The sequence below is a fragment of the Mesoplodon mirus genome (genome assembly GCF_964341445.2).
Source record: "Mesoplodon mirus genome assembly, chromosome: 11".
NCBI lineage: Eukaryota > Metazoa > Chordata > Mammalia > Artiodactyla > Ziphiidae > Mesoplodon > Mesoplodon mirus.
Window position 1 is genome coordinate 39,262,870 of NC_138987.1, and position 70,385 is coordinate 39,333,254.

The 70,385-nt window shown below is 53.2% G+C and overlaps 1 protein-coding gene across 2 annotated transcripts; it reads right to left on the minus strand.

The window, feature by feature from the left end:
- Positions 1-7,904: 7,904 nt before the first annotated feature.
- Positions 7,905-41,953, minus strand: NFAM1 (NFAT activating protein with ITAM motif 1). 2 transcript variants are annotated; one of them, XM_082635994.1, is made up of 6 exons: positions 41,829-41,953; positions 25,138-25,467; positions 23,854-23,966; positions 18,867-18,965; positions 10,073-10,159; positions 7,905-8,396 (listed from the first exon to the last, which is right to left on the minus strand). In XM_082635994.1, exons 1-6 carry the CDS (start codon positions 41,932-41,934, stop codon positions 8,337-8,339), a joined length of 795 nt encoding a protein of 264 aa, XP_082492120.1. In that variant the 5' UTR covers positions 41,935-41,953; the 3' UTR covers positions 7,905-8,336. The 2 variants fall into 2 exon arrangements, with proteins under 2 accessions (XP_082492120.1, XP_082492121.1); XM_082635995.1 differs by lacking the exons at positions 7,905-8,396; positions 10,073-10,159; positions 18,867-18,965 and adding an exon at positions 23,218-23,525.
- Positions 41,954-70,385: the final 28,432 nt, after the last annotated feature.

Consider the following 70,385-nt stretch of genomic DNA (forward strand, 5'->3'; position numbering starts at 1 on the left):
ACCGGGGTGGGGGTGGGGGGCTAGGAGGCTGAATCGGCTCTTCCAGGAGGAAAAGTATATCCGACTCCTAGATTGCTATAACCAATTGCCACAAGCTTGGTGGCTCAAAACAGTATACAGTTTTCCTCTTACAGTTCTGGAGGCCAGAAATCCAAAATCAGTTTCAGTGGGCTGAAACCAAGGTGTCTGCAGGGCCATGCCACTTCAGAGGCTTTGAGGAGAACCTGTTTTTTTGCCCTTTCCAGCTTCTAGAGCTACATTCCTTGGCTCATGGCCCCTACGTCCAGCTTCAAAGCCTGCAAGGTAGCATCTTCAAATCTCTTTCTCTCCTTCCATCATCACATTGCCTTCCGCCTTCTGTCTGTAATCTCCCTCTGCATCCCTCTTATAAAGACACTTGTGATTGTAATAATCCAGGATAATCTCCCCATTTTAAAATCCTTAATCACAAGTACAAAGTCTTTGCCATATAAGGAAATATTCATAGTTTCCAGGAATTAGGAGGTGGACATCTTGTGAGGGGGTGGGGGGCATTATTCAGCCTATCACAGAAGGCAACCAAGCGAAGCGGTTCAGATCACTGACTGAAGCCATTTCTGGGGGCTTGAACTCAGCGGCACCATTAGCCAGCTGCCTGGCTTTGGGCAAGTTGCTACATCTCTGATACTGTTTCCTCGTCTATAAAATGGGAATAGTGCCTAGCTCCAGACAAGAATTCAGTAGGCATTTAAGTATCTGTTGGGCTGAGGGAGCTGCATGTGCCGGGGCCTGGAGGTTAAGAGAGATCCCAGAAGGGCCCTTCTGTAGAAAGAAGGGATGAAGGGCAGGAAAGGGAACAAGGCAGGGCAAGCTGGGGTGGAGGAATGAGGGTGGAGCCGGGCCATGTCCCAGGGAGGAGTGTGTGTGTGTGTGTGTGTGTGTGTGTGTGCGCGCATAGGGCAGTTTTAGGATGGAGCATCGTAAGGTTCTCTTTAGTCTCCAGCTCTGGGCTTGAACTCAGAAAGAAGACAACAGCGTCCTGAAACACTGAGATGTGGAGTAGGAGTGCAGGCCAAGGGGCCAGACTAACCTGGGGTCAGCTCCCTCCTCGGCCCCTCCCAGCTTCCTGCCCTTATCCAGGGAAGTTGGGCTCACCCACGGGCACAGGCTGAGGGAGGCTGAGGCATGGGAGCTCAGGGCTTGCTTTGTATCGCTATAGTTACCATTTTTCTTTCTGGACCTGGACACTTGGCTCCAGAATCTCCCTCCCCTGGGGACTCATCACACAGACTTGTTCTAACAGATCCGAGGGGGCCACCAACAATCTTGGCCCTGCCCGCGCCAAAAGGCACCCCTCCCCATAGGAAGCAGTAGGCTGTGGGGCTGCAGGAGGAAGGTGGGGGGCATTTGAAGCTGGGTCTTGACTGGTTCCCAGGAAGCCAGAGTAGGGGACCTTCTAAAGGCCTGAGCACCCTGAGCCTTCTTTACCAAGCCAGCCACTCTCAGGGTGGTTGTGACCTAGCCTGGACACTAGGGACCCACAGGGCTTCGTCAGTGTTCCCACCCCGCACTCCCCACTGGGCTCAGTCCTGCTGGCTGCTTGGAAGGTCCCAGGCCCCACAGGGTCAGGGCTGTCTGGCCTGGCCTACAAGCCCCTGAGGCAGGACATTGCTGAGTCGGCTGAGACATCCCCCTGGCAGTGACAGAGGCTTCTGGGATCAATTAGCAGGACCACCCTAATAGGGCTCACGGCCCCTGATGTGCGCTCCACAGGCATGCATCAGCATCATCGACTGATCGGAGCCCCTGACAGCCTCCACGGCCCGGAGGTGAAGCGAGGGGCTGCCGCTGGCCTGTCTGATGTGCCTGGGCTTGGCCTCCAACAGTCTAGCACAGAGCTTGCCCCTTCCCATCAGGCGATAGGGGGCTGCCTTTTCACCACCTGCACTTTCATGGCCTTGCCTATCCTGGTGGTGCGGGTGCAGCTACATGTCTTTCTCAATTTTCACGTACGTAAAATGGGTCACCTACTAATTAGAGATCGCTTCCTGGAAATCTGGGGAAAAAATCATTCTCCCTTTTTCAGCAAGAACCAGCACTAAATCACCAGCAAAGGAATAGTTGAATTTATTCTTTAAACAAATGGCTCTTGGGTCCCTGCTATGAGTCAGGCAGAAAGAGAGACGAGTAAGGTATTTGCCATGCTCAGGGAGCTCAGACCCTCCTGGGGATGTGTGCGAACCGATTCAATGCAAGGAGGTCAGAGCAGTCAGAGAGATGAAGAAACTGCTTTGTGGGGGGAGGGAGTTTTAGGGAAGGCTTCGTGGAGGGAGTGGCATTTGAGCAGGAATTCCTGCTCAGGTTCAGAGGTGGGGAGTTTGGCACCAGGGGGAGATGCAGCCATGATTGGAGCATGGACAGGACTTGGGGTGACTTTGGGCCAGTGGGAGCTGGTCAGAAAGGAGGCTGATGGACTCCATGAGGACAGAACTGTCTGTCTCTTATCCCAGCCCCAGCACAGGGCCTGGCACATAGTTGGAGCTGAACAAATGTTGAAAGACTGAAGGGATTGTAAGAGCCCTGTATACAGGGCTGAGGGGTCAAGCCTCCAACCTGTGGACAGTGGAAGCCACTATGAGGTTTTGTACAGGTTGTAAGGTAGGGGTCCTGCTTCATCCTTTCACATGTGGATGTCCATTTCTACCAGCGCTATTAGTTGAAAAGACTGTTTTTCCCCATTGAATTATCTTGGCCTGTTTATTGAAACGAATTGACCATAAATGTAAAACTACTGCAGGGTTTTGAGAGGGGAGTAACATGGTCAGATCTGTGCTATAGGAAGATCAATTTGGTGGCAGAAACTGGGAAGGGCTGGAAAGAGGAGGGGTTGGAGACTAGATGGGTGGGCTCGAGGGAGGAAGGAAGGGGGAACTAGGGAGAAAAGCAGTCCCCAGATCAGCCGGGGCGCATGGTGGCGAGCCAGGTACAGGGCTGTGCCGGCGGGGGCCTGTGGCACTCACTGGGATGGGGCGGGTAAGGGGGTGGCAGAGAAAAAGCCTGTGCTCCTCAGCCCCTCAGCATCCCCAGAGTGGTGAAATTAAACCCTCTCTAGATATGCCAATGTGAGTAGGTTTTCAGGTAACGAGAGGATTGTAAATGCAAAACAATGCCAATTACAGCAGCATTACCCCAGATTATAAAGCTTCCAAGAAGCAGCTCACACCTCCAGGCATGCTGTGCCTGGAAATTTCCAGGGGAGGCTTGGGATCCAAACATCCAGGCTGCCTAAGGCCAGGCCCCACAGTGGGTGTGGGCAGCTGGGCAGGCCTGGCCCCGTCACTCCTACTGACCTACCTTCATTTCCCCAAGGAAATAGACCATTGAGGGGCAGGAGGACACCCCCCAGGTCCCCACAATTCTGAGCAATATTCTTAAGGAAATTTGTCCCTTCATGGGTCCCCCGGCCTCGGGGGGCACAGAGTCCCTCCATGGCTCTTTCTGCCTCTCCCCCGCTGCCCTTTGCCTGCACACAGTTGGAACCAGCCCAGCACTGCCTCTTCTGTACTACATGACCTTTAGCCAGTCAGCTTTCCTGAATCGCAGTCTCTGCTTTGGTAAAATGCGGAGACAAGCCCCCCCCACTTCGCAGTGTGTTTTCAGGATTAAATGAGATCTTGTAGATAAAGAGTCTGAACAACAGAAACCAGTACAACCTCCATGCACCACGATTTGGCAGTGTCTGTTAAAATAGTAAACGTCCACGCCCTGGGCCCCAGCGATTTCTTCTCGCCATTTCCTGCAGAGAAAGTTTTGCAGACACGTCCAAGGGTGTTCCCTGCAGCACCTTCTGTGAGGTTAGAAAATCATAAACAACTGAAAGGGGCATTAATAGGGGCCTGATTAAATTAGGATCCACCACTCCTGTGGAAGCCTTTTCTGTAATTAAAGTCTGGCAGCTCCTGTGAGCTGTCACCGGCAGATCCCCACCACGTGGGACTGCATGAACAAAGCAAGAACACCTACAGATGATTCCATTTAAGCTTTTCAGGACCCCACACAAACACTATATATTTTATGTTTGTCTATGTGCATATATGTATGTAGATGCAATAAGAACAGCCCGGAAGAAAATATGCCCGAATGACCCAGGGTTGCCTCTGGTGGGGGGGATTGGGATGGAGGCGGGGAGGTGGCAGGAGCATCAAAGAGAATTTCGCTTTGCTGTAGTGTCTACGTGTTTTACTGCAGTACATGCCTGTGTCCCCTGCGGAGATACACCCGTACAAAACACACGCCAATACCAAGTGCAGAGACTAGTAACGGTTAGCCTGACCCACGCGCCATCAAGGCTCAGAGGCCACAATTCTGACTGCGGGTCAAGGAAGGCACCTAGGAAGGAAGGTGTCTCAGTGCCTCCTGCCACTGTCCGCAGCTCTTAGAGTCTGGATTCAGGTCTGGGGAAGCCCCTCAGGTGGGCCAATGACATCCCCTGGCGTGCGGGAAGGATGCACTCTGTTAGCCTGGCTGGGCCGAGGCCACAGTCCGCCTCTCCTGGCTGAGCGTTCTGCCAAGAAAACTCTTGAACTACATAAAAATGCATCCTGGAAATCTGAGAGGCATCCTTAGAACGGAGTGTAGCCTTTCAATTAGAATGGGGAAAAAAAGGCAGATTTGCCTGTAACTTGATTTCAGGTGAGTGAGGCCCAGTGGCCAAAATGCAACGGCTGTGCCTGGCCGTGGCCCCCACACCAAGGTCCTGCCATGTGCTGTGAAGGGGACCCCAGCCCCACGGAGGTTTCCAGTGTAACCAGCACGTGTTCCCATGGAAACTCTGCTTTGCAGAATCCTTTGGAAATTGTTTCCGAGGAGGGGGAACCGCTTCCCACACCCACTTTGCATTCCTGGGTTTGGTTTCCAGGGATGATTTTCTCCAAGTGCTGAGAGGGGCAGGAGCAGAAGGGAGGGCTGGAGGCTGAAACCTGCCCGAAGGGGCAGAATGGCCATTTCTAAGCTGCTACCCTGGAGAGGCCAGTGGAGGCTGAGGGTGTCAGCAGTGGATGAGATGTTTCAGATGCCCAGAGGCCTTGAAGAGGGTGGCAGGGGTGTGACCTAGAGATGGTAGGAAATCCCAGGTCAGAGCTAGAGCGGGTCAGGCAGAAAGAAGCATCGGCTGAGACCGTGACATACATGTCCGCCCCCCTGTGGTGAGGCTGGGGCGGGGGGGGTCTGGACAGGAGAAAGCAGTGCCCGAGGCCTGGCCGTCAGGGGCTGCCAAGGGCTTCTGCTACAAGCTCCAGGCCCAGGGGTCCACCCTCAGGATGGCTGCCATCCACCCTGCTGGTCTAAGGCTCCCCTTCATCTGGGTCTCACCTGTTGCTCCTCAGCCCCTCCCCTCCCTTCCCTGCTGGCTAAGCCCCTCTCCCCCTCCGGCCCTCTCAAGGCCCCTCCTGGGCCCAGACCACCACACACACACACACACACACCACACACACACACACACACACACACACACCTCTCTACTTGCCTCGCCCCCACCCCCAGGTGCTCCCTGCAGGGGGCCAAAGAGAGGGGTCCCCACCTCCAGGAAGGCCTGCCCCTCATTTAGCAGATTCCCTCTGCACCGCCCAGTGGCAGCCTGTTTTTCCTGAAGGATGAGTGGAGAAGGAAACACGCACCCGCTGAGCCTCTGCAGAGCAGGGAGTTCCCCATCTGTCCCCTCTGAGCAACACTCAGTGTCTTGATTGTCACTGAAGCCAATGCTCAGGTGGACATGGCTTCTGGGAGGTGGAGCTGGGATTCGAGAGAGGCCAGCAGCCACCCAGCCCCAGATGACCCCCAAGGGGGTTCCTCTCTCTTCTCTCCTCTGCCCACTCAGAGTCCACGCAAACCTGCCCTCCAGGAGCTCAGTTCGAGGCCCCCTCTGACCCCTCCTCCTCCCTCATGGCCGCCTGCACCCCCTGCAGTCATCGGCCACCCCTCACCCCTGCACCAGCCCATCTCTGCAGGCTCCCAGTCCCGGGGGCTGGGGAAGGAGGGGTGCTTAGTCTTCTTGGCTCCATGCTGGGTGTCCCAAAACATTCTCCTCTGAGGGTCCCCCCTTCCACCTTGCCCCTCCTCCCTGCTTGTCTCCTTGCTCACTGAAGACCTCAGCGCCTGCCCAGTCTCGCCCTGAACTGAGTTTGGTCACCACACTTGACAACATCTGTGTCCACAAGAGGGGTGATGCGTCGGTCCCTGAGGGCCTCACAGGCCGCAGGGAAGAGTTGGGATTTTGTTCCAAGTGAGGTGGGAACGGTGGGGGGTTTTGCATACGGGGAGGACCATGGTCCTGTGTAGGTCTCATCAGGATCCTTTGGCGGCTTCGTGGAGAGGGGACTGCAGGGGGCTGGGCCAGGGCGGGGGGGCGCAGTCTCTCCAGGCTCCCCGCACTACCCCAGGGGCCGACTGGAAAAGGCTGATTCCCAGCCTGAGGATCTGGGGCCAGGGGCTGAGGACGCTCCGGGGCCCAGCGAGGCGGCCTCCTCCTGTCTTGCTGTCTTTGACCTTCCCTGGAGAGGCTCCGCTGCATGCTGAGTGGCCTGCCTCCCTCACCCGGACCCCAGCCCTGGCCTCTGCCTCAGGCTGACGGAGTCAGGGGCCCGGAAGACAGCTCTGCTGCAGGCAGCTTCGCCTCCCTAAACAGGCTAGGAGTTCGTTAAACTGCCTTCTGGCGAGCGGGGACCTCTCCCCGCAGCCCCGTGATCCTGCTCAGAGCCCTCCTCGCTGTGTGCTCCAAGGCCAGGCTCAGAACCAAGCTGAGAGGCTGTGAACCGTCGCGGGGGCCCGAGGGGGCCCCACACAGCCCTAGCGGAGGGGCTGGGGCTTCTTTCTGACGTCAGCCCAGGCCCACCCTGCCTGCCCCAGCCCTTACCCTGAGGGGGCCCGACCTGCGGGGCTGAAGGTGCCACCCACAAACCAGCCGGGGGTCTGGCCGGGGCCTGCGCCTCGGGCCAACACCGTCCCGGGCACATTGGGGTTTGTGTGTGAGGGCACGTGAGGGACCTCTGGGGGCAGCATTGGGTGTGTGGAAGGAGGACTGGCCTGCCCATTGCACGAATGACCAAAGAATGGAAAGCAGGGGAGGGGTGGGGAGAGCAGGGGAGGGAGGGCTCAGGGCCTGACAGCCTGGGTGAGCCCACCCTTAGCCCCGGTCTGCCTGTGAGGTAGGTTACAGTGCAGGTCTGCCGAGAGGTGAAATGAGGGGTAACGTGAACATTCGAGCAGCAGAAATGGCTCAGGGTCAGACACTGAGGGGCTGTGGGGCCTGAGCTTCTGCAGCACAAAGGGACCCCTCCGCCCACCCCAGGGGAAGGCCCAAGAACAGAGCCATGCAGCCGGACCACGACGGAGAGGGCTGGCCTCCAGGCAGCTGGGACCGGCCCAGGGCAAGGAGGGAAGGGGCTGAGCTGGCCTCGATCCCCATGGGCCAGGGCTGGGACATAAGGCAGACAAAGACAGAGGAGGTGGGAGGGGTCAAGATAGGCCAGGTGGAGGCGCTCTGGGGAACTGGGCTGTAGAGTAGACAAGGGGCAGCGAGGCCCTGAGGCTGGGGAAGGTTTGAGGTGGTGGTGAGCAGGGCGCGGTGAGGAAGCAGTTGGCACACAGAGTGTAGGGGGCCAGGCTGATGGGAAACAACCTTGGGGTCCTTGCTGGGGGAGGCAGAGAGCTCCCTGCGTGTGCCTGGACCCTCGCAGTCCCAGGCCCCCAGAATGACGACCACCACTGAGCCACCTCCCCGGCCTCCAGCTCTGTCCCTGAGCCCAGCCCAGCCTCTGCATGGTTCATTCTTGCCCATACCCCATACCCCCCACACCATCCCCTTGATCTACTTTGTGTGGTCGCCTTGTGCCTTTGGCCTAGTTGGGCAGGGGGCAGGGAGGCGGGGGCCATTTGCCTAGTTGCTCCTTTATTCATCTACGCTGGGACCCCTGTGCACACAGTACTGACAAGGGTCCCTGGCTGGAACCTCCTGGTGGTTCAGGCTGGTGCAAGAGAGCCCGTGTGTCTAGAGGGGGTAAGAAGGGCTCTGGGTGGTGTTCAGGAGAGCCCTTGGGGAGGGAGGGAGGGCCCGCCTGGCAGAGGGAACAGCTTGGGCAAAGGTCCGGAGATGTGGCACACTCGGTGGGTGTGGCTGGGCTGCAGAACGGGGGGTGGGGGGTGGGGCCAGCCAAGGCAAGAGGGCACCCTCTTAAATATGGCGGTGAGGTGATGGGGCACCCCTGGGGCCTCGCTCCTGGTACAGATCAAGTCCTTTGGAGGGAGAGGCTGCCCCAGGGCCTCTGATCCAGGGCAAGACCCATGGGCAGGCAGAGCTTGTCCTAGAGATTTTCATAGACCAGGTTAAATTCACTGTCACCCTCAAATCTGTGTTGTTTCTCCTGGAAAAAATAAAAATAAAAAAAGAAATAAAAAACAGTAGGGAGGGAAAAGAACAAACTTGCACAACTTTAGTTTGAGGCAGAGGCAGACAAACAGATGGCTTCCCAAGTAGCTTTGACAGGGAGACCTGTCCTTGTCCCCAAGCCCACCTCACCAGCCTCTTCTCCCATCATTCCAGCCCATGCCTGCGCTCTGCCCTCCAACCCCACAGACCTCTTCTTTCCTGCCTTGGGCCTCCCCAGCTGCTCTACCCTCTGCCTGGGGTGCTCCCTCCATCCTACCTGTTCCCTGGCTACCTCCTCCTCACTCTGCACCCCCAAGAGCCCCCTTCCCAGCTCTGGGCTTGTCCTTCCCCAGAGCCCACCCTTCACAGGGGGCTACAAATGTCTCTATGTGTTTGTAAGATCAGTGACCCTGTTCCTGCAGACCTGAGGATCCTGGAGGGCCGGAACATTTCTAGTCATCCTGCCAGGACTTCAGGGCCTGGCACATGGTGGGCACTGCCTGGGACGGCCCAGACATCCTTGGGGAAGCCCTGCCTCCAATCAGAGCCTAGTTCAGGGATGAGTATAGAAAGGGCTTTGAGAATAGGAGATTCAACAAACAGAGTCAGCCTGGGCCAGCGGGGCCAAGCACTTACTTCCCTCACTTCCTGATGGCTTTTCCAAGGTGCCTACCCACAGCCCTTGAGCTCCTGAATCCAACCTTGCACTTGATGGTGTCCAAAGCTCTGGTGTAGATGCTACTTAACTTAGAACTCATTTGAATTCAGGGGCAGTTGATTTTGCAGTAAAGTGTCACTCATCCACTTTACAGATGAGCAGACTGAGGTTTAAGAGAGAATCATGATCGGGACTTCCCTGGTGGCTCAGTGGTTAAGAATCCGCCGGCCAGTGCAGGGGACACGGGTGTGAGCCCTGGTCCGGGAAGACCCCACATGCCGCGGAGTAACTAGGCCCGCATGCCACAACTACTGAAGCCTGCGCTCCTGGAGCCCGTGCTCCACAACAAGCCACTGCAGTGAGAAACCTGCTCACTGCAATGAAGAGTAGCCCCTGCTCGCCGCAACTAGAGAAAGCCAGCACGCAGCAATGAAGACCCATCGCATCCATAAATAAATAAATAAATAAATGTATTGAGAGAGAGAGAGAGAGAGAGAGAGAATCATGATCAAGTGATATGCCTTAGTCCCCATCGTGATAATAACGAAGCCCTGTCCAGACCCTCCCAGGCTGGCATCAGTGTGGACTCCAGCTCCCAGCTTTAGCCACCTTCAGTCTGGGGACAGCTAGAAGCCAAACACCCCTGCTTTACTGGCCAGTGTAGACACTATACCGTGCCCAGTGGTAGTTACAATTGCTCATCTGGCACGGCGCCTACGGGGTCCCAGTACAACATTTGATCCTCATGGCAAATCTAGGAGGTGAGTGCTGTTAGGCTCCTCAGTTTACAGCCGAGGAGAAGCAGGCAAAGAGGTTAGCCCCTTGGCCAGGGCTGCACAGCTGGTAAGGGGTTCAAATCTACCAGACCTCCTAACCACTAGGCCAGCTGCCTCGGAGAGAGGGCTCTGATTCAGCAGCAGGTGGCTCACTCCTCTGGTCCTATTTACCCATTTCCCAGATGAGGAGCAGGACAAATGGTGTAAGACGAGGCTTGCTGCCCAGCCCCTGCATACCTGGGAGAGCAGGTCCTGGGTGGAGGGCGGGCTGCTGGCCTCACTCTGGATGCGGTCGTAGACCTCGGTCTCTCGGCGCTGCAGGTCCTGCAGGAGACGTGGGAGGGTCAGAGAAAGGTGAACAGAGGGGAAGGACCCCGGCTGCAGCGGCCTGCTGTACCTCCCCACTGCCTGAGGGAGCCCAGGGGCCGGGCAGACCTGTGAGGGGACACCCACCACCCCCCGCCTTGCCACTCGCAGTCACACGGCTGCACCTGTGCGCCTGCCATTCCCTCTCGGAGCCATCTTACCCCTTCCCCGCTGGTACAGTGCCAGTCCTCTCTGTGCCCCTTGCCACCCCCTCACATCACCTCAAGGCTCTAGCAGAGCCTGTGCTCAGCCCGGTGGGCTCTCCAGGCCCCCACGTAGCTGGCAAGAGGAAGGGCCCAGGCCCCTCCCACCGTCCCTGCCTGTCCTTAGGTCCTTTGGTGCAGCCAGCAGCCCCCAGATGTGACTCCCATGGCCAAGACTTCAATAGGATGCTCTCCTGGCATCCCCCCTCACTCCTCTGGGACAAAGCCCTGTCCCTGTGAGGGTCCCACCCACGCATCCACCCCTCTAGGTCTCCCCTCACCCCTCTCCCCAGCCTGTGCTCACAGATGACCTAGGTACCCACTGGAGTCACACTCCTTTCCCACAGCTGTGCTTGGTTTGTTGCTGGGTCACTGTAGCTGTGGTTGGCACACTTGGGGAACAGCACCAAACGAGCTATGATGAGGGGGCTCCTCGCTCAGCTAGATGCGTGTCTTAGGGCCATGCTCACTCTTGGCCCAGCTATGAACAGCCTGACCAGAAGCCTCAGGATGGTAGAAAAAGACGGAGCTTTGAAATCAGACAAGCCTAGGTTCAACTCTCAGCTCTGACACCTGCCAGCTATGGGCAACCCCAGAACCTCCCTGTGCCTCAGTTTCCTCATCTGTAAAATGGGAATAATTGTATCTCTCTTTCAGGCTCAATGGATGATTAAATGAGATATTGTACATAAAGGGCCCAACAGAGGGTCTGGCGAATCACAGGTGCTTAATAACTGTTGAATGATCATCAGGGGAGGCTTGATGCCTCCCTCTCCTCTCTGCGGTCACAGCCTGGACCTTTCCTCAGACTCTGATGGGCACCGGGGTCCCAGGCAAGGGGCAGATGCTGCTCCTTGGGGGATGTCGGAACAGAGCTACCAACAGCCTAAGCAAGAGGCAGGAACCTTTCCTTCCCACGTGTACATGTCATATGGATGCCGGCTGCTTGCCAAGGAGGTGGTTTCCCTGGCAACAGGCAAGCAGGGGTTGCCGAGGCAGGCTGGAGAGACAGGTGGTGCTCTGAGGCAAGAGAAGGGAGGGGAGGTGGGGTGGGGGGAAGGAGGCTCCGAGAGGCAGCGGGGCATGAAAACCTGTGTAATAAACCATTTGGCACTTGGGAGACCCTCACTTCAAGGGCATCACACACAGGGATGGCAAGGCTGCCCTAGGGACCTCTGCATCAGAAAGAGGGAGGGTCGGGACTTCTGTGGTGGCACAGTGGTTAAGAATCCACCTGCCAGTGCAGGGGACACGGGTTCGAGCCGTGGTCTGGGAAGATCCCACATGCCGCGGAGCAACTAAGCCTGTGAGCCACAACTACTGAGCCTGCACTCTAGAGCCCGCGAGCCACGACTGAGCCCACGTGCCACAACTACTGAAGCCCATGTGCCTAGAGCCTGTGCTCCACAGCAAGAGAGGCCACTGCAACGAGAAGCCTGCGCACCACAACCAAGAGTAGCCCCCGCTCGCCGCAACTAGAGAAAAAGCCCGCGTGCAGCAATGAAGACCCAATGCAGCCAAAAATAAATTAAAATTTTTTAAAAAAGAAAAAGAAAGAGGGAGGGTCTTGGAAGGGGTGCTTCCAACCTGCCTCTGGGTAAGGAAGGGGGCAAGGCTGTCCCAGGGAGGAGCCCAAATTCCGGTGAAAGGCATTTTCCAAGGCCTGCTCTGGCCTGTTGGGCTTTCATGCTTGCCCAGAGCACCAACCACTGCCGGAAAGCCTGGCACACGGGATGGGAATCTGCTCCTCAGCAGCCCTGGGCCTCTACCGCCTGTCCGCCCAGACCTGGATCCACAATCTGACAGCCCCCCAAGCTGGATGTTTCTGGTCACAGAGTGAAGGGAGAAAAAGGGCCTCCTGGCTGACATGTCAGCAGGAGAGCAGATCTTGGGTCCCGCAGATGGTTCCCTTCTCCCTCGTGTCCAGTCCACGCGGGCTGCCCACCACGCATTAGCCCAGAGAGGCCCAGAGATGTCTCAGGTCACACAGCCCCTCCCGCCCTCTGCTCCATGTGCTCCCACTGGCCTGGGCACACAGCTAAGTGATTTGCAAGCCAGAGAAGAGCATCCTGACCTGGGACCCCACAGGCCTGGGCCCCACACTGCGGGGGGTCATGCTGTGGGTGGGAGCAGCTGCAGGGCTGAGGGCAGGGGAGGCTGCAGAAGTTGCTGCCAATTAGCAGCTGCTGAGTGAAGCCTCTGACAAGTCCTGACCTGCTGGGCTGCATTTGCATGCAGGGAGTGACCTGCATCACTAGGCTGTGAAATGCAGGGCAACCTTGTCAACAGGATACCTTCTTGGCCTTCCTTGCTGGTGATGGGGACTGCCTCCCTCAGGGTATGCCTGTGGGGAGAAGGCCAGGCCTCTGAACGGGCTGGGTTGGGCTGGGCTGGGCTGGGATACGGGTCTGGGATCCAGGCCCTCTGAGCCCTTTGCCTGCTGCTGCGCAGTATGGGCAGTGATGCTGGGCCGAGTGGTCACCAGCCCTGGCAGAGGTGTGAAGTCCATGCCAAGGCCTTTGTCCAGGTGGACTGAGGCCAGAGCTGAAGTCAGCTGTCCCGGGCCAGGACTTAATCTGAGGGTCCTGGACGTTGGTCCCCCCTGTAATACCCACCCCTGTCACCAAGGAAACACAAGAGCTGTGGTCTCATGGACACCTGCATGTTGAGATTTGCATGATGCCCTCTGCGGGGCAGACGGGTAAGATCCGGGGGCCTTGTTCAGCAAGGAGTGGTACTCAGGAGAGACAGAGCACCTCTGCTCTAGGTCAAGGTCCTGGCACGTCTGAAGTAAACGGTCCACGGCAGTGACAGGAGTCCGGTGAGGCAGGGCTGGGTTTGGCCTCCAATGAAGGCCTCTCGTGCCAGGCTGAGGAGCTGGCAATGGGGAGTCCCTGGAGGTTTCTGAGTGGGAAGCGACGGCATCAGTGGTGTGTTGGAAAGGCCCCTCTTGCTGCCGTGAGGCGCGGGAGGGCTGGAGGCTGAGAGCAAGAATGAGGCACTGGGCCAGGCAGAGGCTGGAACACAGCTGAGGGGGGGCAGTGGCCAGATGCTTCTGGGGAGCATGAAACTACAATGCTGATGTCCCACATTCGCCATGGAGCACCTACTCTGTACCCAGCACCAAGCCCCAGGGAACCCCAGCCAGCTGGGAGCTAAGAACAGGCCTCCACTCAGCTGATCGCTGAGCACCTACTATGTGCCAGGCACTGGGCTGGTGCGGGGGAGGGCGCCAGGCAGACCACAATCAGAAAGAAATCCGTGGCTGTAAGGGCCATGGAGAGACCCAGAGAAGGAAGATGGGGATGTTGGCTCCTGGAGAGGGTGGGGAGGTCAGAAAGGCCCCCCTGCAAAGGTGCCCTCTGAGCAGAGAGCTGGGGAGTGAGGGAGCAGCCCCTGGACGGCTCCAGAAAGGACACTCTGGAGGGGAGGGTGCAGCCAACACCAAGGCCCCCCTGCGGGGTGGGCATGGGGGGCAAGCCTGGTGCATCTGGAGAACATCAAGGAGGCCAGTGTGCCTGAAGCGAGTGAGTGAGGGGAGAGACAGTGGGAGGGCCTGTGGGCAGAGCTCTCAGAGACCACTGTCAGGGCTCCGGTGTTGACTCTGAGTGAGACAGAATCTATCTCACTAGACGGCCGAGGCGGTCATGAGAACGTGATCCGCAGACCTCCAACTCCAGGGACCAGCTCCAGGGACCAGCATCGACCCGGGGCCCCAGCTGCTGGGCTCTGAAACCCATCATTACATGTGCACAGAGGCCCCCCCACACACACCGTGGGCTACCGCCAGCCAATGGCTGAGCTCAGCCGGGATGCTGTCACGGCCTCCCGCCCTGGGAGACCTGGGACTCCTCTGACTGGGCTCCCCGTGGCCTGCTGAAGCTTCCCTAGATGGTGCGGTGGTCGGTGCCTCCTCTCTGCCTTCCTTCACCCTTTCCTTTACCCAGGATGAGATCTGCAAGAGTCTGATGACTCTCCCAGTTTTCTCCATGTTCTCTCACAGGTGGTTTCCCTAATAAAACTATCACACATTTATCCCCGTCTTGGTGTCTGCTTCTCAGGGGACCTAGACTCACCAAGGGCTCTGAGCAGAGCGAGATGTGATCTATGTTTGGATGGGATCACTCTGCTGCTGCTGGGTGGAGCACAGACTGTGGGGCAAGGATAATAATGGGCCAGCTGATTAGAAACCAATTGCAGGACTCCAGGCACGAAATGGTGGTGGCTCCCACCAGCGTCAGCCCTGGAGAGGTGAGAAGGGTCAGATTCTGGATATGTTCGAAATAAGATGTGCTGATGGATCCGATATGAGCAGTGATGGAAGGAGAGAAGGAAAGGGCAATTTAAAAATGCTTAGCCTGAGCATCAGGAAGGAGGGAGCAACCATTCACTGCATGAGGAGGACTGTGGGAAGAGGCACTTCGGTGGGTAAAGAATTGGAGAGAGAAGCCGATAAGGGGTCCAAATGCAGTTGCTTCTGGTGTTCAGAGGAGGTGCCTGGGCTGGACATTTAAATTTGGGAGTTGTCAGAGTGTAGAGGGTCTCAGAACCTTGAGGCTTCTTCACTCCCAAGAAGGGGAGTGAAGATCAAAGAGAAAAGGCCCCAGGCCTGGACTCTAATGTTTGGAGGTCAGGATTTCTCTGGTTCCTAAGAAGGAACCAGGGATGCAGGCTGAGGAGGCATGGTAGTGAGTCAGAGGGGCATTAGGAGAGAGTGGAATGTTCCAGAAGCAAGTAAAGGAAGTGTGTCTAGGAGGAGGGAGAGCTCGGTGGTGTCAGATGCTGCTGCTAACCAAGAAAAATGAGGACTGGGAACTGACCACTGGGTTTAACAATGTGGAGGTCAATGGTGACCTTGAGAAGGAAGGCTTTGGTGGGCAGAAAGAAGAGGTGTGCAGAAAGCCTGACTGAGTGGGTCGGAAAGGAGAGAGAGAAACTGAAGACAGGGAATTTTGACAGATCTGTTATAAGGAGTCGTCGAGAAAGGACAGGGTCACTGGAGGTGGCTGTGAGCTCAAGATAAGGAATTTAAAATGGAAGAAATCACAGCATGTTTGCAAACTGTAAATGTAATACTGTATCATTAGCCCTATATTAAAGGTTTTGAAACCAAGACTCAGAAAGTTTAAGTAGCAGAACCCGTGAGCAAAAGTACTAGGCTTTGAACCCCAGTCTGCCTGGCTTACTCCAAATCCATGCTCCTTAATAGGTCAACTTTTCACACACACAAAAAGTGGAGTAGTACAGCTTTTCTTTCCTGTCACAATATATCATGAGCATTTTTCCACATGAATAAAAAGCAAAAATTGACATAATCAGAAGGAGAAATATACAATCTACAAGCAAATGGGCAGATTTTAACTCAATTCACTCAACATCTGATAGACAAAATAATCAATAAGGATGTGGCATACTTTAGCACCACAATCAATAAACTTGACCTCACTGACACATATAGAACACTCACTCAGCCACACACAATGCACACGAAATATAAGCCAACAATAAAGCAAGTCTCAAAAGACTTCGAAGGATTAAAATCCTACCGTATGTATTCTCTGATTACAGTGGAATTCGTGAGAAACAAAAAACAGAATGATAACTAAAAAACAAATGTTTGAAAATTAAGCAAAAGACTTTTAAATAACTCATGGGGCAAGTGGGAAATTTAAACTGAAAGACAACAAAACTATGACATATTTAAACTTGTGAGGTACAATTAAAGCCACACTTAAAGGGAAGTTCATAGCCTTAAGTGCATAAATTAGGAAAAAAGAAAGATTGAAAATCAGTGATCTAAGTATCCATCCAAAGAAAATAGAGGAGAAGTATACAAAACTCCTTCCCTGGGCTTCCCTGGTGGTGCAGTGGTTGGGAATCCACCTGCCGATGCAGGGGACGCGGGTTCGTGCCCTGGTCCGGGAAGATCCCACATGCCGCGCAGCGGCTGGGCCCGTGAGCCATGGCCGCTGAGCCTGCGCATCCAGAGCCTGTGCTCTGCAACGGGAGAGGCCACAACAGTGAGAGGCCCGCGTACCGGAAAAAAAAAAAAAAAAAATCCTTCCCTGGATGTTGTCCACTGTCACCACTCTTGTTCACCATCACCGTCTGAGGCAGTGCGATAAAGCAAAAAAAAAAAAAAAAAAAAAAAAGAAATAAAAGGCATGAAGATTAACAAGGAAGAAATGAAACTTCCATTATTCATAGATGACATGACTGGGTTCATAGAAAATCCAAAGGAATGTACAGAGAAACTATCAGAATTAATTAGTGAATTCAGCAAGGTTACTCTCTATATAAAGTCAATATACAAAAATCAATCGTATTCCTACATACCAGCAATAGACAATTAGAAAATAAAATTAGGGACTCCCCTGGTGGTCCAGTGGGTAAGACTCCACACTCCTAATGCAGGCGGCCCAGGTTCGATCCCTAGTCGGGGAACTAGATCCCACGTGCATGCCGCAACTAATAAGCCCTCACGCCGCAACTAAGGAGTCCGCATGACGCGAATAAGAAGCGTGCATGCTGCATCTAAGACCCAGCACAGCCAAAAATAAATAAAAAAAAATTTAAAAAAAGAAAAGTAAATTAAAATGGGGACAACACCTGTACCCTGAAGCCCTATTATGAGTATTAATGAGATAACAGGTATAAAATCCTACAACGGTACCTGGCACGTAGTAGGTACTCAACAAATGACTTCATGACATCATCATCTCTCTTGTTAACGTCATTCTTATCTGCCCAGGTCCAACCCCAGCAGCTAGGGACTGGTCTCAAGGGTTAGCAGAGTGTGCAGCCTCCCTTCACATCTCCTTTCCAGCCCTAAAACCTTCTGAAGCCACCCTGCAACCTGGCAGGGCCTTTGGGCCTCTTCCTCACACTCCAGAGAAGTCAGCCTGAGCCTCAGAGAAGTCTAAACACAGGCAAGAAAGATGTTCCATGCAAAAGTGAGTCTCTTCCATTAAAAGTAATCTTGGAGAAAGATATTTATTCATGTGAAAAGATGTTCATGAGATATTGTAACATGAACAAAAATAGCTGTACTACTCCAATTTTTTTAAAAAAAGTATGTGTGAGTGTGTGTATGGGTCTCTTTGTATGTGTTTATAGAAAAGACTGGAAGATATAGAGGTCAATGTTACTAGTGTTTATACTGGAAGAAGACAGGCTTAGGATGATGGTTATTTTCTTCTTTTTGATATATATAGAAAGTTCTCGTGTGTGTGTGTGTGTGTGTACGGAGAGAGAGAAATGTTTTTATTTAACAGTTGACACCAGAATTCCTCCTAAGGAAAATACCACGATGAGTTGCTGGGAGAGAAGAGAGAATATGGGGAAGTTTGGGGCCACGTGGGAAGCAGTGGCTGCTGGAAATTCCCTGGGGCGGAGGGGCTGAAGGCCCCATGAGAGGTGGCTGTGTTACGTTCTATTTGGGGTTATCAGCGCTGCCCTGTAGGGACGCTGCCTTTGCCTCGTCCCCACCTGCCTCATCCTCAGTAAACCGGGCCATATTCTGAGCACACTCTGTGCGGGGTTTTATGGACATCGAGGAAGGACCTGAGTTTCATGTATGAGTCAGGGTGGTAGGGACAGGAACAGCTACAACACATACAGGCAGAGTCCCAGAACATGCCCTTGGAGGACCTGCAGGACCCAGACATGGCTGTGCACCTCCCAGGTGCGGAGTCAAGACTGCTACCTGGCGGCTGGAGGCCCCGTGGAGTTGAGACCCCAGCTGACACTGGGTGGCATTTATTCTTCACTTTCTCCACAATGAGCATATGTTACTTGTTCAACTAAAATAGATGTAACTGAAAAAAGAATGTCTGTCACCATCCCAGCCACCGGGCAGAGTGACCACGTGTTGACCAGATGGGCAAGCCAGGCTGGGGGAACTAACAGCATCTCAGCCGTGTCTCTGCTTGACTGTAAGGACATAAAACAGTGTGCGTGTGTGTGCGCGTGTGCGTGTGCGCGTGTGCGTGTGTGTGTGGTGGGGAAGGGGGAGTGTGAAGAATTGAAAATCGTTGGTGTGTTAAGAGCGTGGGACACTGCCTGACTTTTTCCTCTTTTTGTGATTCTTGTTGTTGTTGCTCCGATGTTGTTTGTGCAATAAAAACAGGAAGGAATTGGTGAGCGGGTCAACGTCATTTGGTCAGATGAAGGGACTTTCTTCATTCCTCACCAACTGTGCCCTCACTGGCCCTCATTCCAGAAGTGGAGGGGCACGCCAAGGAGGGGACCCCAGTGGCACTTCACACCTACACTCCTTCCAGGGGCCAGGGCCACACACTTGTAACCTCGGTTCACCTTCACAGAAATCCCTCCAGGCAGGAATTCTTGTCCCCAGTTTACAGGTGAGGAAGTGGAGGCTCACAGAGAGGTCACCCAGCTGATACACTGGCCGAGCCAGGGAACCAGACCCCGAGCCAGGCCTCAGAGGGCGGAGGACTCACTGTGTAGATGGATTCAGGTGGAGGCTGCTCCCGGCTGCTGGCAGCGCTGGGGCCCGGGCACTTCTGGGCAGTGTGCTTCTGTGGAGCCTGCATCTGTCTCTGTGGGGAAAGGAGTCAGGGCTGGGGACCAGAGGCTCTTCTTCTCCCCACCCCCGACCAGACCCCACCAGAGGAAAGGATGGCGGATTGTCATGAGGCCACTCAGAAGTGCATCACTCAGCACCTTCCATTCACCCTCTCCAGGGAAATGGGGCAAATACCTGCCAGACCTACATCAAACCACTCCTCTGCCCAGGGACACCGGAAACAGTAAAGATCCTGGCGAGGCCACTGCCCACCACCCAGTGCCTGGCTCTGGGTGCCACCCAGTGCCAGAGCACAGTGCCAGCAGTGTGACAGGGTCCCCGGCTGCAGCTGATTACTGTGGGTGTTGCTGAGTGAGCCAGCGCAGGCCAGACCAGGTGTCCAGTCCCTCTCTGCCCCTCACTGGCTCTGCGGCCTCACTCAAGCACTTACTCTCTCTGGACCTCAGTTTCTTCAGCCATCACCCTCCTTTGTGAGATTGCTGCACAGACTCAGGGAGCTGATGAGTAAGTCAAGCACTCTTGACACTTGTGTGCCACTTATGTGGCCCTTGGCCAACCACACACACTCTGGTTAGCCAGGCAGCGTGAAGAAGGGGACACCATCCCTGCCCTCCCGGAGCTTAAGACCCGGTGGGGAGACGGACCATGAACCAGCAGTTTTACCACGTGTGGCTCACGCGCTGACCGACAGGGACAGAGCCTCTGGCGCACGGGAGGGAAAAAATGCCTCGCCTGGCAGGAAGGCTGAGAGGAAGGCTGTTTAAGGCTGAGAAGTTCATTTGGAAGAGAGGGAGGAGAGGCAGAGAGAGGGAGCAGGTCTGGAAGAATTTAAAGACGGTCAGTGCGGCCAGAGAGGCGAACCTGCCCTGGTTGGGTCAGGATGGCCATGCTGGGCTTCGAGAAGAGGGTGGACGGTGGAAAACATCTGAGGGCTTTAAGCAGGAGACGCCAGGGTCAGAAAGTGGTTTCAGAAAGCTCACGCTGGTTGCTGTGTGAAGCGCTAATGGTCGTGGAGGCTGGGGCATTGGGCCTTCGGGAGGCTGAGGGCTCAGCTCCTTCCAAGGCAGAGGGAGGCTGTCCGGACGCCCCCCTCATCTCAGGCACACCACACTGCCAACAGTGAAGCAACACAGCCTCATCTCGGGGCAGGACCTAATTAAAAACCCTAGCCGCCTGCCAATCCCCAGACCATTTACTTGGGATTAGCCCTCGAGAGCTACTTAACACTCAGGCAGAAGCCAGCGCCACCCCCAGTCACAGCATAATAATGGCTCAGGCGTACATGGAGCCTCACTGGGTGCCAGGTGGGGCTCTAAATGCATCACATGCCTTATCTCCTGCGCCTCTCAACAAACCTGCAAGACCAGTCTTCATATCATCCCTGTTCCACCCATGAGGCTGTGAAGGCTCAGAGAGGGCAGACAACTTGCCCGAGGTCACAGAGCCAGAAGTGGCAGGGGCAGGATTGGAACCCAGGTCTGTGTGATTCACCAAGATGCTGATCTGACAGTACCTGGAGTTTTCACTCCCCTGTTTTGTTTGAAAGTGTAGGTCTCACAGACAGATCGGTGCAGGCATCCAGGCAGCACTTTACAGTTTACAAAGAACCCTGGGACTTATTGTCATTTAATTCTCATAGTAGCCTAAGGAGGTGGGCATGGACTTCCCACTTGCCAGAAGGGGAAACAGGTTTGTCCGGCTAGTCATTGACTGCCCTTGGATCAAACCCAGATGCCCTGTTCTCAAATCTAGTGGCCCTCCCCTGCACCACCTACTTCACTGCCAAGGCTGGTGGTGTGGGCTCATGGGCAGGGGCTCTCCTGGACCCCATGGTGAGCAAGACCCAGGCCTGGCCTCGTGGCATTCCTATTGAGGCTGGTGGGGCCGCCAGGGAGGTAAGTGCCACTGTGGGTTCGTGAGAAGGAGTCCATGTCTGCCAGGGGCTGGGGCAGACTTCTCAGGGCTTGCTTGTGCCCTGAACATAGGACAGGAGTCTGAGGATGTGTCCCAGGCCATGGAAACAGTGCAGTGTTATTACTGGGGTAGTGATGCTCCTTGGAGCCAGCCTTGCCCCATCTGGGTGTCCTGTCCCAGACCATCAACATTTACCTTTCCAGTTGTGATTTTCAAATGAATAAACCAATTGGCAGCTCAGGAAACCAGTAGAGCCTCTGTTTTCCCCATCTGTAAAATGGGAGCGATACCATCACCTTGCCCACCTCACAGCCTGGCCACCTCTGACTCATCTTTCAGGTCTCACTCTCATTTACTCCATCACTCCTTCCATAAGCACTATGTGTCAGGGTCCCCCAGACACTGGGGACACCAAGTCCCTTCTTTCTGGGGCTTATGCTCTGGTGGGGGAGACGGTAATGACACAGAAGCAAGGGTGTGGGGAGCAAAGCAAGAAGAACCAAGCGAGAAGCAGGGAGACCCACATTCTGGGCAAGGGGTGATGGAAGCCGGGGTTGGGGGTTGGGGCAGGAGAGAAGGGGCTGGATCCTGGACAGACTGTGGGCAGGACTTGCCAAGGGATCAGCCGTAGGGGGAGGGAGGGGGCGAGCACAGCACCACGCCTTCTGGCCTGAGCATCTGGGGGCCTGGTGCCATGTGCTGAGCTGGGGCCGACCTGGGGGGACTAAGGAGTGCTGTTCCTGACCAGGTGGGTGCAGACGCCCATGGGTGCCCGCACGGAGTGGACGTGACCTGGAGCTCGGGGTGGGGGGATGGGAGGGGCTCTGAGCAGCCACATCAGGTGGGACTGTAATCCCGGGAGCGGAGCAGTCACGGAGGAGCGTAGACAGACGAGGAGATCTCTGAGGAAGGGGCCTGGGAGGTGCCAATGTTCAGAGGCCACGAAGATGTGGGTGACCCAGCACGGGGCCACCGGGGGATCCTAGGACCAAGGAAGGAGTGTGCCATGGGGGAGGGAGACCTGCTTTGTCTGATGCCCTGCGAGGATGAGGACAGATTAGCATCGGAGGCTGCCTGCTCTGGGGAGCCAGCCTTGACCCCAGGCTGAGTGTGAGCCCTCGAACCTGCTCTCAGGACAGGAATCATCTGCCTCTTCTGAGTCAGTGGCTTCCGGCTTTGATTCATTTATCAGATGTGCTGCTGGCGTCCTCCATGCCTCTCCCTCCTCGGCCCTGTCCTCCCGGTCCCCGTGGCTGGCTGCCGGCCCTGTCTCTGGCCGGGACCCCCACTGCACGCTTTGTTCCTGCGCTCAGCTCTTGGTTCAAACGCTGGCCATCCAGTTCTGGGGCAGCACCTACAGGGGCCACATCCGAATTTGGATCCAGCTCTGGGGAGCTCTGGGAACTTCTCTGGCAACACAAACCCAGCAGCAGCTTCTGGCGTCCCGAGTTCTCTCTCCTTCAAGACCAGGTTCTCACAGCAGCCCCTCCTCTCTCAAGTGCAGGGAGGGACAGCAGGAAGTGTCCATGCACTGTGCTCCCACCAGGGGTCAGGCACCAGCTGGTGACTCGCAAATGTGGTCTCCTCCACCCTTTTCGGGTAACGGTGGGGATCCATCCTTATCCCCATTTCTGGAGGAGAAAACAGACTCGGAGAGGGTCGAAAATTGACAAGAGGACAGGGGCTGCATCTGTCTTGCTTTCCACTGTGTCTGGCACTTAGCCCAGTGCCTGGCACACACTAGACACTCAACAGCTATTCCTGGAAGGACAGGAGGGAAGGCGAGAGGGAGAGGGATGAAGGAGGCAGGGTCTCCGAGGCCGTGTGGCAGGAGGAGGGGCTGGGATCTGAAGTCAAGCTGAGGCTTCGAGGTTCACGCTCTCCTGTCCTCCCTTCGAGACTTTATTGAGCACCTACTCTGTACCACTGTCTTCCTGGCCTGTCAGGACACTGAGATCCAGTCATTAAAATCCTCTTTATAGGGCTTCCCTGGTGGTGCAGTGGTTGAGTCCGCCTGCCGATGCAGGGGACACGGGTTTGTGCCCCGGTCCAGGAAGATCCCACATGCCGCGGAGCGGCTGGGCCCGTGAGCCATGGCCGCTGAGCCTGTGCGTCCGGAGCCTGTGCTCCGCAACGGGAGAGGCCACAGCAGTGAGAGGCCTGCGTACCACAAAAAAAAAAAAAAAAAAAAAAAAAAAATCCTCTTTTTGCAGAGCAGGGGCTGAAGTGAGGGCTCAGGGTCAAGGTCTTGCCCTGACCCTGCTCTGCCCTCAACGGCTGTGCTTCACACTTCATGGGAGGCGTTTGTGTGGTCACACAGTAAGCCAAGTGCGGGGGGGGGGGTGTCCACAGACGGAGTATGAGTCCCTCAGCACCCCTGCCTGAAGCCCAGTTACTGTGTCCACACCCAGGTTGAAGCCTGGGAGCTGCTCAGTGAGGGCAAACAAGAGCTGTCCTGCCTGTACCCATCCTTGGGGGAGCAGCAGGGTGGGGAGGAAATATATTAAGGGCCAGTCACCACCAGCTCACTTTTCAGAGCTGTAAAATGGGAAGAAAACTCTCTCACCGAGTGACACTGGGACGCGAACCAGAGCACGCCTGGGAGGGTGCCTGGCACCCAGCGGCCTTGAGGAAATGCTTCTTCCTTCCTTCTGGGCTGCTGGGGATCCAGAAAATCTGAGGTAAGGTTTCCTAATCTGGAGGGCTAGAAATGGTAAGCATGCGGGCTCATGGCTTCCATCAGATACTCAGAGGGACCCGTGACCCGGAAAAGGCTCAAGAGCCCTGATTTCTTGCAACAAGATCAAAAAGGACCTGGTGGCGATGAGTTGGCAGCACAGGCCCAGCCACAGGGCAGGGCGAGGGAGGGGGCCCTGGTGCAAGTGGCCACGAGGAACACCTATTCCAGGCACCCCCTCATGGAGTGGCATCCCTAAGCCATAGTGAGTGGGGTGGGGGCAGCGTTGCCATGTGCCTTCAGCCCCTACCTTCTTCCAGAGCAGCAGGGCCGTGGCCAGGATGCTCAGGACAGTCAAGATGCCGATGAAGCAAAAAAGCAGGAGCTTCTGGGGGCCCTGCGGGGGCTCTCGGTACCCTGTGTCTGGGTGGAGGGCAGGGAAGCAGAGACGTTAGTTGCCTGGGAGAGACACACCTCACCCCCCAACCCTACTTACAACTCTCCCCCACCAGGACTCCCCAGACCCCACCTCTGCTGAGGTCCTCCTTCCCACACTCGCCTTGGCTGTGTTTCTATATTTGCTGCCTTGATTCTTGTTAAGAGTAAGGACTACATCCTTTGCTTCTTAGGTGCCCCTGCTTCGGTGCCTTGGCTCCACCAAGAGGTGCTTATGGGACCTGGGTGAGTCATTTCGCCTCCTGGGGCCTCCTCCTTTCCACACGTGAAGCAGTGATCATACGGGCAGGAGTGGTGAGGGTGAAGGGGGTGGGCTTGTACAAGGCTTAGCAGGTGCTGCCGGCAGCAGGGGTAGGTGAGAGCATAGCCCAGCCCTTTCCCTTGAGCCATCCAGCCTTTCATCCACCCCCTTCTCCTTCCATGTCTCTGTCCACCCCTCTGTCTAGCTGGTTGGCCAAAAATTGCGGAGTGCCAGCCACATGCCAGGCACATGAGCGTCTGTTATTTAACTAGCACATCCTGCTACCGGGCGCCAGCCCTTGCATTCAGGATCTCACTCATCCCAGGAAAAGCCTCTGACAGGCAGGGTATTGCCATGAAGAGTAGGTCCAAGGTGACATCCTGGCAAGCAGCAGGACTGAGGGCCAAACTCAGGTCCGTGGGATTCTGTAACCCTGGCCCCTACCAGTGGGGGTCGCAGGGGTGCCTCAGAGAATCGCGACTTCAGGATGGGCTGTTCTTAACCTTTTGGAGTCATTACTCTTTTGAGAATGTGATGAAAACGAGGAATCTGTCCCCAGAAAGATATACACGAGCCGTGCCTTTGTTCACAGGTCTCTACAAACACGCATGCACATGCCCCATTCTGTGCTCACCCAACTAATAGTGCCAAAGGGACACTGAGAAAAGGGCCTGCCAGAGGTAACCAGATCCACACCCCAGGCCTCTGCCCTTGCCACACAAAGATGGGCGTCTCGGCACACCTGTGTGGCCAGGGGCTCCCCGAGGCTGCTCTGTTCTGTTTTGCCAAAGCTGAACAATGAGGCAAACGTTCCCCACTTTGGCTCCTGTGCCCCAAAGTCTGCTGGGTGAAACCTCTGGGCCCTTTGCCCTGGGAAGAGACGCGGAGGAAGCTCACCTCTGACCAGGATGAAAGTGCCGTTGCCTATCACCCTGGAGTGCGGCCAGTGGACGGAGCAGTAGTAGGTGCCAGTGGCAGATGCGTCAGGTAGCTTGGGGGTGATCTGACACTCTTCAGTGTGGGTCTGGTTCTCTGTGCCTGGACCAAATTTGCAGCTGGTCTTCTCCTCAGAGCTCGTCTGGCCCTGGAGGTCCACATGAAAGTAGCTGACTGTGAAGTCCTTGAACTTGGGGGTGTATGGGTAGGTAATCCTGCAGCTGAAGGAAACGGCCTTGTTGGCCAGAGATACCACAATGGGGAGGCCGGTGTGGGTCACTGACTGCCCTCCTGCAGGGGAAGGAAAAGGAGAGAGTGGTAGCTTCCATTCCCTGCTTCCCCTCGAGGACCGTGGCTCACACTCACACGTCCCACGCCTTCAGTGTGTGCAGGGGGTGTCCAAGTGCTTTACACGTTATGACTCTATACTTCCCAACACATCCAAGGCACAAGTGTGTAAAGGCTCCATTTTACAGAGAGGAAGTGTCTGGGGTCAGGGAGGTCAAGCCGCTAGCTTTCAGTTTCTCTGCAGGTATGGAGCGGAGCTGCCACCCCCTGACCCCGGGCTGGATGACCCCAGACCCCACACTTCCAACCACTCTCCCTCCCAAAGGTCAAGAAGCCATGTTGGATAAAAGCACAGGTCTGAGACAACCCGAAGCTGGTGAAGGATGAGAAGTAAAGAGGAAAGAGGAAGGAAACAAAACAACGAAAACCTTCCTGGCAGGAAGAAGCACTTCCTGGCACAGACAGACACACAGAGGGAGGCAGGTCTGCCCAGGGCTCTCCCCAGCCTGAGGGGGAGGCATGCCAGGCAACAATCAGGAGAGACAAACCTTTCCCTGAATCGGAGCTTGGAGAAGAATTGTCAAGAATTTGTCAAGTTTTTCTGGACTATAACAAGCGACGTCCCAGAAGCAGTTTTCCAACAACGCAGAGGTGTTCCATATACAGCCATTTGGCCATGAGCATGACGAAGGCAGTTTTCTGGGAGCTGTCTTCTCCCCCACCCCCACGTACCACCCCCCTCTCATCAGAGGCACCTAGGAAAACAGTTTGAAAGCCTCCAAAGCAGCAGCCTGCCCGGCTGGGCGGCCCGCCCTCCCGCAGGCTCTGAGGCGCTGGTCAGATCTTCTGCTGGGTCAGCAGCTGCCAACTCCCCCGCAACCCCGGAACTTCAGCTGCACAAGCCACGCCCAGCTTCAACATGCCCTGTCCCCCAGCACCTTCCCTCTCCTGCAGCTGAACGACAGACAGTTCTAAACTGAGGTCGGCATCGAGCAGCCAAGGACATGCTGGCCAGGCTGCCAATCGGGAGAAGATGCTGCGTTGGAGTCACCCGCACGGAGCAGCGCGGTTTATCGGGCTGGGGAAGTGGGGCGTGGGCCTCCCCACTGCAGTCGGTGTGGCTCTGGCGAGAGGCCAGGCCGGTTTCTTTGGTTTCTTCTTGGGTCTTTTCAGCTCAGCCCTGGGCCGGATCCTCAAGGGAGGTGAGGCCAGGCCCTCTGGGAGACTCGGGGACAGGGGCGGAGATGGCCCTCCACACCCGTCAATCCCACAAAGCTCGGGCCAAACTGATATTTTGAGCTTCCTGGGGAGCAACTAAAGAGACACCCCCTCCCCCGAAGAACTCAAGCCAGTTCCAGGGAATCGACTGGCGTGTCTGGATGTCACAGTGGGTTGACTTTGTCCTATGTGATGCTCATGCATGGAGACGCCACTGAGCCAGCCCCGGGGGCGCCCCTCCAGTGAGTGGCGGGGAGAGGACTTCACACCGCATTGTAGATCTCTGGGCTGCTAATGGTTGCCGTTTAGCTAGAACGATATATTCATTTTGTCCTAAAACAAGGAGCCTCGATTCAGGGCTGAGGTTGGAGGTGTGGCAGGGGCAGGATAGGGGTGCAGAGCCGGCGGGAGGGGGCTTGTGCATGACCCCCCAGGGTCCCAGGTGGGCCGAGAAGGACAGGAGGCGAGATGAGCAGTGCTCGCCAGCCCATGCTGTGTCCTTCCTGCGCACAGGCCACCCCCCCTCTGCAGCCACCTCTGCTGTCCCCTCTGCCTGGGACCGCCACATCCTCACCTGGCCAACTCCTAGTTAGTCCCCCAAACTCAACTCAGGAACCACTTGCCAGCTCTTACGTACCTACTCTCATTTGGTTCTCATGGTGACCCTGCGAGGCAGCCAGTCAAGAGCCAGCAACAGGCTGGTGTTTCCTCATGAGGGTCGGCAGGTTGGAACCCAACCAAAACCACCGGGAAAGTGGCTACGCCGAGGCCTCTCCCCCTCCCCCAGGGCCGCCTGCTCCTTCTCTCCAGTATCTAAGAGGCCCGGGGAGGCTGGACATGCTGTCAGCACGGCAGGCCACCTTCTTGTTTGTCCTGGCAGGAAGACATTCATCCAACTGTCTTAAAAAATTATCCCCATTTGAGGTATCTTTCTAGAAAATGAAGGAATCTGCTAGTGCAATTAAGCTCATCTTTTACATTTCTGGGGAAATCTATAAAAATAGATGACCATTGTTCTGTATTCTTCTGGGATTTGTTATTTTAAGGTCAGAGGGACAGGACTGTGGAAGTGTATGGTCTTGGCTCAGGTCTGTCACAGAGAGAATCTCAGACCTCAGGTGAAGCTGCTGTCTCCAAACAGTGAAGGGATGAGGCCACCTCTGTGGACCAGTCAGGCCAGCCAATCAGGAGACAGCAGGCCGAAAACAAGGAGGAGGACGGGAGGCCTGCTCTTGCAGCAAAGGCGATTGGGTTCTGACCTGAGGATGTAGCTAACTGCTTCCAGGGCCCCTTCTTTTTACTGGGTGTCAGCACCCCAGAGCCTGGACCGTGGCAGCTCCCACCTCCTCTCCTGGACCTGTGCCTCCAAGAAGCCCCTCTGGGGTCCAGGCTGCTCCAACTGGCTGCCACCTAGAAGCATCCGCCAGTTAAGGCTCCATGCTACAGACAGGTTCAGAGTAATTTCTGAGTCCACAGATGCTTTCCAGCTACCAGTTGTTTGCAGCTCCAACAAACATTTAAGAGTATCAGTTAGATCACAGGCCCCGTTTGAGGTCCAGAGGGGCTCCCTGCCCTGGCAATGTCCCCAGTCTAACAGGGACGGGAGGGAGCCTGGAGTGGGAAGCCTGGTGGGGAGGGAACCACTAACTGTGACTAGGGAGGAGACGAAGGGGTGGTGATGCCCTCGGGATCTGGAAGCAGGAACACACGTGTACAGTGAGGCCAGAACTGCCTCAAGGAAAGAGGGGAAAGAAAACGTATAGAAAACGTATTCTGGCTCAGTGTGACACAGACCCTATGTCAACTAAACACCGCGACAGGACTTCCCTGGTGGCGCAGAGGTTAAGAATCCTCCTGCCAATGTAGGAGACACGGGTTCGAGCCCTGGTCCAGGAAGATCCCACATGCCGCCCGTGAGCCACAACTACTGAGCCCGCGTGCCGCAACTACTGAGACCTGTGCACCTAGAGCCTGTGCTCCGCAACCAGAGAAGTCACCACAATGAGAAGCCTGGACAACGCAACGAAGAGGAGCCCCCCGCTCGCCGCAACTAGAGAAAGCCCGCGCGCATCAGCGAAGACCCAATGCAGCAATAAGTAAATAAGTAAGTAAATAAATAAATAAAATAAAAATAAACACCGTGACAATCCTATGATGCAACGATTGCAACCCCATTTTGCAGAAGAAAAGAAAACAGAAGGTCTTAGATGTCCAAAGCCACAGAGTTCCTAAATGGTAGAGCTGGGATTTGAACCCAAGTTTGTCTGGCTGTGCTTAAGGAAGAAAAGCCAGCACTCAGGCCAGGCAGCGGAGTCAGACCCAGCCAAGTGTGACCAGTGCCAGACTGTGAGCGTTCGCGGTGGCACCAAGCACAGGAGACATCAGATGCTAAGAGAGGGCTTTGTCAGACCCCTGGTAGGAGGCATACTTTTTCACAGTTGGAGGCTGACAGGTGGCTGCATGGCTGCAAGATCACATGGAAACCACGGACCAGACAGTGTGGGTGAAGAGGGGGCTTGGACAGAGTTACTGGGGCACCCAAGCTGTCCTGCGGGGGCCTATGCCTCACCCTAGATGCAGAGGGGCTTCCTTGGGATGCTCACAGAGCTTAAGGTGTGCCCCCTGAGTGCCACAGGGATGGCGCACTGGCTGGCGTCTGTCTCAAGCCCTGTATCAGCTGCATCACGCTTTGGCCCTAGTTCAGCAAAGGGAGTGTGTCTCCCAGGGGACAAGGTGGGCCAGGGCCGAGTGAGCCAGCCTGGGGATTCTCTTAGATTCATGGGCTGTCAAGAGGGGCAAACGGCCCAGGGAGGAGGACTGGGGTGGACCTTGGATTCCTGAGGCTGTAGCAGGAGGGAGAACCACAGGAGCCTGGTGGGGGCCCCTGAGTGGCCACGAAAGTGCCCAAGAGAGTCCACTCCACACCCTGCCAGCACCCAGAGCAATACCTGATGGGCAGGGCTTCTCGCCCCTTCCCGCTCCACCCGGTTGACACGTGGGGACGCTTGAAGAGGGGATCTGAGCAGAGAAAGAGGGGAGAGGGCACTCACCCCTTACTCTCACCCCATGGCACCAGGAATGAGTTCAGTGTCAGTCAGTTCTGCATCTTGGCTGTGACTTGGGTTTGGAGGCTTGAAGAACTCATTTGCAACAGTAAATGACCACAGGGCTCTGCCGTGCTCAGAACGGCTGGAGCAGCTCCAGGCACGGAGGAATCTCCGCACACCAAGAGATCTGGGCTGCAGGAGCATCACAAAGTTGCTTTTGGATAATTCTGTGCATCCCGGTGCAGCCTAGACCCAGACAGGCACGGGGAGGAAAGCACGTCAAGGAACCTGGTGTGTTTTCTGCAGGAGGGACGGATTGGTGGCCGAAGGGAGAAGGGGCTGGAGGTGGCTGTTCTTCCCGATGCAGGTCTGAAAGGAAAAGAGGGGGCGGGAGGCGCAGGGAGAATTTGAAGGTCGAGTGCAGGGGGAGTTTTTCTGGGTGGGAGAACGGTGAGCCTGTGTCAATGTGGATGGTTCGGGACCCGGGAGGGGGTGCAGCCCTGTTGGGTGAGGTCCATGGCGAGTGGGAGGAGGCTGGGAGCAGGGCTGGCCAGAGAAGGATTGGGAAAGAGTTGCAGCAGGGCGTCTGGGAGGGCTCCACTCCCCAGGGCCACCACCCCAGCCCCACACACCTGCAAGCACCCAGAAGCTTGCACTGGGCAGCACGGCTACACCCCAAGCCCTGCCCACTCCTACTTTGCAGGAGATGGTGTTTTCAGGGATGGTACATCCTCCATCCCTCACTTATTGGCAGCTCCAGGGACTGCTAGGAAGCCTGCGGCCTGAACAGAAATGGCGGGGTGGGGTGGGGGTGGGGTGGGGGTGGGGGGAGGGGTGGGGTGGGGGAGGGGTGCCTGGGAGAAGACCAGTTTCCGGAGGTAGCAGGCCTGGGTTTGGATCCTGGCTCTGCCATTAAAAACTGTGCAGGGGCTTCCCTGGTGGCGCAGTGGTTGAGAGTCCGCCTGCCGATGCAGGGGACATGGGTTCGTGCCCCGGTCCGGGAGGATCCCACATGCCACGGAGCGGCTGGGCCCGTGAGCCATGGCCGCTGAGCCTGCGCGTCCGGAGCCTGTGCTCTGCAACAGGAGAGGCCACAACAGTGAGAGGCCTGCATACTGCAAAAAAAAAAAAACAAAAAAAAAAACTGTGCAACCTTAGGCAAGTGACTTTACTTCTCTGAACCTCGGTATCCTCCCTGCAGCAAGAGGAGAAAAACAATGCCAAACTTGCAGGGTTGTCATGAGAAAAAATGGGTCCAAGAATACAGCATGCCTGCCACAGGGTCAGGCTGCCTTTCCCCAGTGACAAAGAGGCAGAGAAGCCAGACCAATCCTAAGTCCTCACTGTGAATGTGGAAAGGCAAATGCCAGCCTGACTCTTCTGCCCATGTAAGTGAGAAGCCCACAGCACAGGGCACTGCAGCACAGGGTGGCCTCTGGGCATGACAGGACCCCCAAGGACTCCCTGCCTCCTGCCCCAAGCCTGTCTAACACCTCAGGCCCTGTGCTGGGCCAGATACCAGTGGTAGGCGACACCACGGGGCGTGGACCCTGGCCTGGCCCTCGAGGCTCGCCTGCCTGGGTGAGCAGTGTGTGTGCAGGGGCTCTGAGCCGGGAGAGCCTCCCCACCAGCAGCCTCCAGCTGCTCTTCCCCCATCCTGCCTGCTTGTCTGCTGCCCCTGTTGGGAAAGACTTTATCTACCACCCGCTGGCGCCCGATTCCTCCCTTTTCCGGTTCTTCTTTTGAATCTGTGGGCGCTTGAACTGTGGGTTTGAGAGCTGGCTGGCAGTCGGTGCCTCACTCCCCACTCCAGCCCAGGGACTCCATGCTGAGTCTCTGGGGGAGGGATCTGTAATCAAGGAACTTGACTGGGTGTGGGAGGGGTGCCCACGCCATCAGACCTTTCCATCCCCAGCACAGCAGCCCCCTCTTCCACCTTGGCAGCTCCAGCATCCATCCTTCTCTTCTCCCCAGCCAGGCTTGCCGGGCATTGCCCTCGAGGGGGGATCCACCAGCCATCCTGCTCCTGCCCTGCCTGGCCCTGCCTGGACGCCTCACCAGAGGAGGCCCAGGAAGGAGTCTGAAATCAATTTACAGGGTCAAGACGTGCAATTAAAAAAAATAGAACATGGAGCATCTCGTTTGTAGTAAGGACGCTATTTGTGACCTTCTGGTTTGTTATATTCCTACAACTGGATTCAGACAGGGTCACGCTATAACGTGCATCCCTTAACTTTGGACCACTGTTAAAAAAATTTCTTTTAAGTCCTTGTCCTGGCGGATCCAGTTCATTCCCTCAGGCCCTGTGCAGCCCCACTCAGCTGCCCTCCGTCCTCACTCACTCGCTCCCCGACAGATGCCAAGTCTACCAGGCTCTTGAGCCTTTGCCCACACTATTCCAGCTGCTCAGAATGCCCTTCTGTTCCCCTCCTCTCCCCAGGCTGTGGAGTCACCCTCTCAGTCTGCAGGACTCGCTCACCTCCTCCCTGAGCCACTCCTGGGTGCATGGCCCTGCCCGTAGAGCACAGACCCTCAGCCTTTGCTGTCAAGCCTCCGATGATAAGGACTGACCTCCACTGGGCGTGTTCCCTTTTGCAGATGAGAAAACTGAGGCTCAGAGAAGGGAGGAGGTTTGCCCAATCGGCACAGTAGTTACTAGTGGAGGAAATGGGATTTTAAGCTGTGTCTCTTTGAGCAGATAAACCCACACTCTTATCCACTACTCTGGGCTACAATGTTAAAATCTCAAAGCAAGCAAAAGAAAAAACGTTTCAAATGAAAGAACTGCCCTCTTTTAAAGGGAGACAAAAATTCAGAGGCCTTTCCCCTAAATGTGGGTCATCTAATAGGGAAACACATCTGACAGCCTGAAAGGGGTCTGAGGTTGGTGACTAACCCTGCAGCATTAGGGGGACTGATACTGTTGCCCAGCTCAAGAGAGCCTGTGGCTCCCAGAGCAGAAACCAGTGGTCCCATGAGCCCTGTACAGACTGGTGCTGTGGCAGGGCCAGCCAGAGTCCCTCCCTCACAGCAGCACTGACATCCTCTCACCCCTGGAATCTGGCACTCTCCCCCGCACGCCCCTCCCTCCCCGTCTCTCCAGCTGTCCTGGGCCACTCACTGTTCCTCTCACAATCCAACCCCAGAGCCAGGCCCTGGCCCCAGCTTCCCCCTCTGCCTGGAACTCAATCCCTTCCAGGGCAGCGAGCCAAGGGTATGAGAGCCCAGAGGTGGTGATCAAAGGTATCCGTTCCAACTTAGGTCGATTTTAAATGAAAACGCTTTGTCCAGCTACAGAAGAAAGCAGTTCCCACGGTCTTTATTTTAGGCATGGAGTTTTGCCCTCCAATTTAATTCTGGCATCTCTCAGAGCCATGCCTTTTTTTCAAGGCCCTGCTGATGGGCTGCTAGGAAGACACAGATGCGGGGCTGCTGGTTTTATCACAGAGCTCTGGCCATTTGCCTGAGCATGAATCCCAGGATGCCACAGAAAAACAGGTGAGTCCTTCAGGACACATGCATCAAACATGACGGTGCGTGGCCAAGCAGCTGATTAGGGAGAAGCACAGAGCAGGCGTTGGAAGGCAATCTTTGAACAGAGCGTGTGTATCCTGGAGCTTTTAGCGCTGATGCCCTCGGAACACTGCCATCAGACTGGCTGTCACATCTTTCAACACCTCCGAATGACAAAGATGCTCACGGATGTGGCTTGCCTGGGGGTGGGGGGAGGGCATTTCCACACCTGCCTGCATGCTGTTCTCACACCTCCAGACTCTGGACCCTGGGTGCACAGTGACCACACGGGGACACAAACCAAGTGCAGAATGTCAAATGTTTAGTCCCAGAAATGTACAAGCTTCACCGGTGTTAACTGGTATTTTTATAGCAGTCACCTCCCTTTTTGCCTGTTTTGAAAGGCAAGTTGCTCAAACTTTGGAGCTCGTTTGAGGGTGTGGCCTGGGGACTCTGTTTCTCCCTTTACAACCGGCTTTACTCTTAAAGTAGGGGGTCAGGATGTGGTGGAGGTATGATAGAGCCAACGGCTGGAGTGAGGTTCTGCTCCTTGCCTCTGAAAGGGGAGAAATGGAGCAAGGGGGATAGACCCCACCAGGACGCATCCTTCAGCAAGGAATGTGTGTCCCCCCCAGAGTCCCTCTGCCACTGGGAAGGGACCTGCCTGATGAAACTGAAAGTGATGAGATAAAGGGGAGTCTCAGGGATGGCAGAAACCCAGTGGAGGAGACCCAGCCCAGACAGAAGGGGCAGGGGCTTCCTGGAGAGGCGACCCTTGGAGCTGGCACTTTGTTTTTTAAATTATAACTCTTTAGGGCACACCCCCCTCCCCCCACCCCTGCATTATAAAAGCGCAACATGCTCACTGTATAAATTCTAGAAACCACAGGGAAGGATCAAGAAGGACGTCAAGCTTGTGTGCAGTTCTCCCCCCCGCCCCCCCCATGACATCACAGCTGTGAGCATTTTGGTCTTTCTTTCCCATCTCTTTACCGAGCTGAGCTTTGGAGAAAGAGTCATTGGAGGCAGCCAGGTTTAGAGGGGAGGGTCCACGCGAGGGGGTTTAAGCACAGGAAAGCTCCTGGGTGAAGCTTCTACAAGGCTTGAAACAGGCCAAGGAGTTGGGGGACTCCAGAGCCGTGGTGGAGTTGAAAGAAAGGGTTTGAGTGGGGGCCAGGGGGGAGGTGGGGGGTTGAATGTTGTCCTGGAAACCTGGGGAGCCTCTGTGGGCCTCAAAATCGGGAAGTGACATGATCACACTTGAAGTTAGGGAAATGACAAGAGAAATACTACAGAGCTCCAAACAGCCTTCCTCAGCCGCCTAAAACCCTTGCGTTAGTGACTCGTTCTGTGGGATTCGGCGCCCCCACCTCCAGCCTCCTTTTAAAATATAAATGCTTCTGGCTGACAACACACTAACTCCTTCCTGCGGATGCCTCCGCCAGATCACACTTTTTTTTTTTTTTTTTTTTTCTTTTTTTGCGGTACGCGGGCCTCTCACTGTTGTGGCCTCTCCCGTTGTGGAGCACAGGCCCCGGACGCGCAGGCTCAGCGGCCATGGCTCATGGGCCCAGCCACTCCGCGACATGTGGGATCTTCCCGGACCGGGGCTCGAACCCATGTCCCCTGCATCAGCAGGCGGACTCTCAACCACTGCGCCACCAGATCACACTTTTATCCTGACTTCTCTTAAATCTCCCCCTCCCCAAAGATCCTATACCCCCTGGGCACAAAATCACTCAACTGCCCTCCATCTTCCTCTCCCACCCCTTCCACATCCTCCAGTCTGCCAGCCTGGTCCTTCCCTCTTGTCCCATCCCCTCCCCTCCCAACATCTGATGCTTTCCACCCAGGAGGTCAGCAAAGACCCTGGTGGCTAAGCTGTGGCTCCTGTTCTTTCTGGCCTTGACCCTGGCCCCATAGACCCCTTCCTCTCCAGCCTTCCCCTTCTCTCTTTCTTACACAGCCACCTCCTTAGGTTGGGTACTTGTTCCTCGGCTGTCTGTACCCTCACCTGCCCCAGGTAAGCTCAGTCATGCTCCACACCTCTGAGCTCCGGCACATTGAGAACCACAGGTGAACACCCTGGGGAGCAAGGCTGGTTTGTCAGGGACTGGGAGAGTCGACCAGAAAGGGCACCACAGAGAAAGTAAGAAAGTACCAGAGTTTGACCTTGACCGACAGGCTGGAGTCACCAGGTAGGCAAGTGAGAGGACACCTTCCAGGCCAAGGGAGCAGCAGGAACGAAAGCTCAGGGGCAGACAGTCATCAGCACGGCTCAAAGTGGGGTGTGGGGAAGGGGGGCAGGAACCTGGGAGGAAAGGCTAGCCCAGGGCCGGGGTGGGGGTGGACAGGGGAGGGGGAGGGTTCTTTCGAAATTCTCCACAGCAAGAACCAGCTGATGGCAATGAGGCTGTCTGCAGCTGTGCTCCATGGACCCAGGGGTGATCGTCTTTATATATACACACTCTCTCTTGGGCCCCTAGCTCCATAGGACAGGTCTGAGAAGGGGAGGTTCTGATTTAAAGGGTATGCACGTTTTAAATTTTGGTACGTGTTGCCAAGTATGAACTTGCCTTCGGAAACGTACCCTTGGACCCTATGACCAACGCTGTAGCAAGTGCCTCGCCTGACTGTCTGAGGATGGGCTGCCTGATGGGAGGAGGCCAAACCTGCACTTGAGCTTGGGTTGCACCCATTTGGTGCCTCCTTCCTGCCCCCACCCCTACCCCACAACCTGCCCATGAGCAGCAAGCAGGGACCAGGCCTAGAGCCTCAAGAGGGCGCCAGCTCCGGCCCTACCCTGTCTCCCCCACAGCCCACGCAGTCTTGGGGTGGCTGTGTGTGTTGACGTAGGACCAGATACTCACCAGGCCCACCCCCTCCTCCAGGCAGCCTGTCCCCACGATGGAGACCCACGAACCTTCCCTGAGGGGTCCCAGGTGCCAGCCCTGGGGCCATCGGTGGTCCTGGATGTGCCCTCCCCTTGCCACTGGCAAGAGGCCTGCATAGGAGGGTACTGAGTGCCATGACAGGGAAATAGGAGCTCAGAGTGGTCAGGTGACTTGGCCAAAGTCTTCCAGGACTCAAACCCAGGTAGGTCACACTGTCCTTGCCGGGAAGCCAGGTAGGTGCTCCATCTGCCAATATCACACCTACTTCCTCTCCCTCCCCCTCTCCAGGCTCATTTCAATCACCCCCTTCCCTTCCTCTGGCTTTGGCCCCTACCCCAGTGCCTGACACCCGCACTCCCACTACTGTGAGGCCCCACCTAGATCCTTAACAAGTAAGCACTCAGGTGGAGGGTCAAATCCTGTTTCCCGGCTTATGTTTACCCAGCACCCCGACATCCACTCCCTCATTCACGAATCAGGAGGGTTTTGTCACTCCTCTCCTGGTGGCATCACACCTCCACCCTGCTCAGAACTCCAGGGGTTGTCTGGCTGCCAGTTGAATTCATCCTGTTACTGTTAGTATTTCCTGGGCATCCTCTGGGTGCCAGGCGCCATGCTGGGAGTCAAGGATTCGAAGCCAAGTAAGTCCACACGTGTTCTGCCCTCTCGAAGCTCACGGTCCATACAAGGAGCCGGACGGCGCAGAGAGAAGCAGCCTTCACGGGAATATACCCCCTGGAGGCACCGAATACACGTGTGCCTGGAGACCACACGTGAGTATTCACAGCCACAGACAGGAACACCTGGAACGTCAATCCTAACTAAATAGATCGCAGTATATTCATTCAATGGGCCTCTCCACAGCAGGGCTTGACAAACATGTCCTGTAAAGGGCCAAGTACTAAATACTTTACACTTTGCGAGCCATATGGTCTCTATCACAGCTACTCAGCTCTGCTGCCGTGGGGCAAAAGCAGCCATAGATGAGCCATGAATGGCTACGCATGGCTCTGTTCCAATAAGACTTTACTTATGGACATGGAAAAAGGGATACCGTCATCACTCGGTATCCACGGGGGATTGGTTCCAGGACCCATCATGGATACTAAAATCCACAGATGCTCAAGAGAGAGGGGGTATCTTGTGCGGGTTGAGGGGTACAGGGGCTTTGGGACACTAGAATGTTCTCTTTTTTGAGCTGGGTGGTAGACACACAGGACTATTTATTTAATATGTATTGTACTTTTCTGTGTCTGTATTATTTTTCATGATATAATGGCATAGGATTCATAAACTGGATATATCTTAAAAAACATAATGTTGGGCTTCCCTGGTGGCGCAATGATTGAGAGTCCGCCTGCCGATGCAGGGGACACGGGTTCATGCCCTGGTCCGGGAAGATCCCACATGCCGCGGAGCAGCTGGGCCCATGAGCCATGGCCGCTGAGCCTGCGCGTCCAGAGCCTGTGCTCTGCAACGGGAGAGGCCACAACAGTGAGAGGCCCGCGTACCGCAAAAAACAAAAAAACAAAAAAACAAAAAAACAAAAAAAACAAAACATAATGTTGAGGGACTTCACTGGTGGTCCAGTGGCTAAGGCTCCACGCTCCCAATGCAGCAGGCCCAGGTTCGATCCCTGGTCAGGGAACTAGATCCTGCACGCATGCCACAGCTAGGAAGTCCGCATGCCACAACTAAAGATCCCACACGCCACAATGAAGATCCACGTATCTCAACTAAGACCTGGAACAGCCAAATTAATTAATTAATTAACATAAATAAATAAAATTATTTTAAAAAACAAAACAAAAACCCATAATGTTGAGTGAAAGATGCAAGTCGCAAAGAACACCCACAGTATCATTCTGATTATACAAAGTTCAAAAACAAGCCAGACTAATCTATATTACTTAGGGACGCAAACTAAAGGATGAAAGTATAAAGAAATGCCAGGAAGCTATTGCCCCAAATTCAGGATCGTGGTGCCTCTGAGGGGAGAGGGGTTGTCCTGGGGGTGTCCAGAGGCTTTGGGGCACTAGAATGTTCTCTTTCTTGACCTGGGTGGTAGACACACAGGATTTTGTTTTATAATATTTATTTTACTTTCCTGTGTATGTATGCTATTTCACACTTTTAAAAAAGAAAGCAATGACAACAGGACCAGCTGGAATGGCATCTGAACCCCTACCTGATGAGCATTTATAATCCACCTGGAATCGTATCTCAGTGGGAGTTGTAGCCCACAGCTCTGCTAAGAGACCCTCCTCCCCGGTCAAACTGAACCTCTCCCCATTCCCTCGCCCTGGCTCTGCCTTCTGGCCTCCCAGCCTTTATTCATGCTGTGCCTGCCACCCACCCACCTGCTCTGTCTCCCCCCCTGTCTCCCCTTCCATCACTCCCCCTGCCCCACCTCCAGCAGAGAGGTGCTTCTCGTCCGCCTGCCTTGAAAGCTCTTTATTGGGATTAGACGAAGATGAAACGCAGAGGCCAGTCCTGACAGAGGCCCAGAGCTGCGGGAAGGGAGGCAGCAGGCATCTTGTGGACAACAAAGGGAGCGGTGACTCTGAGCCCACAGCAGACAGGGGAGGGGAGGCAAGCCTGCATCGGGACTCTGGCCTTGGGTCTTGTTCTGCGGGTGAGTCTCACGGACTCCACCAGGCTTGGGGTGGGGGCTGTGGCTTGTTCACCACCAGGTCCCCCCAGTGCCTAGAACGCGTCCTCTCCAATGAATATTTGAGAAATAAATACAGCCCAGAGCTCTGGAAAGGCCAGGGAGAGAAAGAGGACTGACTTTTTTGAGGACACTGAGGCTCAGAAAGGTTAAGTAACTTGCCTGAGGTCACACAGCAGTCAATATAAGAAGGCAGGACTTGAACATGGTCTGTCTGGCCTCAGAGCCCTTGGAGGAGACTTGAGGCTTGGTGGAAGCAGGGCTAGAGCAGGTGTGCAGCTGCTCCCAGGAAAGCTGAACCTCAGACTCAGATGATTCACCTCTGAGGAGAGCAGGTACCCACGAGACCAGAGGTGGCTGCTAAACCCTTTGAGAAAAGGAGAATTTGCCGAGGGCTCAAGAGACCAGAGGAGAGCAGGAGGAGGAGGGTTGGGAGCAACAGAGGTCCTGAGATGCCATCCGAGGGTGTGCTGGAGACCCCTGGAAAAGTCTAAGTGACCCCAAGGAACCCGTGGGATCCCCAAGATGTAGAGCCAGCCAACTGAATCTTGCATTTCGATTGGCTCCTCTAGGCTGGCAGGTGGCTGACATTCTCTGAGCCCTAACCACATGCCCTAACCTCAGTCTGGGGATGTGCCACCAGCAAGCACTACTGTCGCACCCACTTGACAGATGAGGCCATCGAGGCACAGCAACGTTAAGAACCTGCCCAGGGGCCCAGGATGAGTTGCAGAGCTCAGACCCAAACTCAGGCTGAACGCCCCTGGCCTGCACTCAACGCTGCATCAGGCGGTTCAGGGAAACGGTGCACTGAGCCAAAGCTTCATGGACAAGGCTCTGCAAGGCCCCCAGTGGACACAGTTGAGGCCACAGGCTGGGTCTTGGTGCTGGCAGTTGTTGGAGCTGTTTGCACCAGGCTGATGGGTGAGGTCAGGGGAGGTTTGGGGGACGTGGGAGAGGTAGGATTCCCTCCACCAAACCCTCAAAGCTCAGAGACAAGAGGGTGGGGAAGGGGTGTGGCACAGCAGAGCGACAGAGCCAGGCGCCCACAGGGGAAGGACCAGGAATAATGGGGTGCTGTCTGCTGCTCCAAGAAGTTCTAGAAGGGACTTCCCTGGTGGTCCAGTGGTTAAGACTCCACGCTCCCAATGCAGGGGGCACGGGTTTGGTCCCTGGTCGAGGAACTAAGGTCCCAGATCCCGCATGCTGCAAGGCGCTGCCCCAAACTAAGAGAGTTTCTAGGAGACCACAAGGTGTTTCCACCTCTTGCGAAAGAACAGAGTTTCTCTTTTGTATGTTTGCTGCAATACTGGGGAAAAAATCTGTTGTTTCTTTTCAGTCAAGAGAGTTACAAAAATGCTTTTCAGAGCAGCACCCCGAAAAGTCTCTTCCACTCAGGTACTAGCATGTGCCAGGTCCCTTTTGGGGAGGAGGGACCACACAAAGAGAAATGATGGGAATTGGGGGGAAATTAAGTTAAAAATGAAAAAGTAGGAGTTCCAACACATTGTCACCAACAAGCCCCATTTCCTCAGGCCATCTTTGCATCTGTCCATGGGTGGGTGAGTGGGGGCGGTGTGAGGTGCCCAGATGAAAGGAGATGACCTCGCAGGGGGCTGGGCCTCGAGGCCTGCAGTAGGTACCACACAGTCAAGTCTTGCCTCCCCAGGGGGGTAGATTTTTCTGTGAAGAATGTTCTTTACAAAGAAACGTAAGAGGACCCCCAGAACCCACTGCCAAGGGTCCTGGCTCGGGGCTGAACCTGGCCTCTACTTACCCTCCAGGCCGTGGGCAAGTTACCTGGCCTCCCTGGGCCTCAATTTCCCGGTTCCTAAATGGTGCCAGTGGGGACAGCACCCCAAGGGAGCCTCGAGGGGGCCTGAGTATGCGTGTGAAGCCCAGCTTATGTGCTCAAAGAGGCTAATTCATGATAATAAGGATAGCTGTTATTGTTTATGATATAACCGAAAGGCAGAGGATGAAGTAGAAGGCGGGGAGCAGCTCCTGGAAGGCTCAGAAAAGTCAAGGTGGGGCTTCCCTGGTGGCGCAGTGGTTGAGAGTCCGCCTGCCGATGCAGGGGACATGGGTTCGTGCCCCGGTGTGGGAAGATCCCACATGCCGCGGAGCGGCTGGGCCTGTGAGCCATGGCCGCTGAGCCTGTGCGTCCGGAGCCTGTGCTCCGCAACGGGAGAGGCCACAACAGCGAGAGGCCCACATACTGCAAAAAAAAAAAAAAAAAAAAAAGTCAAGGTGAATGGGAAGGAAAGCACCCAGCCTGCACGGTGTTGGGGGGAGGAATCCTGGGGCTACAAGAAGGTCGGCACTGCCTAGGTGACCAGCTCAGGGACCCCGGGGTGGGCAGTCCTGGCCAGGGATGCTCCTGGGAGTTCCCTGGCCTGGATGAACTCGCCCCAAAGCCACTCATCCCAGGGCCTGGCTTGGATCCAGGCCACCCAGCTTCTGAGGGAACCTGGGACCAGGAAAGGGGCATAGTGTCAACCTCCGGAAAGTAATGATGTGGTCTCTGGTTGTATTTCAGGAAGTGGGAGGTGCCCTCCTTTCTGGCAACAGTGGCAAGTCTGTGCCCCAGGCACTGTGCTCCCATGGCCAGCAGCTGCCTCCCTCCTCCCCCGGCTAAGAGGGGCCACACCTGGGCAGGTTCCATGCCGTGGCTCCACCATAAGCTGCCTTGGGAGTGAGCTGTCCCTCCCCAGGGATCGGGCACCCAACTGGATGCCCCCAGGCCGCAGCAACGCCCACCCACCTCTTTGAAGGGCCAGGAGGTCAGGCTGTGCTGGGAGGGAGGCTGTTCCAGCAGCGAGGGGGGGTGAACGCTGCCCCCGCCTCTTCAAAAGCCACCTTGGCAAGGCCTTAGCTAAACATCTCCTGGTCCCTGAAAGCTTCCCCTGTGAAGTCTGCAGTGTTCAAACGCAACCAGCAAATCCCCCGAGACAGGTCCCAGGAATTAGCCGCGGGGCAACACGAGCCAGAGAGGAGCACGTGAGAAGGAGAATGGCGTACCTGTGCCTGCGAGCTGCAGGGTCCAGGGGAGCAGGAACAAGCCCAGGAGCCGGGGGGCTGGGATGGGGCCCGGCGGGGCCCGCCACCAAGGAGGCCCCCTCTCCATCAGGGCCTCCAGGTCAGTGTCTTTCCTTCCTCTTTAGCTCACACGAGGGGACAGCCTGCTGGCAACAGCAGTTCCCCTTCGCGTAGCCAACAAGCTCCTCCCTGGCCGCCCTTCCACTTCCTCAAGGACTCAGTTGGCCCCCTTGTCCTCTCAATAACCCCAGAATTTCCACTCAACTAGTGCGAACAGCCCCAGGCCAGGTGGCTGGCCTCCAGGTGAGGATCTGGGCCTCCCAATCCCCCCAGGGTGGTGGGCTTCTCCCCTCCTCAGCCCCTTTCCAGCTGGTGGCCTGTCCTGAAGACACTGGTGACAGAGGCGGGCACAGGATTTCCAGGGCTGGTTTAGCTGCTCACGCCTGAAACTCTTTAAAACAAAAAAACCAGGACTTCCCTGGTGGTGCAGTGGTTAAGGGTCCGCCTGCCAATGCAGGGGACACGGGTTCGAGTCCTGGTCCGGGAGGATCCCACATGCCGTGGAGCAGCTGGGCCTGTGTGCCACAACTGCTGAGCCTGAGCTCTACAGCCTGCGAGCCACAACTACTGAAGCCTATGCGCGCCTAGAGCCCGTACTCTGCAACAAGAGAAGCCACCGCAATGAGAAGCCCCCACTAGCCGCAACTGGAGAGAGTCTGCGTGCAGCAACGAAGACCCAAGGCAGCCCAAAATGAACGAATGAATGAATGAATAATAAAATAAAAATAAAATAAAATAAAAACTGTTTAAAAAAACCCAAAAAAACAAAAAAACCAACCCCATTCACAGAAAGTTCCCCTCGGAAATAGTCCAGGAGTCCATTGGATTAAGGTGCTCCTCCAAGAGTAGGGTTTTGGGTGTGGGAGCAGGGGGTGGAAGCGGTCGGGAGGATGAGACGGGGCAGGCCGTCAGGGGGAGGGCAGGAGCCACAAGTTCCCAGCCTTCCACGGGGCCAAAGAGCCTGTCATTAGCCCAGCGAAGGCCACCCTGGGTCCCCTGCAGAGGCCCAGCCAACGCCTCCCCTCTGACCGACCTCACATGAGATGTCTTCCCTCCCTGCAGCTTCCCTAAACTTGAGCCACCCCTTCTCCAGCAGGAGACACGTGAATTTCTTCCCCACCCAGCCAGAACAACAGCCCCTGTCCTCCCCTCCACAGGCCCCAGCACAGGTAATTCTTTGCTGCCTGGGCCCCTTTTCCCCGCAGACTGGGAGCCGCTTGGCCTGGCCTTCTAGAGCCCAACACCAGGCAGAGCCGAATGTGGGGGGACAGAGGTCTGCCGCGTGTCCAGAGTGGCAGAGGGAAGGGGTCTGGGGTGGTGGTGAGGAGCCAGCTGGCACGGGAGGAAGGCGGGCTGAGTGGAAGGTGACGCGTTTCAGCGCAAACTGAGCGCTTCCCCTCCTTTCCCGATCAGTGCCCATCAACCTTCAAGATAAAGGTTTTTAATCCCAACTTGACAAACTACGCCCCCGAGAGGTAAAGCAACTTGCCGAGATCAGGGCGGGTACCTGGGGCCGGCATTCAGCGCCCAGCTGTGTGAAACCAGAACCTCTCTCCCCACCCCTGACGCGGCCCCCAGGGATGGCAGGACGGGGTCCAGTTTCCGCCCTTCATCTGAGTGCTTTCCCCTCAGCCACTTAGCACACAAACAATGAAAACCAGAAGCCGTTTCCCACCAACTCCAGGAGTGCCAGGAGGAGGGCAAGCAGCAGGGCCCGCCCACCAGGTGAGGAAGACGTATGAACACAAGACATTTCCTGCTGGCGGGGGGGCGGCGGGGACCCCAGTGGTATTGACTGTTGATCCATCACAGTGATACATGATAGCATATGTCACAGTGAGACACAGATAATCTGCTTCACGCTGCTTCCGAGCTCCTGGGGGGAGCAGGTTGTCTAAGCACCTTGATGCCATGGTGATAGACGTCATGTTAATGCCTCCACGCACGCAGGGAGCACTGTAAAGGCATCAGTCTGTGCCTCTGGGGTCTCTTTATGAGTCGGCATCGGGAAGCAGCCGAGCGCCAGGCAGCCTCGCAACACGGACCCGGGCTCTGCCTCCACACCTGCCTGTCCACTCCGGGGCTGCTCTACCTTCCCCCGGCCACCAACACAAGGCCCTGGGCCCCCTAACGGTGCAGCCCGCCTCCAGATCTGCACGCTCGGAGCCCCAGGAGCTTTGCCACCTCTGAGCCCAAGTCCAGCCCACGGCCTCTTGCCTGCCTGGGGCCTCCTGTTTGTCTTCTTTACCTCTGACCCCCCCCCCCCCGCTGAGCCTAGCACAGTGCTGGCACCTAGTATGTGCTCGATAAATATTGGTGCATGAATGATGGATGAATGAGCATAAGATGGGGGTAAAGTGCCTCCCTCCCAGGCTTGCTCTGAAGGTGGGTGCCTAACATCAAGCCTGGCACATAGTAGGCTCCCTTCAGGCCCCCGTGGGATGGCTGGACTCCAGGGTGGGGCGGGAGGAGGGCCATGCCCTCCCCGGGCAGATGTGACTTGAAAAGAAGTGGCTGGGGGTCTTGGGTCATTGTTGAGTTTCCTAGATGCTCTGAAGCCACCCAGTCTCCTGGGAAGAGGCAGGCATGGACCTTGGGTGGGGAGCCAGAGGGCCCAGGCTGTACTGTCTGGGCCTCAGGAACAAGGGTGATGGAAGAGAAACCACAGCACATTCAGAAACCTCAGTTTCTTCAAGACTCTCCACCTCCTCTCACTGAAGTGGCCACCGAGCAATGAACTTGCTGGACTTTGGGCCATAGGCTTCTCCTCTCCCCTGCCATTGGTGGCAGCTTCGAATAAGTGGGTGAACGGAAAAGCAGAGGACATGAGGCTCTGTTGGCCTCTCCAGTGGGCAGCCAGGAGCTTCGCGGCCTTTGGGCCAGGCCTCCACAGCTGAGTCTGCAGGCGAGGGCCCTGGGGCCGGTGTACTCAGCTCCTGCTCTTGTCCAGTCATCTGTCTGCCTGTCCACATATCCATCCATCCATCCCTTCACATTTTGCTGAGCACCTGTTCTTCACCAGGCACTGGCCTCAACAGAAGGATACAGAAGTGAAAGACCCCAGCTTCGAGGAGCCCATGTGTCGGGGCAGGAGGAGAACTATAATCAACACAATTATACAATCACATGGCAGTTCAGAGCAGTTACTCAATGCCATACACCAGCCAAAATGATTTTAATCTACACATCAATTTAATCCTCACTGCAATTCTACGAGGCAAGTACTATAATCACTACCATTTTACAGATAAGGACACTGAGGCACAAGGAGGTTAAAATAAAATTTGCTCAAGGTCACACAGCTAAGAAATGTGTCCAGGGGAAATGACCCAGCCTCTGCTCCTAACCACTGCTCCAGCCTGCCTCAATGGCAGAAGTGTGTACAGAGCAAAGAGGGAGGCCGGGGAAGAAGTGAACTACTCGGGGTGGAGGGAGGAGGGGCTACCCAGGAGGACTTCATGGAGGAGGTGGCATCTGTGAAGGAAGAGGAAATGGGGGAGCACACACATCCCCTGCAGTCCTAAGGCGCCTTGTCCACACAAAGACTAAAGCTTTCCAAACTGGACCACAATTGCTGGCCTCCATACACATATTAAGTGCCTACTGTATGCCAGGCAGTGGGAGTACAAAACATAAATCATAGTTTTGCCCTTAGGGTGCTCCCTGTCTAGGGAGGAAAACAGAACCCCCAGACAGGATTCCCAACTGCCCCAAGTGAGTGAGGGTGAGTGATCGAGTGAGGTGAGGCCCCTGGAGCCGCGTTTGGCTCCGATGCTCAGGATCTGCTGTGTCTTCTCTGCATTTGCTCCCCAGGCTGCACTGTGGGCAGCGGGTGCACGGGAAGCCAGAGGGGACCACTCTCCTCCCTTTCCCACCTGCAGGAAGTCACTTCCTTCCTCCGTATAGACGCCAGCACCAGAGGAGCCCACCAGTTAGAGGGGCCCCCTGAGAACACCCTCTGAATTGGCCTGGTGGTCGAGATGGAGAATGTCCCCCTCTGTCGGGCCTCCACGTCCCCACTGCCCGGGGTACCAGGGGCAGCTGAGTCGGCTCCTTGTTTCCTTCCATCCTCTCCTTCATGCACCCCCGCACTGGAGAGAGTGGTGTGGAGGGCAGCCTCCCTCCTCTCCTAGCAATACTCAGGTTCGGCTTGGAGGCCCCCTTTCTGCACCATGTAGCAGCCTGCAGGTAGGTGGTGCTGATGGACCCCCTACTGCTGACCTCACTCTGAGAGTGGACCTGACCACCAAGCCCAGGAGGCCTGAGAACTGGCTATAACTCAGCCGAACGAGACCCATCTAATTGTGAACTTTCTCAGGAGGGAATGAGCTCTCTGTTACTGTAGCTGTGCAAACCATCCACCCTGCACGCTGCTGGAAGATGCCTGCCTGGCCTGGAATGCTGACCTGGCCCATCTCCATAGTCCCTTCTCCGTTCAAGCTGCTCCGATTTTGGCCTGTTTATGAAATATTTGTTTCATGCCAGACACCATTCTAAAGGCTTAACCTGTATTGAGTACTTCAGTCCTCACAGAAACCTCATGTGGGTAGGTGTTATTATTGCCCCTATTTTACAGATGAGGAAACTGAAGTTCAAAGACTGTAAGCCACTTAACCTAAGGCCACAAACTAGTAAGCAGTGGAACAAGGACTTGAGCTCCTCGGCTGCGCTTTTAATCACTATGCTCTGCAATTCATTTGATTCTCCCAGGGGGGGCTAGTATTACAACCCTCATTTAGTGATGGAGAAAAATAGAGTAAGTGGCCTGCTTGGGGGTCACAGAGGGGACCAGAGTGCAGGGTTTTCCTATTGGACATATACCCAGAGTTAGATAAGACCTTCCTTGCTAACTCTGTTGGGGGGAGGCAGCAAGGAGCTAGTGCCCCCTCCCCAGCCCCTGCCACACTGAAAATAATCCTGAAGATCTTAAAAACAAAGGTGGCATCATTTTTCAACCTTTATTCCATGTTCACCACGCACCAAGGCCTTGTTAGGTTTAGGCTCTTGGTACAACTGTGTCACCAGGAGAGACAAGCACCGACCAGGAGGCTAATCACTGGAGGTCCTTGGGCGGCGGGGACCAGAGAGAGCTTGAAGGTCCCGTACTCAAGCTGCCAGCCCCTCCAGCCACGAGGACAGCCCCTGGGTTGTCCTGTGCTGATGGCGCCACCTGGTGGCACATGTGGCTCTCACCTGTGATGTTTTCCTCTCCAGGTCACTTCTTCCCTCTCTGGGGTCTTGGGCTGCCCAGAGGCCACTGCTCAGCAAGGTCAGAGCAGGACTTGAGAGGCCACATGATAAAGTCGCCGGGGGCAGGGGGTGGACAGGGCAGGCAGGACCAGGCATGTGCTGGGGGCCTGCGGGAACAGAGGGCAGGGCACGCGGCTGTAGGGCCCCAGCCCGCCTGCCTCCCTGATGCCTTTTCTGGGCACCCACAGGAGCCTCCTTCAGAGCCCGCCCCACTCTGTCCTAACAGCTGCTTCGGCTGGGAACACCTTAGAAATTCCCCTTGGGAAAGCTTCATAGGAGCCAGTTACTGGGCGCCAGGAAAACCAGTTCATGGCTTTGCAGGGACAACCAGGGACATTCCCGGCAGGGCTCCCCATAGAGAGTTCAGCCAATTAAGGAAGCAATTAGCCTCCGCTGAGGCTAATTCATGCATTGTCACCTCACACAGTTTTATGGTTCTTTGGGACAGAGGGCCTCAGTTCCCTGTGGGCAGAGGGGGGTGTGTGGCAGTCACTCCTTACAAAGATTCCTGGTCCCATCCCAGCGATCCGGCTCCACAAGGCTTTGGGAGGCCAGAGGACCTGTGTTTTAACAGATGCTGGTTCTCACACTTGAGAAACTGCCCGAAGTGCTTCCCAAGGCAGATTTCCAAGGGGCTGTGGGTAGGGTGATGGGCAGCTCTCCAGGGGGCCTGCTCTGAAGGGGCCACTGGCCAGGAGGAGCCCTTCAAAGAGGCTGGGTCGTCCCTCCTTCCTTCCTTCTCCCCCCTTCTCCTCCACTTGCCGTCCCTCCCTTCTCCCTCCCCCTTGGAAGGCCGGTGTGGTGGAACTGGAACACGCCCCCTCCATTTGCATCCCAACCTTACCTCCTAAGCCAGTGGGAGCAGTTTCCTCACCTACACTATGGGGGTAAAATACCCACCTTGCACGGATTGGATGAAGTTGTGATAACAGAGGTGAGAGTGCTTGGCAGAGAATGAGACGTTGGTTGAAAGTAGCTGTTTTGCCTTAAGCCTTTGAGCCTCTCTCGAGTAGGTCTCTTTACAAGAGGTGGGCCGGCGGCTCGGAGGGGAGCAGGTTCTGCAGAGAACAGCAAGGGTCCAGCATCAGGAGATGAGGCAGGTGTAGCCCCCAAAGGTGTGCGGTTATGGATGAGGAACTCTGCCTGGGGGGGGCGGGTCTGGGGGCAGCAGGGAGACACGCGGGAAGGGTGGGGAGTGGGAACAGGACGGGAGGCCTTCCAGGCAGCCTGGAGTCCTCGAGCTGGCCCCTGGTAGGTTCCAAAGCAGGGTGCAGGGGGCTGGGCAGCATCAGGCGACTCTCCCACCAGCTGACCCCTCAGGAAAGCTCTGCTCTCCCCTCTCCTCCCTGCTCAGAGGTACCTTTCAGCTCACTTCTCTTCCCATCGAACTGTGTCTAGGCCCTCCCTCATACCCTCTGCCTGGGGAAACCTGGGTCAAGGTCAGAAGGCCTTAGGTCCACAGACATCAAAGAACGCGGGCCAGGGCTTCCCTGGTGGCGCAGTGGTTGAGAGTCCGCCTGCTGATGCAGGGGACACGGGTTCGTGCCCTGGTCTGGGAAGATCCCACATGCCGTGGAGTGGCTAGGCCCGTGAGCCATGGCCGCTGAGCCTGTGCGTCCGGAGCCTGTGCTCCACAGCTGGAGAGGCCGCAACAGTGAGAGGCCCACGTACCGCAAAAAAAAAAAAAAGAACGCGGGCCAGCGCTTCTAGTTCTTACAGGAGTCCAGAAGTTCCTCCAGTGACCCACAAAGAACTCTGGTTTGCTTATTCATTCATTCAGCAAACATCTCCAGGGCATTGCTCTGGGCCAGGCCCTGTTCTGGGCACCTTCCATCTAGACAGAGCTTGACACCCACACATCTAAGTCACAACCCAGTGGGAACCCAGTGTGAAGGGGACACAAGCCCAGATCAGGCTGAGCCTGCCATGGAAACCAAGCCTACAGCATTCACAGAGTCTTGGTAAGATGCTCCAGGAGTAGAAGAGAGAGGGCTGGCAGGAGGGGCTGGGACGTCAGGTCCAGGCTAAGAAGCTGAGACAGGAGAGGGGTCCAGGGGAGCCAGACTGGGACGGACTCCCTCCTCCCCCATCCTCTGATGAAGCTACCTTCTCTCTCTAGTGTCAGCAGTCAGATGAATGAAATCATTTATTTTTCTATTAAAAAATTACTGGTATTGCAACTAGTATAGATTCCTACGGTTTTCATTTCACATATACAGATTTTCAGCCACACTCTGAGTTAAGCAGATTCCTGCTTAACTGTTCCTGGAAGCCCGGCATCATTTATGACACGGTCTCTGAGTGGAAAGACTTTCTCCAGAAGACAGCTCATTTGGAAGTAAAGAGATTTCCTGCATTCACTGGAGTGAAAATCCCGTTCTTTACAAAACCGCCTGCAACACTGAGGAGAGGCTGTGGGCTTTTTAGGATCAGAAATCGTCATGGGGCGTGCTGATCGAGAAGAACCACAGTCTGCCCTTCGTCCAGGTAGAAAAAGAAACGGAAAAGTCAGCTGAGTCTAGACCTTTGGATGCTGCGCCATGAAATTTCCACCAGGTCACAGCAGATGGGCAGCAGCCTGAGAGCCCAAAGATTTCACTCACCCAGAAACCTCCTCCCCAGGAAATTCCCCCACCCCCACGGAGCCCAAAGGAAAGTATTTTCAGGCTTCTTTCATTGGACTTGGGGGCAAGGATTCCTAACCAGCGGCCCAGCCTGGCCGGGAGCCTGGGCCTGAGTCACCGCATCCCTGCGCCCTGCTGGCAACTTCTTTTCCTTTCTTCCCTCCCTGAGTCTATCTGCTGATCTTTGTGTCACCACCTTCTGGAAGATGAGCCATGCACAGGCCGTGGCCATCCCTGAGCTGCCCGTGGGACCAGGGCTGGGCTCCTTGCCAGATGCAGCTGACCTCAGAGTAGGCAGGAGGCCCTTTGTCACCCGGCCCAGGGCCTGGACCCAGGCAAGGGTCCCCTCTTAGCACCATCCTGCCCCCTCCCCCCCAGAGGGGGAGGGGAGGAGACTAACAAATGGTGCTGGGGTCTGGGCAGCTGAGGGGACAGCTGTGCTTGGGGTCAGGTGGGAAGGGTGGGAGCAGGGGTGAGAGCAGGAGGCCTTGGCTGTTTGCAGAACATACTGGGGGAGGAGGAGGTGAGGGGGGATGGGTTCAGTGGGCTTCCTGGGGTCTGCAGGTGGCCTGGGGCTCCTGCCACCTCTCCCTGGAGCCCTTGTGGCTTTGCTCCCTCCCCTCCCCACCCCCCCCACCCCCCCCCCGCTTCTGTTCCACCTGTGATGGGAGGCTCTCAGGCTCACAGAGCCGCCCCTGCCCTGGATGAAAAGTCTTTCCCTCAGAGTTTTTTTTTTTTTTAAGAAGGATACAAGTCCTCCTTTTTTTTTTTTTTTCTTTTAATTTATTTAATTTTGGCTGCATCGGGTCTTCGTTGCTGCACACGGGCTTTCTCTAGTTGCAGCGAGCGGGGGCTGCTCTTCGTTGCAGTGCGTGGGCTTCTCATTGCAGTGGCTTCTCTTGCTATGGAGCACAGGCTCTAGGCACGCCAGCTTCAGTAGTTGCAACATGCAGGCTCAGTAGCTGTGGCTCATGGGCTCTAGAGCGCAGGCTCAGTAGTTGTGGCACAGGGGTTTAATTGCTCCGCGGCATGTGGGATCTTCCCAGACCAGGGCTCGAACCCATGTCCCCTGCACTGGCAGGCGGATTCTTAACCACTGCGCCACCAGGGAAGCCCTTTCCCTCAGAGTTTTCACTTCCAGGTCCTTCTTCTTCCATTTCTCCGAGCAGGTCTCTTTCCTTCTCACAGGTGAGGACCGGGGGGTGTGGTCCCCTGTGTCCCCCTCTTCAGGCCAGGACATCCCTGGTCCTGATCATTCCCCCCACCCGGCTTCCAGACCCTTCCCCATAGAGGGCTCCTCCAGCCTGCATCTCCCTGGTGACCAGCTGGGGTCTGACCAGGGCTGAGGTCAATGGGACCATGGCCCCCCCCACATTCTGGACAGATGCCTCCTGAGAATCCCCTACCTCCTTCTGGGTCCCCTGTTTCCCCTGAGCTGCTGGTCGACCCTCTGCTGTGCCTCCTCTATGCAGAGGCCACCCCCCACATGGGTCCTCTTTTGAAGTAACTCAGGATGTTGACTGACGTTTGCTTCTCACGTGGCAAAGCCTGCCCTTCCCTGAAGAGGCCCATCAGGGCGGCCCCAAGGGAGAGGCACTGCCTCAGAAGACCCCCTCCTTGTCCCGACAGTCTGATCTCAACACCTTGCATCATTGGCTGAGATTGTTCACAGGCCATTTTGATTTAGAAAAAGGCTTTCTCAGACTCTTGGGATCCACTCTCTATGCGGAGGTTCAGAGAAAAGGCAAAGGTAATACTCACCCACTCAGTGGGGCCCATGGGAGGAACTGAAACCATCTTTGTGAGACATGCACCAGGAAAAGACGGAGGGAAGGGGCTAAGAACTGGCATCTGTTACGGACGCAGGAGGCCTGAAGGCACTTTACACACGTGATGTCACAGCCCCCCAGGAGGGACACGATCCCCCTATTGACAGAGAAAGAACCGAGCCGGGGAACCCAGCCAGCCAGGATTCAGAGCAAGGCAGTGGTAGGACCAGGCCCCTCTCTTCTCTGTAAACAGCCTGCTCTCAGCACAGAGGAACCTGGGGTCTGAGGCTTACAGTTTCAAGGGGGTTTTCACTGGAAAAAATCCCTACAGTTGCAAAGCCAATTTTAGGTATGACTGTGAATATTAACTTCCCTTTCTTGTGAGAACAGAACTCACAAGTTACAAGTTCTAAAAGGCTGACAAAACCATAAACATCAAGCAACTCAGTAACATAGAATATTCTGTATTAACTGCCCGACCACCTCTATAATGCATTCCCTGTGATTCTGTACACTGATCACCTCTTTGTTGGACAAGGATTCTGGAACGTCATATTCTATCGAGAGAATATAAACTTCGACCAAGTTTCCTTCATAGATGAGCAGGAAGAATTCAGGGCATGTCCAGTTTCCTCACGCAGGGACTACCCTGCTCCCTGGATGGACGACCCTCGATACCCAGTGTGGCTGTGATGTCCTCTCTGCAGGGACCTATTGTGAGTTATGTGTTATGTTCATTGATGTCAATATTTCATGTCAAATCACCAGGAAATTTAAATCTTATTCCATTCATCGGATGCCCTCTTCTTCATTCATCGGTGGGAGAATTCCTGGAAGCCATCTGGACCCTCAACAGACCAAGAACTGGCCTCCACGTGGAGGTAACTGGGAGCCACATAACCCAGGGCCAGTCTAGCACCAGCCGCCTGGAAGAGAGAAGGGAAGGGAATCGAGGGGAAGGAGGTTTAACTAACTGAGGTTGAAATGTCTCATATCCGCAAACCTTACAGAAACCTATGGTCATGTGAACGCAATGCAATTACATATTGCAATTCAGTGGCCGAAATAAAGCCTGTGTTTTTACTGAATGGCACTGACTGAGCAGGTACATCCAGGCCGGCGGAGCCAAGCCACTCCTTGGCTGTTCCAGAGAAAGTGCCCCAAAGAGGATGCGGCAGCCAAACTCCTGCTAGTTTCCCGTCTCTCTCAAAAGGCGCAGCCTTGGAAATAACCCTTGCAGGTAGGGGTGGCCTCTCTGCCTTATAGGAAACTGAGTCTGGACTTGGAGGCAGGAGATCTGGGTTCAAGGCCCAGCCCGACCTCTTCCTACCTGCGGGAACTTGGGCAAGTCATGAGGGCCCTCTGAGCCTCCCCTTCCTCCTCCGTGAGGCCGATGAGAAGAAGAATAGCCACAAGGAATAGGAGTGCCTGTGAGTGAGAGACCGTGGATGCGCACGGGGCTGTTCACTTCTGTCCGGGGATCCTGGTGTCTGGGGCTCTGCAGGGGGGCCCAGGAGCCCGGTTCTGGGAGCTCCTCTGTCTCCCCAGGCATGGAGAAGGGGTGATGTCTCTGATCAGGATTCTGAACCTGTTCCAACTAGGCTGTGGTTTCTCAACAGGCGGGGCGCCAGCCTCCCGCCCTGGCCTGGGCCTGCCCTCCACACGGGGGCGCTCTGACCGGCCCACCCGGCCACCTCGGCAGTCATGCTTCGCCTCGTTTCCTTTCCCTTTCAGACCTGATGGATGACTGACGGCTCCTCCTCCAGCTGTAGAGAACTCCAGCCCGCACTTTGCTTCCAACTCGATCGTGCAGGACCCAGCTCCCCTTCTTCCTGGCACCAAACGTCTGTTTGATCAGCTTTTCATCCGTTTTCCGAAAATGTGGTGATTTGAGGCTATTCTGAATCTTGCAGAACTGTACGTGTTGCACCCTGGCAAGATATTGATGAAGCCCCAGAGCTGATACTGGTTGGATGCCCTGCTCTCTGACAGCCCCTTCATCCCCTCACGGCCCCCGCCATGGCCCCCACAGCCCCTGGCTCTCTCCCCTTTGCCAGGGCCACCGTGAGGGACAGAGGGTCAGGTCAGCTGGATGCTCTTAGCAGAGGGTCAGAGAGGTGGTGAACGTGTCCTCACTGGGTGGGAATCCCCTGTCCCGCCCCCCCCAGGTCAGATGGGAGGGGAGGGGTGGGGTGGGAGGGGCGTTGGGGTAGCATAGAACAAGGTGGCATCTCTGTCCTGACATCCTGGATTCCATGGCCCCTCTGCTCAGTCTTCGTGACAGTAAAAAAAAAAAAAAAAAAAAGATTGTTTCAGTGCTGGTTAAGTGTTCTGCATCTCACATCTTTAGTAATAAGCTTTCTCATTTGACAGCAAATCCCAGTTTTACAAAGCATTTTTTCAACCATTTTTTTCCCTTGTGCACAGACCCCTGTAAGGTAGCAACTCCCCAACTTTTCAGAGAAGGGAGCCAGGCATCGGAGAAGCTGTGGCAAGTTCATGAGTTACTGTCAAGGATGCTCATAGGTCGATCCAGCAACAGAAAGGCCAGGGGTACCCTGATTGGGAGCTGTGGGCGTCAGGGCAGGGAGCCAGGGGCCTGGCAGGCAGGGTTGTGGGTGGTAGCAGTGGACCTTGGACCAGGGCTCAGGATGGAAGCTCTGAAATCCCAAGGGTGAGGAAGGAGGGAGAACAGAGCAGGGCAGAAACAAGGACCCAGTGAGGATGCTGGGGGACAGAGTGAAATCAGAGCTCAGAAAGTGTAATAATCAAAGATCTATAAAGACAAAGCTCAACACACCTGCCCTCCCACCCCTCAGTCCCTCTCCCCCACAGGGGTCTACACCCTCAGGCTCACCTGCAACCTTCCTCACTCTTCTGACCTGCAAACAAATCAAGCACAGAGCCACACACAGCCAGGGAACTGGGTTTGTTGGTTTTTACTGCGGTAGGGCCATCCTCGCCCTTTTCACCTGAATGCATCTTGCTTCGGGCTGGTGGGCAGGCCGGTGTGGGCTGCTCCAGCCTGCGCCTGGCCAGTCAGCTGAATCAGGAGGGAGGGCCAGGCAAGGCTGCAGAAAAGCAAAGATCTGCTGATCTGCTCTGCCGGGGGTGGGGTTGGGGGGACTGGCCCTGGGGAAAGAGGCAAAGGGCAGGGAACTGAAAGAAGCCAGCTGCGGGTGGGGACAGCCCTGCCCGATTAAATGACCTGGAGAGGGCAGGAATCCCCACAGGACAATCAAGGCTGTTCCTAGGGTGGGGTGGGGTGGCAGGGGGAACAGGGGAGGCCCAGCAAAAACTGGCAGAACCGCCCCCATCATAAAAGGATATGTTTTCGTCAGGCTCTTTTCTGATCCATACCCCCCTCCCCCCCATTTCTCCCGGTCGCCTTGTTTCACCACAGACACCACTGGGGAAATTGCTGGGAGAAGGAAGGAGGGAGAAGCAACAGGGTTTATTAGGAATGGTGACTTTGTGATTTTCTGCTGCTAAGTGGCAACACTAGCTGCCCTTCCCCCACCTGCCGGACAGAGGAGATGGGGAGGGTGAGGCGCAGCCCCAGCCCGAGGTCTGGGAGTGACAGCAGAGGACAGCGAAGGCTACAGGGCCACCAGCGAGCACCAGGGCTCCAGCTTCCCTCTGCCCTCTCTGAGACAGTCTTACTGAATGTAGTCGGTTGAACTGTGTTACCCAAAAGATATGTTCAAAGACTAACCCCCTGTGAATGTGACTTTATTTGGAAATAGGGTCTTTGCAGATAGAATTAGTTCCTTTCATCTCGAGATGAAATCATCTTGGATTTAGGGTCGGCCCTAAAGCCAATGGCTGGTGTCCTTGTAAGAAGAGGAGGGGACACACAGAGACACAGGAAGGAAGTCCACATGAAGATGGAGGCAGAGACTGGGGTGATGTAGTTACAAGCCAAGGGATGCTGGGGGCCACCAGAAGCTGGGAGGGGAAAGGAAGGATCCTCCCCCAGAAACTTCAGCAGGAGCATGACCTTGCCGACATCTCGACTTTGGAGCACTAACCTCCAGAACAAATGTCTGTTGTCTGAAGCCACTCAGTTTGTGGTACTTTGTCACAGCAGCCTCAGGAAACGAATACACCGAATAAAGAAACCAAGCAGGGATCATTAGGAAGGATGATGACTCTCCTGAAGAAGAGGCAGGCAAGGGATTTTAAACACCTCTGAATCCACTTGGGAGCAACCTTTTTACAACAAGCAGTAGTAAGAGAGAAGTAGGTAACCTTTTATTGTAAAGCCACATAACCTTATGAAAAGTCTCAAAAATAGAAAAGCACATTTTCCTGTTATCCCATGATACCCTTTGGAGTCTACAGACCTGGGTTCAAATCCCTGCTCCATCTTCCTTTTGACTTGAACGTAATTCACTTCTCTGAGCCTCAGTGTATTCATCTGTAAAGTGGGGATAATAATCCTGCCCTCCCAAATTTGTTAGAATTAAACAAGAAAATACACACGAGGTCCTAGCACGTGCCTGGCTACTCACCAAATCTTAGTAAGGTGCTTGTTGAATACTGGTTCCTCCCTGTCTCTGATAAAAAGCTCCAAAATGATGAGATTGGGTTTGTTTTAAAATCCCTAAATGTGGATGTATCACAACTTTCTTCTTCCTTTATTTGGAAACAATGAAGTTTTTTTCTTTTTAACTTTTAGAAAGATTTATTTTTAAATTTACATACAGTAAAATTCACTCTCTTGGGTATATAATTCTCTGGGTTTTGACAAGTGCATAGAGTCGTGTAACCACTACCATAGTCAATATAAAGAACATTCCAGGGACTTCCCTGGTGGCCCAGTGGGTGAGACTCCACATTCCCAATGCAGGGGGCCGGGGTTCAATCCCTGGTTAGGGAGCTAGATCCTGCATGCCTGTCGCAACTAAGGAGCCCACCTGCCCGACTAAAAAAAAGCATCCCGCACACTGCTACCGCGTGCCTCGGCTAAGACCCAGCGCAGCCAAAATAAATAGATAATTAACAAAACAAAACAGTCCATCACCTCCCAAATTCCCTCCTGCAGCCCCTTTGTGGTCAGACCCCGGCCACAGCCTTCAGCAACCACTGGCCTGTTCTCCTTTTGTCTTTTCCAAAAAGAGGTTCATAGAAGTGGAATCGCAAGCACATGGCCTATCGCATCTGGATTCTTTCACTGGACATACGCTTCTGAGGTCCGTCCATGCTGTCGCGTGGCTTCCTCCGTATCGTGGGGGGGTTTCCGCCGAGTGTGCTCCTGTGTGGATGACCGCAGTGGCTGGTCCCTCCAGGTGAAGGATGCGGGCTCTTCTCCGATTTCAGTGACTATGAATAAAATTGCTATAAGCATTCATGTCTGGGTTTTCATGTGAACATGAGTTTCCATTTCCCTTGGGTAACACCTGAGAGTGGGGTTCCAGGTTCCCATCAGGTTTCTAATGGCCTCTGAGTCAGATCTGCTCAGAGGTGGGGTGGGGAGAGGATCCCAGTCTGGGAAGATCTGGGTCCCTGTCGCAGCTCAGGGATGACAAAGGTCAACCAACCGAGGAGCACACTGAGGCTGCTGTCACTTCAGCCTCCTCCAGATCTGCGTCCCTTCTCTGGGAACGACCAGGCCAGGGCGGGGAGGAGGGTGGCCAGCGATGGCCCCTGGGACTAAACCGAGTTTTATGGTATAATCCACATGTTCCACTGCAGCCCTCCAGGGTGGGGAGGTGGGAGCAGCTCTGTTTAGTTCTGGTGCTACTGGGCCTGCAGGTGGGTCTGTGCCATCCTTGCTCTTGCGGCTGTTTCTGGACTATTCTCCTCCCGCTTCCTTACAAAGCCTCCCTCTGCGCCTCCCGTCCTCAGCTCTTCTTACGTGTCACCTGTTACCTCTCCTTGCGGCAGGCACCCAGACCTCCAGGCCACGCCGCCCCCGGTCCTTGAAGATCCTAGCACATGGCCTACTGTCCCATCCACCCACTACTCCTGTCTTCTCAGGGATTCCAGAATCCGTGTCAATAGTGCTTAGGCCTCTCAGTCCTTCACTTTCTCTCCTGCAATGGCTCTGTCCTCCTCGAAGCCCAAGGACCCAAGGCACGCTCTAGACCTTGCACCTGTGCCCAGATCCTTCAGCCCCTCAACGTCCAGCACTTCTTTGTCACCACCTCTTACCATCCATTTCCTGCTTCTGGATTCCTGCTTCCAACAGTCCTTGCCTACCTCAGGACCTACGAGCCATGATCTTACCCTCACCCCATCCTCACTCAGCATCACAGTCACTCTGACCCCTGGACACCCCTCTCCACCCTCATCCTACTTGCCTGGGGAGAGCCCGGCTCTGGTTACATCCCACCCTCCATGCACCTGTGCAGACGCCCACTTTCCCCAAGGTGGCTGGAGGCCAACACATCCCCACGGACCGCTCTCACTCACTCACGATCCAGACCGCCCACGCTGAAGGGCCCCACTGCCACCTGGTTCAGTCCCTGCCCCCGCTCCTTGGGGAATATCCCCACCTCCCCATCTCTGCTTCGCCCACCTGCTGTACTTTCCTGAGGAAAAGGAGAACCGGCCAGCAAAGAACTCAGGATCCCTCAAGATCCCTTGTCTCCATCCTTCTGCTTGTTCAGACTAAAACCTCGGGGTCATCCCCACATCCCCACCTCCTCTCACACCCCACCCCTCCACCTGAAAGTATCCCCACAGTACAGACCCTCACGTCCCCTCCACAACACCGGCCCCCTCCGAGCCCTTGTCTCCCACCTGGTTCACCGTGGAGCCTCCCCACCAAGCACCCGCCTCTGCCTACGTGTCCTTCCCCAGCTTGTGCTCAGCGGCAGAGGGCTAAGCCGGGTTGCATCACACCTGCACACCCTTCATGTCACTCGGGGTCAAAGCCAGCGTGCTTGAGCCCTCACAGGCTCTCTAGGACCTGCTGCCACCCCACCTGTTACTTTCTGACCAGCCTCCTCCCCTTCTCTCTCAGGCTCACCCACTCACCACACTGGCCTCCTTGCTGGTTCTCCAGCCAAACTCGCTCCCCTCTCAGCCTTGGTACTTGCTGATCCCTCTGCCTTGAGCCTTGCCCGGGGTGGGGGGGGCACCAATATCCATGACAGTCCCTCCTGTCACCGTTTTCCCAGCTTCACTAAAATGTTCCCCTCCTAGGGAGGTCTTTGCAGGCCACCCCATCTAAAATGGCACCTTCTCCAAGCTGCATCTCCCTCCCTGCCTGTGTTCTTCTTTGGCACTACTGCAGTGTCTTTTTTTTATCTTTTTTTACCTTGTTTGCTGTCCATCTCCCTTTACTGTAACGTGAGCTCCACGAGAGCAGTGAGTTGTCATTTACCCCCTGCTGAGTTCCCAGCACTATCGCAATGCCTGGCACGTAGCAGGAACTCAATAAGTTTCTGCTCTCCTACGCTGCCCACGCCCGCCCGGGACCTCTCCTGGGGCCGTATCCTGTCCTTTTTGCCAACTCAAGCCACTGCTTTGGAAATTCTCCCTGGCTCCTGCATCATTCCCCGCTTGCTGTTGGGTCATTTCCATCAGTGTACAAATGTGCAAATACACTGTAACTTCTCCTTCTTAAGAAGAAAACAACCAAGGACTTCCCTGGTGGTGCAGTGGTTAAGAATCCACCTGCCAATGCAGGGGACATGGGTTTGAGCCCTGGTACAGGAAGATCCCACATGCTGCGGAGCAACTAAGCCCATGCACCACAACTACTGAACCTGCACTCTACAGCCTGGGAGCCACAACTACTGAGCCCACGTGCCACGACTACTGAAGCCCACACGCCTAGAGCCCGTGCTCCACAACAAGAGAAGCCACCACAATGAGAAGCCCGCGCACTGCAACAGAGGAGCCCCCGCTCGCCGCAACTAGAGAAAGCCCGCGCGCAGCAACGAAGACCCAACACAGCCATAAATAAATAAATAAATAAAATGCTAGCTCTTTAAAAAAAAAAGAAAACCTAAAAAATAGGATCACACAAAGTGGGAGAGAGGGAACAGTGTAGAGATGATAGGGGTAGAACTGGACCTCTCTAAACACACCTTGTTTTGTAGTTTTGACTCTGGAACCATGTAACTGCCTTATTTAATTATAAATAAATTAAATTGAAATGAAAGAAATCCCCTAAAAAAACAAAAGCAAAAGGATGGGCTTCCCTGGTGGCGCAGTGGTTAAGAATCCGCCTGCCGATGCAGGGCACAAGGGTTGAAGCCCTGGTCCGGGAAGTTCCCACATGCCGCGGAGCAACGAAGCCCGTGCACCACAACTACTGAGCCTGCGCTCTAGAGCCCGCGAGCCACAGCTACTGAAGCCCGGGCGCCTAGAGCCCATGTTCCGCAAGAAAAAATGCCACCGCAATGAGAAGCCCGCGCACCGCAACGAAGAGTAGCCCCCGCTCGCCGCAACTAGAGAAAGCACGCACGCAGCATGGAAGACCCAACGCAGCCAAAACTAAATAAGTAAAATTTTTTTAAAAAATTTTAAAAAGCAAAAGGAAATGAATAGATGTAACTGTGTATAAAGTTGATGGCTTAACCACTCAGGAACTATTTCAAGAGAAAGTAATTTGACCGTACACCCCAGATAAAATACCCCAAAGATTAAAAAAAAAGAGCAAATAAATCTTAAATTGTTTCCAGTAATCATATTGTTAGCAATAATATTGGTATTTTTCTGAAATACATAATATAAATAAAATATACTATATTCGATATTATAATACATATTATAAAATATGTTACATACAATTATATATATGGATAAAACTAATAAGTAATTATGGTAATGTTTTTAGGAGCCAAGATTTTCAGGATGAAAGAAAAAAGAAACAAATATAAAATCAAAAAAAGATAAGTAAAAACCCAGTCACCCTAAATTTAAGCTAGAAATATAAGCATTTATATTTATATAAATAAATATAAACTCATTATGCATTTTCTTTTTAAAACAAAAGGTATTTCCCAGGTCTGTCCACTAAAAAACCTAGAAACTAATAAGCAACAAGTAGCAAAGTATTCAGCTCCCAGATTGCAGTCTCTAAACACCATTTGTCACTAAAAGGAGGTAGGGCTCTTTGCTTGATTCCAAATCTGGGTAAAAAGAAAGGACAAGATGAGCCTGTAATAGTTGCTCACACTAGAAAGGTTTCACAGACTACTCCGGCTCTTCCTCTTCCCTTCCCATCTTTATACAATACTTACTGGATTTTTCCTTCCTTTTTTTCATCCAAATCCACTGGGCAGATGTGAACAAGGTAGGTTGCTGGGAGCCTGCAGACCCTAATTAGGTTGGGGGGGGCGGGAGGTGTCAGGCCCCACACTCAAGGTGAATGGCAGCCCACAGAGAGAGGAGACTGGTGTCAAACAGAGGGCATGAAACAACAGGAGCCCAGTTTCTCTCGGCCAGAGAGTGGAGATACAAATATGGAAAGTGGGAAAGCTAGAATGAGCCCTGTAGTACTAGACTGGAATCGCAGGCAATGCTGGGAACACATGGTGTCTTAATAGATGGGAGGGGAGAAATGGAAACACACTATGGTAAGGTTCTTACACTTTCCATGAAGTGGTATATTATCACTTAAAGGTAAACTCTAATTAATTGAAGTTGTACTACAAACCCTAAAGCAAACATTAAAATAATAAGTCTTATAACTAATAAACCAATAAATGAGATATAATAGAATGCTAAAAATATTCAATGATGCCAAAAGAAGGCACAAAAAGAGGAAAAGGGAAATAAAAAACAGATAGGACAAATAGAATATGAATAGCAAGATGGTAGATTTAAACCTAACCATATTAATGGTCACCTTAAATATAAATGGTTTATATATCCAAATTTAATGGCAGAGATTGTCAGATTGGATAAAAAAGCAAGATCCAGCTATATGCTTTCTATAAGAAACACATTTCAAATATAAAGACACAAGTAGATTAAAAGGTAAAAAGATGGAAAAAGATACACCTTGCTATCACTAATCAAAATTTTAAAAGCTGGAATGACTATATTAAGATCAGACAAAGTAGATTTTGGAGCAAAAGATGTTACCAGGGATAAAGAAGGTATATAATAATGACAAAAGAGTCAATTCATCAAGAAGACATAACAATCCTAAATATTTATGCACCTAATAACAGAGCTTCAAGATGCTTGAAGCAAAAACTGAGAGACCTACAAAGAGAAATAGACAAGTTGACAACTATAGTTGAAGATTTCAATACCCTTCTTTCAATAATTGATAGAACAACTAGACAAAAAATCCATAAGTACTTAGAAGACTTGAAAAACATTATCAGCTAACTTGACCTGACATTTATAAAGCACTTTTCCCAATGATAGCAGAATACACATCCTTCTCAAGTTCACACAGAACATTTACCTAGATAGACAATATTCTGGGCTCTTAAAAAAGCCTCGTTGCATTTAAAAGAATTGAAGTCACACAAAGTATGCTCTCTTATCAGAGTGGAATTAAATTAGAAATTAATAAAAGGAAGATCTCTGAAAATGTCCAAGTATTTGGAAAATAACACATTTCTAAATAACCCATGGGTCAAAAAAGAAGTCAAAACAGAAATTTGAAAGTATTTTGAACTGACTAAAAAAGAAAACACAACATGTCAAAATTTGTGGGACTATTAGCTATAGATATTTTGCAGATGCTCTTTATCAAGTTGAAGAAATTCTCGTCTATTCCCAGTTTGCTGAGAGTTTTTGGTTATTTTATTTTTAAAATTTATTTATTTATTTGTTTGTTTGTTTGTTTTTGGCTGTGTCGGGTCTTAGTTGCAGCGTGCAGGCTCAGTAGTAGTGGCGCTCGAGCTTAGTTGCCCTGTGGTGTGTGGGATCTTAGTTCCGCGACCAGGGATCGAACCCAGGTACCCTGTGTTGGAAGGCGGATTCTTAACCACTGGACCACCAGGGAAGTCCTGGGTTATTTTAAAATCATGAATGGATGTTGGATTTTGTCAAATGCTTTTTCCGCATTAATTGATATGATTGTATAATTTTTCTTCTCCAGCCTATTGATATGGTGGGTTACATTAATTGATTTTTGAATATTGAGACAGCCTTGCATACGTAGAATGTGTTCTGCTTGATTGTGGTATATAATTCTTTTTTATATTTGTTATAAATTTGATCTGTTAACATTTTGATGAGGATTTCTCTATGTTTGTGAAATATATTGGTCTGTAGTTTTCTTTTTTTCATGCTGCCTTTGGTTTTTATATCAGGGCAATACTGGCCTCATAAAATGATTTGAGAAGTATTCTCTTCTCTACTATTTCAGGAAGAGATTGCATCATAATATTGGTGTTAATTTTTCATTAAATGTTTGGTAGAATTCTCTATTGAACCCACCTGGACCTAGAGGGTTTTTTATGGGAGATTTAAAATTATGAATTCAATTTCTTTAATGGTTATTGGTCTTTTCAGATTATGTATCTCATCTTGCTTGAGTTTTGGTAGTCTGAGGTTTTCAAGGAATTGGTCTGTTTCATCTAAATTACCAATTTATAAGTGTAAAATTGTTTATAGTATTCCTTTATTATCCTTTTAATGGCTGTAGGATCTGTGGTGATATGCTTGTGTCATTCCTGATATTGGTGATTTGTGTATTCTCTTTTTTTACCTTGTCAGTCTTTCTAGTGGTTTATTTATTTTTTTTCAAAGAACTTATTTTTGTTTCATTGACTTTCTGTATTGTTTTCAATTTCATTGATTTCTACTCTTTATCATCCCTTTCCTTCTGCTTGCTTTGGGTTTATCTTGTTTGTCTTTTTTCTAGTTTCTTGAGGTAGGAATTTAGGTTATTGATTTGAGACATTCCTCTTTTCAAACGTAAGCACTTCATGCTATATATTTCCCTTTCAGCTCCACTTTACCTGCATCCCACACATATTTTCATTTTCAGTTCTATGCAGAGGATTATTCTTTAAAGTGGCACCAAGATGTTTGGAGGAGACAAAGACAGCTATCTACCAAACGGCATGCTCTTCCCCTCAGTGGCATAGATGTGTTGCCAGGAAGGGGCTACCCAACCAGGGACTAAGTTTCCAAGTTGGCCTTGTCTCTGGTGAGGCAATATGAACAGTTTTTGCCAATGGAGTGTGAGAAGTACTGTATGCCACTTCCAAGCCAATGCAGTTAAGAAATAAATATTCTTTCTTCAACCTCTCCCTTTCCATGATGGAGGCAGGTGATGATGATGAAGCCTTAGGGGGTAGTGGAGCCAAAATATGGAAAGGCTATGGTCCCCGAATCACTGTATGGAGGAACACCTCCCACCAACTGTGAACACTCAGATTGGTCTCTTATAGGGGTGAGACACATGTCTTTTTGTGTTAAACTATTAATAGTTGAGATTTATTTAGCAACAGCTAGCATTTCCTTAACCTCAACAATGAGCAGTGCAACTTGAAAGACATCCTTTAATAATCTGTTAAGGGCATGGCATCCATAAATATACCTGAACTTATTGATTTCATCCAGAATCAGTTCTTGGGTATGAAAGGCCTTACGTTTATTGCCTTGTTATACCTATTATACTGAGAACATAAAACAGTAGAACATTTTGGACAAGAGACCCGATCAGAAATCCCAGTTCAAAAGCATTTGGGAGCAATTCAGAAAACCAAAGCCCCAGAGCTATCATCTCTGGCAATGATGCTCCAGACTTCTGCTTTTCCCCCATGAATGTCTGCTGAAGACAGCTGCCTGGAGAAATGAGAATCCCTGCACTGTCTCAGCAGACAGTTTCTGCTCCCTATGTCCCCATGATATGGGCACATAGATGCCTTGGGAAGAGCTGATGCTCTTAGGCTCTGAACCTGCTCTCCTGAATTTATGTTTCATTTTTGTAAATCAGAGAGGATGTGGTCCGGAACCGTCTACAAAACACAACCCCAAACTGCTTCTCGATGTATTTCCAGTTAAAACGAACAACTGCTCTAGTCTCAGATCTCCTTTGTATCATTTGCTGTTTGCTGTATCTGTCTCGTTGGCCTCCTCTTTTTCAGAAAAATGTACTTACATTTAAAATAGAAAGTGGTTATATTTTCAAAAGCTAAATGTCTTCCTCACCGGGCCAAATGAGGGTGCTTTCCCCTCTCTTTTTTCTCTGCACTTCCTCTCACATTAAAGCTGTTGAATTTGAGCCCTTTTGACTCCTATCTGGTTTATAAGCTCTGATTTATAGAACAAATTACCTATGTAGCGGCTCAGGCAGGCACCTGTCTGTCAGATAACCCTGGAGTTTGATTTTTCCGCCCTGCCCCCGCGCTCGATTATTCATTCATGGCAGGGAGAGATCCGGAGGGCCAGAACAATTTCATCAGCCCTTGGAATTCACGTACTGTGAGCCTCCTCTCCCCAGACCACGCCGCTACCATAAATAGACGTCACGTGGCTTCCTTCTATGATAAGGTCGGAGGAAACGAGTGCACAGGGAGAAGCCGCTAGGAGAGTCAGAGCTCTGAGTTCCGGCTCTAAGACATGAACAGTGCTAGTCCTCTTGCCCGGGGGCCAGCTAAGAAAGGAGGGACGAGGTGGAAGACCTCGTGGGCGGGCCGCCTCCCGAGGGCTCCTCTGGATGCCTGAGCGACTCCCTGAGTCCCAGCACTCTCTGCGCTCAGCCAGCCCTACCCCTCGCGAGGAGGTCCGCAGACTCCTTCCAGCCCCACCTGCCCGGCCAGGCTCTGTGGCTCCCCTAGCTCATTTTCTGATAGAGCTGTCACTTTTTATTGCTGATGGGAGAAATCATTTCCTCTCTTAGCTGAATGTTAATTGGCCTTTCCCCGCTCTTTCATTGTTAGTACATGCAGTCCTCTAGTTTTTTTTTTCCTCTCCCCAAGGGAAAAGCACCTTAGTAGAGAAGCATTCCAGCAAGACAAGGAAGGTGTTTCTTGCAAAACTGCTAATTGGTAATTGCTAAATCAGAGGTTAAGAAAAAACTAAAGAGGAGTGCAAGGAGTGGGGTAACCAGGCATTTCGGTAGTTCCACAGGAGTTTTACCACCGCCTGCAGGCTCACTGCTACAGTACCTACCACTGTAGAGGGCTCAGTACTCAATAGGGAGACCCGGGAAGCCAGCTGGGTCTGGTTGAAGAATCAACTGAGCATTTTCAAGGTGCCAGGCACCTAGACAGACCCGAGAGGTGCAGAGATGACTAAGACATAGTCACAGGAGGCAAACCAATAAACTGGGGACATTGGTTTCCATGTGACCACAGCAGTGGCAGAGGTAAGCCAGGATACTGAAGGATGCACAGAGCATCAGAGAAACTTCCTGGAGAAAGCCACGCTGCAGCTCAGCCATATAGGATAACTGGGAGGTCAACAGCGAGGGCATCCCAGGTGGAGGAGACGGTCTGTGCAGAGTCACGGTGCCTGGAACAGGGTGGTGCATGGGAGGAGGTCAAGGTCATGTGGAGGTTACGGTCACAGCAGGGCTTCGGTGCTCAAGTAGGTTTTTTTCCCCATATAATTTTATGCCCTTAAAAAAAAATAGTCTTGGGCTTCCCTGGTGGCGCAGGGGTTGAGAGTCCGCCTGCCGATGCAGGGGACACGGGTTCGTGCCCCAGTCCGGGAAGATTCCACATGCCACAGAGCGGCTGGGCCCGTGAGCCATGGCCGCTGAGCCTGTGCGTCCGGAGCCTGTGCTCTGCAACGGGAGAGGCCACAACAGTGAGAGGCCCACGTACCGCAAAAAAAAAAAAAAAAAAAAAAGTCTTATTGAGATTTAATTTATACTCCATAAATTTACTGCTTAAAGTGCACAGTTCAATGGTTTTAAATTTTTTCGTATATTTAAAGAGTAATGTTCCTGTATATTTACAGAGTTGTACACCCATCACCATAATCTAATTTTGGAACATCTTCATCATCACAAAGAGAAACCTTCTCAGTGGGGTTTTTGATACGGGCCTGGCCAAATTATGCCTCACATCAGTTGGCAGCAGGGCAGAGAGGGGTTTGGAGGGGCAAGCCTGGCCTCTCCCTCATCAAGCCCAGAACATGAGCAAGGAGCACAGCAGGGACTGAGCACAGGGGCTAAAGATTTGTGGCAGTGGCAGGTAAAATTTACTCCATCTCTTAGATTCTTCTTTCTTGACAGGAAAAGAACTAGGTTATGAACACTCAGGCTATTTTTTGCTGGCTGGCTATTTAGTGGTAGTGATACAAATCAGTATTTTAGATGGATGGTCGCCCACTTACAAAGAAAAAAGACAGAGGCCATATCACAGCAAAATCCAGAATTCTGAAGTTTCTGCAAAATGGGAGGTAGCACAGAGCACTATTCATATGTTTCATACATCAAAAACCATAGCTGGTCTGTCCCCCAAAAAGGGCAGGGACTCTGTCCTCAAAGTCTCTGTAGGGTGACTGAAGTGTGGTCACATGAACCAGGGTCTTGAGCAGGCCTGCCTCTGTGTAGTACAGATAGACCATTCATACCCAAAGTTCTTAGCAAAGCAAGGACCAGAGAGAATGGGTGCACCTCTGCAGTGGCTTTGGGGGCAGGTGGGTCTGATCTGAGCATGATGCTATGATAATTGTGTGTTATTTTTAAATATTTGTTCATTTATTTATTTATTTGGTTGCACCGGGTCTTAGTTGAGGCAGGCGGGCTCCTTAGTTGCAGCATGCATGTGGGATCCAGTTCCCTGACCAGGGGTCAAACCCGGGCCCCCTGCATCGGGAGCACGGAGTCTTAACCACTGCGCCACCAGGGAAGTTCCTAGGTTTATTTTTTAAATTGCAAGTAAGAAACAAAAGCAAAAACAAATTAAACCAGCTTTCACAATAAAGGGGACTCAGTTCTGACAAAATCTTGACCAGTGTAATGTGAAAAAACGCTCCATACAAAAACACAGAAGTGTGGGATAAAATATAACTACATAAAGAAACTGTAAGTGCAGGCTGAGTTAGCAAGCAAGAAAGGGATATCCCCAGGGGCCAGAACAAAGAAGGAGAAACCAGAGTGGTAATCACGTGATTTGACCCCACAGCTGCCTCAGGGAGGGATGCAATCAGAGCCAGTAACCCAGGGGCCTTGGCTTTGGCCTCCAAATTGGGATGAGATGTGGAGATAGAAGGTAAGATCTTCAGAGGACAGGAGATGGAGAGGTGAAACTGACTCCCTGAAAAGCCAGGGTCCTCTGAAGGCTGATCTCTCAGTGAAGGCGTGAAGAGCTAGGAAAACCCTATCCCCTGGCATGAGGAGATAACAAGAAGCTTGTCTATCACAGCACAGGCGAGAACAGGCAACTTACAAAAGGATCCTCTGAAAAATCCAAACCTCACCTATGTGATTTGAATGGGTTTGAGGCCCAAATTGGTATTGTATGCATGGTCTGAGGTTCTCATGCCAAAGGAAAAAATTGGTCCCAGGCTGGTGATAACCCTGGGCCACCTGGCAAAGCAGCTGCAAAATGGCTTTAGAGGGACACTCTTACAACTCAGGTAGCAAGAAGTTCTCCTGGGAAAAACAAGCTCCTCCAAAGATGAGCTCTTGATATCAAATCCCAGTACCAGCCCACCTTGTTTTATTGCGCCTTGCTTTATTGTGCTTCACAGATACCTCATTTTCTACAAATTGAGGGTTTGTGGCAACCCTGTGCCAAGCGAGTCTTTCAGCATCATTTTCCAAAAGTATTTGCTCACTTCATGTCTCTGTGCCACATTTTGGTAATTCTCACAATATTTCAAACTTTTTCATTATTTTTACATTTGTTACAGTGATCTGTGATGTTACTATTATGACTTGCTGAAGGCTCAGATGATGGTTAGCATTTTTTAGCAATAAAGTATTTTTTAATTAAGGTATGTGCCTTGTTTTTTTAAGACATACTGCTATTGCACACTTCCCAGACTATAGTATAGTGGAAACATAACTTTTATATGCACTGGGAAACGAAAGAATTCCTGTGACTCATTTTATTTTGGTATTCGCTTTATTGTGGTGGTCTGGAAGCAAACCCACAATATCTCCAAGGTATGCCTGTATTCATGAAGAAAGAGGTCATCTTGAACACAGCAGATGCCACAAACAGGAGGATTAGAGCCCTAAGACTCTGAGATAGTACAACAGTAGGGCCAAAAGAGATTGTGATGCTTATAATGATTCAAGGCCAAAATGAAAGGTTCAAACACTCAAGAAAATAGCAATACATCATGAAAACAAGAATAGGCAGATCTGAACAATATTTACAGATGAAATGATATGATATTTGAGATTGCCTCAAAATAATCTCAGAGTGGACAGCTGTGTGGGTTCGTACTTGTGGAAGGTGAATAAGTGTAAGTACATAGGGGTTTCGTATTCTATTAACTCTAATTTTATATACTTGAGATATCCATAATAAAAATTTAAAACAAACAAAATTAAAAGCTCCAAATAGAGCTGCTAGAAATGAATAATATAAAAAATGAAATTTAAAGCTCAAGACAGGGTTAATGGCAGATCAGACAGAGGTGAAGAGAGAATTGATGAACTGGAAGATATTAAAAAAAAATATCCAGAATGCAAAGTAGAGGAGAAAATGTAGGGAAAACTTCAAGAGAGATTAAGAGACACAGAGGGGCTTCCCTGGTGGCGCAGTGGTTGAGAGTCCTCCTGCCCATGCAGGGGACACGGGTTCATGCCCCGGTCCAGGAAGATCCCACATGCCGCGGAGTGGCTGGGCCCGTGAGCCATGGCTGCTGAGCCTGCGTGTCCGGAGCCTGTGCTCCGCAACGGGAGAGGCCACAACAGTGAGAGGCCCGCGTACCACAAGAAAAAAAAAAAGAGAGACACACAGAGACACAGAGGATAGACAACCACTTTAGAGTGCAATTTTTTTAATATTTATTTATTTATTTGTCTGCACCGGGTCTTAGTTGTGGCATGCAGGATCTTCATTGCGGCATGCAGGCTCTAATTCCCTGACCAGGGATCAAACCCCTGCCCCCTGCATTGGGAGCGCAGAGTCTTAACCACTGGACCACCAGGGAAGTACCTAGCATGCAATTTGACATTATCTGGTGATGCTATGACCTGACAGTTTTACTTCTAGTTTTGCTTCTCATACGTAAAAGTATGAGCACTAGAGCTATGTGTAAGAATGTTCATAGCAGCATTATGCATAATAGAGAAAAGATGGAAATAAGCTAAATATCCTTTAGCGGCAGAGAAGATAAATAGCTTACATCTTGGTCATATAAAGCAGTAAAAATAAATAAACAGCAACTACATGTCTCTCTATTAATAAATTACAGCAGGATATATATATATATATATATATATATATATATATATATATATACCACATCTTCTTTGTCCATTCATCTGTTGATGGACATTTAGGTTGCTCCTATGTCTTGGCTATTGTAAATAGTGCTGCTATGAACTATGAACATCGGGGAGCATGTATCTTTTCAAATTATAGTTTTCTCTGGATATAGGCCCAGGAGTGGGATTGCTGGATCACATGGCAACTCTATCTTTAGGTAAAATTGTTTTTTTTAACCCATATGTTTTAAAATTTAAATTCACGAATCACCCAATATAAGGGTCAAAGAAGATATCATAAGGGAAATCAGAAAATATTGAGAACCGAAAGATAATTAGATCACTATGTGCTAAACTAGAAGAATCCCACTGCAGGATTATGCAGAGGGAGAGTTATAACCGTAAACACACACATTAGAAAAGAAGAGGACTTCCCTGGCAGTCCGGTGGTTAAGATCCCACACTTACAATGCAAGGGGCGTGGGCTCGATCCCTGGTCAGGGAACTAAGACCCCACATGCTGCGCGGTGCAGCCAAACAAAAAAAAAAGAAGAAGAAGAAGAAA

What these genes read in the sequence shown, in the direction of transcription:
- NFAM1 (XM_082635994.1), bottom strand. Translation starts at nt 41,934, where the DNA reads ATGGAGAGGGGGCCTCCTTGGTGGCGGGCCCCGCCGGGCCCCATCCCA. An exon ending in CACTTTCATCCTGGTCAGAG is followed by an intron (nt 23,967 to 25,137) that starts GTGAGCTTCCTC and finishes CCCTCCACCCAG; the next exon opens with ACACAGGGTACCGAGAGCCC. An exon ending in CCCAGGACCTGCTCTCCCAG is followed by an intron (nt 8,397 to 10,072) that starts GTATGCAGGGGC and finishes TATTTTTTCCAG; the next exon opens with GAGAAACAACACAGATTTGA.